Raw genomic sequence first — 72089 nt, forward strand, 5'->3', positions numbered from 1 at the left:
TATTCCATGACACTCATCACATCAAAAACGACAAAGCTTAGCACTTTACACATATATTTTTATCCTGGTAACTGGAATCCGGTTTAGTTGCATACAGTGTATGTGGAAACACTGCTAAAATAATAAGATGTTACTGATTATTTTGGCACTGAACTATAAAAATGGCTCTTTTCTGTCAACTCTTGATATCTCGTTATATTTCATTTTCCCTTCACATCTTTTCAAATAAAATTTGTCTGCATTAGTACACCTCTACAAAGTTCCTAAAAGTTTTCCATAACATTGGTATGTATGAAGTGATATTTTTCAACATGCTACTGCTTTTTCTGTAAACTTTTACATATACAACACTGGCATTTTCATATCAACATGGCTGAAAGTTTTTCAAAATATTAGCAAAAATATATTTAGATATTTCAACATTATTTTTTTGACTTAGCATACAGTGCTGGAAATAAGGTTTGACATAAAGTGATCTTGAGTGAAGAATGTAATTTTTTTCTTCAACAACTGTACATTCAATACAGTAAGTCAATGATGTGGTTTATTTCGGATTGGTCTAATGCCAGTTGGTCCAAATCCCAACTTGTCTACTATCATTTGGTCTATCATCAGTTCATCCACTTTCTTCATGTTCTAATTACCATTTCATCTAATAACCAGTTGGTCCAATAGCCATTTAGTCCATATACCATTTGGTCTAATTGGACTAAGTGTTAATTGTGGGAAATGAATGGAAAGAAAATGGGTATTAGACCAACTGTTTATAAGATAAAATGGTCATAAGACGAACTGGTGATTAGATGAAGTGATTATTGGACCAAATGGCTGATAGACGAAATGTTGATGGATGGAATGACATTAGACTAAATGAAGGTAGACCATGTGATGAATGGACGAGTTGGCAATAGACGAATCGGCAGTTTACCAATGATGTGACTTGATGAAGATTTGAAGAAACAAAAATTTTGTTTTCCAATCACCTTTTTTTTCTAAATTCAATATGTATGAACCAATGTCAATATATTGGTCAGCTTAAAATCGCTAACCATGCAAATTCTGAAAAGTTTCAATGGTATTCATTTTCTATTAGTGCTGGATGAATCATCACGATATTCAATCTACATGTGGGGTTTTTGGTTTCATAAAAGACAGTGTACCTGTTATCTTCCTTGAGGTGAACATCTAAGAAAACACACCAATGTGCATGTGTGGGACTACACTGGAAGCCAATATTGTATTCCCTAGTCTTTCATCATATTACAACACATGGCATACATCTTGTTGGGGTAGTTTGGTGACCAAAATCTTATGTTTATGGTTCTTTTGTAATTTCTGAAGGTTTCCATGGCAAAGAAGAAAAGTGTAGTAGGTTTCACGGAAAACCATGTATGGTTCTGTTTACGCCAGTACTTCAGAATGGTGTGATCATAAGATTTACACTGATAGATCATGGATATCAATGATTATTTTAGTTTATACCTCGGTTGAAATATTCATAACCTCCAACCCCTAAATGCAAATTTTATTACATTCTGACAATGCTAAACTGATATTGATAATCAGTATAGGTGTTGTGGCTCAGTGGATAAGTCTCTGGACTTTGAACACAAGGTCCAAGGTTCAAATCCCATGTACCGCAGCACTCGCGTCCTTTGGCAAGGTGTTTATCTACATTTGCCACTCTCCACCCAGGTGTAGTAAATGGGTACCCGGTAGGAAGGAATTCCTTGAATGCTCGAGCGTCCGATCAGGATAGCTGTGCTAAAGCCGGGGTAATAGTATGCAGTGCTTAGAAACATTTGAAATGCTATATAAATGTTGCTTATTATTAATAGGAATCATTCAATATTTTCTTCATAATTCTGAGGGGGTGGCATTGCTTGAGAATATTCTACAAGTTCAATTTTCCAACATGTGGTTGTATACAGACATTTCCACCAATTTCTTTTCCACATGAAGGAAATGTCTTTCTGTTATTAATTCACCCTGAATTTTTATTTTTTTTCACCAAACTAACTTTCAGAAGGATGTTGAAATAATCCCCTCCTAGGCTACAAGGTTAAAGAAATTTGGGGAAAATAATATTGCTCCTTTTCCTCTTCCTTCGCATTCTTGCCTTTCTTCTCCGCTCCCGGCTTGTTGTTATTATTTTCTCCAACTTTATGTGTACATATTGGCTTGTGTTTGATTTGCGCGGTTTAGATTTCATTCCCCCCTAGGTTTAGATTCTTGGATTTAAAATGATCGAGAGGGAAATACAAAGCTCCATCTCGGAGAGAAAATCGCTCTCTCTTATTTCTCCCCAGCGGGGGATTCTCACCATTTTGACATTACATGGATGATTTTTTTTTTATCTTGGCGATTCGCTTTTCAACACTTGCAAAGTTCATTGCCTGACAAAAGAGGTGTGATGTTTTTATTGGACTGATTTGAATACAAAGGCCAAGGAATTAAGAGTGCAAAAAGGGAACTAGGTGGGGGAATTCCTAATGTAATTTACTTGTAATTCAAAAGTAATCCAACACACATGCATTCAATAGGATGGGACTGTATGGATGTGTTGACACATGACAAATCACTCTTTAGTTCTCTTGATTAATGTGAGAAATAGACATGAATTCCAAAACTTTCATTATGCCAATGCTTTAGGATGTCTTTAATATCAGCTTTTTAACGTATCTACCCTAAATCTAAACTTTAATGTCAGTATGTCAGCAAGACTTTACAAGAATTTTATTTGAAATGCTCAGCTAATTGGTTCATTTATTTGGAACCAACCGGCTTTCCATCTGAATAGACTTGTCTGTATGTTTATATTATGAGGGCACATTACCTTTAAAGGACAAGTTCATCCGAACAAAAAGTTGATTTAAATAAAAAGAGAAAAATCAAACAAGCATAACACTGAAAATTTCATCAAAATTGGATGTAAAATAAGAAAATTATGACTTTTTTAAAGTTTCGCTTTCACAAAACAATATATGTCTTTTGTATTTCATTATTTGAAATATGAAATATTCTAATTTCTCCTCATTGTATAATTTAAACAATAAAAAAACAAAAGAAATAGTGAGTGAGGGACATTATCGACTGTCTCATTTGCATGTAACTGACTTGTGCATATCACTGTTTTGTGAAAAATAAGCAAAACTATAAAATGTCATAACTTTCTTATTTTAAGTCCGATTTTGAAGAAAATTTCAGTTATGCTAGTTTGATTTTTCTCTATTTTTTTCAATTCAACATTTTTCTCGGGTGGACCTGACCTTTAGATATCTACGTATCATGTAATAATAGTAATAGTCAGTTCTTGTATAGCGCATAACACATTATGAATAACGTCTCTATGCGCTTCCAAATGACTTGGATATTATTACCCTGGCTGTAGCTCAAGCAGCTTTTACGCACTCGTCATTTCAAGGAATATATTCCTGCCAGGGACCCATTCACCTCACCTGGGTTGAGTGCAGCACAATGTGGATTAATTTCTTGCTGAAGGAAACTATGCCATGGCTGGGATTTGAACCCACGACCCTCTGTTTCAAAGTCCAGAGACTAATCCACTAGGCCACAACGCTCCACATGTACTGTAGTGTTAGTTTAGAACTATGAAATAATAACATTTACATGTGTATAGCATGGTGTAAGCTAAGATTTTCCTTCTCGCTCAAGATCTTAAAAGAAAGTTTGAGGGAAAAACTTTGCAAAGATGTTCAACCATACACAGCTGCCAAGTAGTACAAACGTTCCATAATAAGTACTGAAAAATGAGAAGAATACTGATGGTTTCATGAAAGTACCGATTTCTTAAAGGTAAAGTCCACCCCAGAAAAATGTTGATTTGAAGAAATAGAGAAAAATCTAACAAGCACAACACTGAAAACTTCATCAAAATTGGATGTAAAATAAGAAAGTTATGACATTTTAAAGTTTCGCATATTTTTCTCTAAACAGTTATATGCACAACTCAGTGATATGCAAATGCGAGAATCTATGATGTCCATCACTCACTATTTCTTTTGTTTTTTATTGTTTGAATTATACAATATTTCAATTTATACAGAATTGACAATAATGTAAAACTTGACTGAACTACATAATGTTAAACAATGTTAATTCCACAAGTTCAGGGAGGAACAAAGCTCGATTTCAAATGACATGGGTGAGAAAATCAGAATATTTCATATTTCAGATAATAAAATACAAAAGAAATAGTGAGTGCGTGATGTCATCAGTCCCCTCATTTGCATACTGGCCGGGATGTGCATATAACTGTTGTGTGAAATTAAGCGAAACTTTAAAATGTCATTACTTTCTTATTTTACATCCGATTTTGATGAAATTTTCAGTGTTATGATTGTTGGATTTTTCTCTTTTTATTCAAATCAAATTTTTGTCGGGGTGGACTTTCAGTTTCAGTTTCAGTTTTCTGTGTTGTCATATGGTATTTCTTTGAAAATACTGATTTCCTCACCAAAATAATGGTTTTTAGCTTTAAAAATACTGAAATGTTCTAGTTCAGGTTGGTAGCTCTGCCAACATTTAATATGAAAAATGCCTTTTTTTTTTATGTATTTCCTTTTTTTTTGGGGGGGGGGGGGCTTGTTGAAAAAATGTGGACCTACCAGCTCAATTTTTTCGAAGTGAGATATTTCCCCCCTTTTTTGCTTATCAGAAAGTCTTGCAGAAATTGCCCTCCCCCTCCTCAAGTCGGAGAAGTACATGTATGTATCAAAAGTCGACCTTAATTGAGATTTGTGTGCCTCCTATTCAATAATATCTTTGATCATCCCATGAATGTGTCTAAATACATTGCGAAGTATACCCTGCTGTGGTAAAAGTGCTCTATTTCTTATCCAAACAATGTCATAAAAATCAGTCACTTCGAAACGAAATGAGAACTGAATTTAGTGGAAATGGCTTCCTTCAGGCAGCAGATAACCTTCTTGTTATTGTTCCTTGTGTTTGTTATCACGATAATGTTACTTGTTTAAAAGAAAAACACTTAGGGGGTCTTGCAAGAAAATATTTGCAATCAATCGCAAATATGCTGTTGCAGTTACACAATTGATTGATCAATTTTAACTATAGCAAATCAGATTACACTCCTTGTTTCATGGAGCAGGTTAGCAATCAATTGCAAATTGGAAATTTATTGCACAGCATATGCTTGATTTCGGGAACGAAAATAGACTTGCAATTGATCGCAAGTTTCTTGCAACGCCCCATTAGTCTGAATACCTACCTTCATATTTTCTTTGAAATATCCTTGTCTCTGTCTGGTTATAGATCCAAGTATAGCTTTCAAGAGTCGTTGAAATCCTTGCCATAATATTGATTTATTTTCATGTTTCTTTGTGTCCTTCCGGTTAGTTCATTGAACTATAGTTTTCTTCAAGTCTATTGAGCTTGGATTATTCAAATCTCCAAGTTTATCATCTTGATTCCTCATTTTAAGATATATCTGTAGTGTGCTACTTGCAATTAATAATATGTTTGGTGTTTTTTCTTGTCTGCTTCAAGATGATTACCGGTATTTCATCTTTTTATCACATACTAATGCAACATAAAAAAAACCTTGTAGCGACATGACATTTGTATTGTAACCTAATCTCAGTATGAAATACTGAGAAAGACATTGATTACTCTTACTTTTTAGAATTTTTTTTTTTTCAATACGTTCATTCGAGATTAAAAGTGATTATAAGGTAAAAAATAGACAATGAAATATAATGCTGAGAAAGCTTATAAGAATGATGAAATGCCTTCAGTATACGAACAATAAAAACCACCAATCAATATACAGGATTATAATATTTGAACAAGACCTTCCAAACCCTATAGGAGCATAAGATAATATGAGCCTTCAAATGAATCCCATGAAATTCCTTGGAATTGATATTACTTGCTTTGGTTTGATATAAAGGAAATATTATGCATCACTTATCCAAAGAAATAGCTTGCAATTCATGCATCCTGCTGCATATTTATGGAAGGAAAATAGTCTGCCCTTTTTTTTCTTCTCTTCTTTGCTATCATTTCCATCTTGAGTACTCTTAATTGAGGGGTGTGTATTTCTAAGTACGGAAATGCCTGCAAGGGCTTGCGGATTCTCTTTCCGCCTCGATGGTCGATGGACCTTTCCTTCTCCACGGATAAGTCATATTCTCTTGCGACGAGACTTGAAATGGTCCGAGGCGTTGGTAAGGGAGAAAATAGCGCTTGATAGGATGCCGTGATTTAGTCGAAGTGTCGATATGACAGGCAATACTTACCGCATATTAGGCAGGCGTACGTCTCGTGGGGTACTTCATCACTGTCACATGACGTGATGTCTTCGTGGAAAAGTGACGGATAAATAGTGGCATCTGGGGAGGCTGATTGAATCAAGAATGACAAATTTGTCGGTGAAAAGTAGTTTGAAGTCATATTATCAGGATATTTGTATTTTTTTTATAGTTCATGTTTATCAATCAGGGTGAGAAGGAGAAGATATGGCAACTTTCATTGTGTCAGCATTTTTCTTTCTCATTTTCTGCGTCTGTGTCTCTTGGCTATGTCTGGCCTGGTCCTTTTCCCTCTTCTATTTCTTTCACCCTCTAAGCATTTTGTCTGTATTTCTATCTTTCTGTATTCATCTGTTTGGCTATCTCTTTCTGTCCATCCCCAGTTTCTCTCTCTCTCGTATCTCCATCTCTTATGTCTTACATTTTCTCTCACATATTTCTGTTGATATCTACATGTAAATTTCTATCAGACATTTTAATAGAATTCAAATTATTTAGAATTGTTTACAATTTGTTTTAAAGATAAATGCCAGTTGTGGTAACGATATCAAAATGAGTTCGTAAAGAATCCAATGAAATGACCACCAACGGGTCTGTTTGTATAGATAAAAAATATGTGCCAAAGGATTCTGGAAGGAATTGTGTAATTGCTGAGAAATTAGCAAATAAGCACAGGATTCGGGTCAAGCGTGGGGCCGACATTCAAAGCAATAACAATACTCTGTCCCACGTGCGCTTATCTGTGTTGGTGATCTTCAGTGTGAACATTTTTCAGCGTAGATTTCACAAAGTTCAGTTTCTGAAACTGTACCAGATCTAGATCCTTGATGATATAGTGACAATTAAGCCTGGTTTTACAGACTTTCTCGTGAAATCAGTGTTTACTGCAACTACATTCATTTATCTTTAATGAGAAACTACATGTAATGTAAATAAAGTAGTATTACATAATTTAGTATTTTTTTCAATTTTTTCTTTTAAATTGTTCAATATTGTAGTTTAGGTTTCAACACATTTAAGAAAATTAGAAGAGATGGCCATATGTGGAGGTACATGCATGATTAGGCCTCCAATTACATTTATTTTAAAAAGTTTTCTAATGGCAAGATATTTCTTTCAAGCTATTTTCATCCCGGGGGGGGGGGGGCCACTTCCATTGACGAGTGGATACCATGCGCGACCACGGTGTCTTGAAAAGCACCCTAAACACGTATTTTCCATATTCTAAAAATGCACCCCTTAACAAGTATTGGCGTGTGAAATCCTACCCTTAACAAGTATTGGCGTGTGAAATCCTACCCTTAACAAGTCTTGCCTATTGGAAACAAATACTATTGGCAAGTATTCCCAGAACTGAGCCCCTAAACAAGTACAGCGATGTATTTTCCATATTCTGAAAATGCACCCCTTAACAAGTATTGGAAACAAAACGATACTCTTAGCAAGTATTCGCTGAAATGAACCCCTAAACAAGTACAAAGATATTTTATTGATATGTCACGCGTCCGTCGGTCGTCGGTTTTACCTTTTGACACCATTATTTTGGTTTAATACGGCCCCACCTTCCACACCTCGCGCAAATCGGACTCTAATCTAAACACGTAGTGTTGGGGCAAAAAGGACATCCTTTATAAAACATTTTGATTTTGTTTTATCATCCCCCCATATTTGACCCTAAAAACACGTATATTTTTCCGAGCGAAATAGATACCCTTTTTTCAATATTTTTGTGTTTTTGACACCCTTATCACGTTACGTACGTAACGTGTCCTATCTTGAAAAAGACATCCTTTTTACGTGTTTTTTTGGTCGCGCATGGTATCCACTCGTCAATGTAAGTGGCCCCCCGGAGATTTTCATCTTTTTGAAAATCTATCGTACAATACTCTCAAAATGAATTACGATACAGGTAGGTATCATATGAGAGACTCTTTGTAAACACTACATTAGATATGTATGAGAGACCACCCGAAGTGCGTACACTCCAACCCCTCTTTATCCTGTAGATCCAGCTCTGCTCGGGTCAAGGGTGGCTCCCAGTAAATTTCAGGTCAAAGGACCTTTGTGTGCAGTTGAGGGGCTCTGCTTAGCGTCTTTTGAATGAATGAATGAAAACAGAGGACAGCTGGACCAACGAACCAAGCCATGTGCGTAGTAGCATTGCACAGGATAAAGGGAGGGTTTGTGTGTGTGTTTTGTGTGTGAAAGAGAGAGAGAGAAATAAAAGGAGAGAGAAGGGGAGAGAAGGGGGAAACCAAGATGGCTGAGTCTTTCATGTAGCGGTGAATTTGAAATTAGACGTTGTGGAGTGTTTTGGCAAATATTTGGGATTGGATTACTGTTAGATTTCTTACTCTGGAGTTGTCAAATGGCAGTGGATGGGTGAGTGCATTATTTAGAAGAGAAAAACATGAACTAGGTTACAAAAATGATGCTTTGTGAAAGGTTCCATTGACAATAGTGCACGTAGTCCCACTTGTGTAGTATCCTGCTGGTTGTTTTCCCATTGTTTGGATGGATGGAACAGTAGAGGCTTGTTGTTTCTCTGAATGCAAATAGAAATTTATAAATATGCATACTTACATCTATATGAAGGTATTTCTGGAAGTTTAATTTAGACTTCAGTATTTGTTTTTTACTCTGGATTTTTTTTATATGTCTGGCAAAAAGATCTTCAAGAAGTGATCCTTGTAGTTGTAGGCCTATTAATATATTATTATTAAGAACTTGTAAATACGTTTCCTTGTTTAATAAAAATAGGCCTGAATGATATAGATAATACCTTTTCAATCAAGAGAGATGAATACGTATGATATCTCTGTTTGTGCACCTTTTTCAACTTCCAGCCATGAATCGATTGAGTTTAAATATTCTGGGATTCATTTAATATTTAAAGGGGAATGAAACCTTAGGAACAAGTGGGCTTGTGTCAAAACAAAAAAATCAAAGAATAAGAACAAAGAAAGTTTGAGAAAAATCGGACAAATAATGAAAAAGTTGTGAGCATTTGAATATTGCAATCACTAATGCTATGGAGATCCTCCTATTGGCAATGCAACAAGGATGTGTGATGTCACATGTGAAAAACTTTCCCTTTGATGGACTATAAAATACCCTCAAAATGTCTCTTTCTGCTTTTTCTTGTGGTGATACAAACTCTTTATCCATGATTTATTCTTTAAAAATCTGTATTTCATGCCCTCCTATAAAAAGAACACATGATCTACTGTGATAGATGTGATAAAAGAGGCAATTTAAGTGAAATATATACTAAAGTAATAGGGAGAGTTGTTCACAAGTGACATCACACATCTCTGTCGCATTGCCAATTTGAGGATCTCCATAGCATTAGTGATCGCAATTAAAATGCTCATAACTTTCTCATTATTTGTCTGATTTTTCTCAAACTTTCGTTGATCTGTTTCTTTGATTTTTCTGTTTTCACACAAGCTATCTTGTTCCAAAGGTTTCATTCTCCTTTAAGGTTGAAAATCTTCAAACCACCCACTGCAATCCTATATACCCCTGAGCACGTTACATACGTAACATAATAAGGGTGTCAAAAACACTAAAATAATGAAAAAGGGTATATTTCACTAGGAAAGCTATACATGTTTAGGGTCAAATTGCGAGGATATAAAAAATCAAGAATTAAAATGTTTTATAAAGGATGTACTTTTTGCCTCAACAGTCAACACTAAGTGTTTAGAGTACGATTTGCGCAAGGTGTTGCCGTACTAAACCCAATTGTAGGTAAAGGTAAAACCTACGACCGACGTCCGTGACATAACAATTAAAATATCGCTGTACTTGTTTAGGGGTTCAATTTAGGGAGTACTTGCCAAGAGTATCGTTTTGTTTCCAATACTTGTTAAGTGTAGGGTTTCACATGCCAATGCTTGTTAAGGGGTGCATTTTCAGAATATGGAAAATACTTGTTTAGGGTCCTTTTCGAGACCCCCTGGTTGCGCATGGTATCCACTCGTCAATGGAATCCCCCCCCCCCCCTCTGGATATCCCCCTAATCTGATTTGAAAATTAAGTTCTTATTTTAAGATGTTATTTATTTGCATCCCTACTTCTATTGCCACTGACACAATATAAGACGTCAGAAGATTCATGAGAGAGAAAGCCTCACCTTGTATGAATTTGAAAACAACTGGATTCAGCTCTGGAAAACAGATTTAGATAAAGTACTGTACGTTAATGAGGAATCCCACCATTAGATTAACTTTGCTTGAAAGGGAAGAGAAAAAACAAGGGAAATAATCATGAAATTTTGAGCAAATTTGATTTGAGCTGTTTTTTAAGTGTATTAATAATCATATTTTCCTTTCACATTTGATTTATTTAGGTTTTTTGCAATTAAGGGCATGCATATAAACACAATGAGGCCCATTTTTATTGATGTAACAGTTTACATCAAAACCATGTTTTGTTGTACTTTTTTTGTTGTACTTTTTTTTAGAAATGGATATGATCTTGGAATCAAACCCTGTCTAAATTAATTTTTAATTATGATTTTTTTTAATGTGTTTTTTGTTTTCCAAGGGTTGGAGGAGAAATAAAAATAATTGAGGTGACTGAGGTCTTATTTTTCGTGTCAAATATTTTTTCATTGGCTTCAAGCTAATGTTTGCAAATGTCACTGAGTTGCCAATTTGTTTTTTAATGCTTAAATACATTCAAAAACAAAGATAGAAAAATAAAATGAGCAGGATTTGTTCAAACTTCACTGAACTTATCTCACTCAAAAATGCCTCCAAAATAGATTCTGAATCAACATATCAATTCTATAGTCTTGTGTATGCTTGATTTCTTCACAAAATGCAAATTTAGTCCCACTTTCATTTTCATATCCATGTAGAAAGGGGTAAAATGATTAGTCGAGAGTAGGTGGTGAATTAAATATCATAGTTAAAATCCTGAATCCTGCTTGCCAACATCTTGGATTTTTTTTTTTTTTTTTTTAGTTCTATTTTTGTCATACATTCATGTCGATTACAGATAATATCTTATCATGATACCTGTATGAAGGATACTATCCTATCATGAATTAACTGTATAAGTTGTAGGAGCAATCATGCATACATAGAATTCCTATTCCCCATGATTGCACTACAGTATTCATTAAAAGTACATGTAAAAGACAGTAGTTGCAGATAACAATTATTTCATTGTTTCACAACATTTGGCTTGCTTGATTTTGTCTGAACTTTGTACTCAATGTGGGATTTGGTTATATACAATAAACTATTTGACTTTTTATCATATTCCATCTAATCACTAGTTTTGACAAATCCGAGCTGTCAATTTCTCAAAAATTTATAATCCTCCACTCCGTTTCTCAGCAGTCTCTGATAACAATTAACATCATACTTTTCACCCCTTCCGTGCCTTTCAATGATGACTATATTCTCTGTAGTGTTCCAAAGGTTCAGCTTAAACCCAGGTTCAAAGTTGTGGTTCGAGTATGGATAGCCAATTGTTACGTAAATCACTAAAAGTAAAGATATCATAGTTCAGCTTATTTGGCTCTCAAATCATTCCTAATTGTCTAGGAAGTATAAATAGATGATTGTCTTCACCATCGATGAATCAGGAAAGAGCACAGTCAACATAAGAAATGTACAACTTAATAAATTTTTTGACACTTTTGGCTTCCCATAATTTCAGCACAGAGTTAGACCATGGTCTAAGTTAAACCTGACTTCAGAATATGGGCCATTGTGTCTTCCCTAAATGTTAATGACTGTTTTTTTCCATTTCGTCAGTGTTCCCAAGGTTCAGACTGAGATCCTTCCAGTTGACGAACCTCCGGTCCCATCTTCCACGCCCGACCAAGAAACCACCACGCCCAAAAGGAAAGCAACCAAGCAGCAAGCCAGCAGAGTCTCCAAATCGGACACCAAGAAGAAAAAAAAGAAGAAGAAGAAAAAGAAGAAAAAACAGAAGAATGCGGAATCATCGCCAACGACCCCTCCGATGGGATCCTCGGGGAGGCAGCCCAAGACGAGACGGATGCTCGGGCAAACCACAGAGGAGGAGAAGACAGCCACCTTGAATAAGACGAAAAGGACTTCGGGCAGGAAAGCAAAGGAGGAGCAGTTGGTCAAGAAGAAGTACTGGAGGGCGGGGATTTACTCGGACACTTTCAAGGAAGAATTGTAAGCTTATGGTTTTTTCAATAATTATTTGTTACAAAAGGACTTGTGGCCCCACATTGTTGGTTTACTCAGTTGTTTGAAACTTTATGGGTTTTAAGGGAGAATCTGTAAAGATGCTTGGAAAAAAAAGAACCTGAGTTTTGAAATAAATACAAAAGCTCCTATATGTGTACCAGACTTATCTGCATTAAATTTTTTTTTCTGAGTTTCATGTCTGTCTATGTACGGCAGGACGTTGATTCGATCACCATAGTTCAGTTCTTTGAGAAGCACTTAGTGAGAAAATGATCTTGACCATTGTTTTTGTAATGCAGACCTTTATTATTGCATTGATTTTGATTCCTAGGACCAAGAAAAGGCCAGATGAAGAGGAAGAGGGTAAGAGTGGGAACAAGGTTTCCCAAGAAGAGACCAATCCAGCTGCCAATGAGACCAAAATGGATACAGCTCCTCCTGCATCTTTAACAGCGACGTCTGAAGCAACAGAAGGTGAAGATGGAAATCTGTTGATGGCAGAGAATTCTTCCTCAGGGACAGGAGCAGAAGGATCCAAGCCAACAACATCGACTGAAACAACTCCAGCAGACGCGTCGGCAACAGCAGCAACTCCTCTGGAAACAACTCCTCCGGAAACAACAAAGAAGCCTGAGGAAAGTGAAGACGGGGAGTCGGCGGTTGCAGCAGCGGAACCTGAGGAGATGGCTGTGGATGTGCCACAGGATGCCACTGAAGCAGGGGATATTGCTGCACCGTCGGAGAAGGATGGTACGGACGGGGCCGAGGAGGGCAAGACAAAGTTGCTTCCGTTTCCCTTTCATGCAGGTGAGTGACCTGAGAATCTTCCCTGAAGATACTGTACATAAGGACATGGGGAAGTCAAGATTTGATGCCATGGGAAGTAGAGAATATCTGGGAATTGGCTTGAAGCATTATAATCTTACAGGATTGTATCCGTAATGATAATGTTAATCTTTTAATTAGCGCAGCTATTGAAAGTGATGTGGAAGTCAGTAATGAGTACTGACGTTGAGTGTAAAACTTTAGACGAGAAACTGGATACCTTCGCATTAATTTGTAAAAACGATGCATGGGAGAAAATGTGAAAAATGATATATTCTGAATTATACATGGAAGGCATTTTATGGTGCATGAAAAAAGTGTGAATTGATGGATGATAACGTTGGTGGTTATTGGCAGCTGTAAGCAAAAAGCAGTTTTGTATTCAGAGATTGAAGATGAAGCCTGAATAAAACAACAGTTTTTTAACACTTTCCAGTTGCAAAAGAGGAAGGGAAGTTTGGTCATAAAGTGGTAGGCCTCCACAAAGGCTAGTTGAGATGGGATGTAAATGAGCTTGGCTAAAGAATTACTTGTCACATTCAATAAGCAACCAACTCACTAAACACTGCCAAGAGATGGGGGCCTGCCAAGAAATTTTTGACATTTCCTTTTGGCAGCGGGGGCAGTGAGAATTGAAAGTGAATGCTGCGGGTGGACGGTGCTCAGCATCGAGACGAACCCCTCATGCACCTTCGTCGGGGCATTATGCAAGAGCGAACATTGAAGGACCCTGTCTGTCTGATATCCATGTCTGACCTCGTGTAAGGGAAAGTAAACAAGCGGCATGAACGCCAAGTTTGAAGACAGGTGCGGTATTTCGTGGAAGGTGTCGAAATGATATTGGCATGGCCTACTTAGAAAGTGCAATGTATATGTTGTGGGGGGGATGAGGAAGGTCGTTGTGTGCAGATCAAGTGGAGTACAAATTTCAAGCCTACTTTAACACAAGGTGAAGGTGTATATGTGTGTGTGGTGGTGGGGGGGAAGGGGGGAGTTAATGGAAGCAATCGTGTGTAGACGGAGTTGGATAGGATTTTTCAATTTGTGTGGGATGTGAGCTGCTTTAATACCCCCATCTCACTAGGAAGGCGATCGTGGCGACCATGGCGATCTGTGTAAATCCCGCAAATCGTAGCAGAATCTTCCTCGAATTCTATTTTTAGCCTGCGAGACGATTGCACTGCAACTTCTATGCGACCGACCTGCGCTGAAGGCGATGGTAATACGCTGAAAGTACGACGATGCCACTTTCTTGCGACGATTCGAGGCAGATGTGATGCGCTGCTTCTGCGATCAAAGCGATCGTACAACGAGGCTCATACGCTAATTAGGACCTCGGTACGGTGGTGCTACGAATGAAGCGATTATGTTACGTTCATGATGGGCTCTTGAAACGATTTCAAGCAATCGGCATACTAATCGCGGCACATGACACAATTTCAGTCGATTGCCAACCTCCGACCAACATGGATGTCCAGAATTTGGTTGGACTTATACATCTTGGCATTCTAAAAGAACATCAGTTAAAAGTTGAATGCGAGGACAGGAGAAGGAGGAGGCCAAAAAGTCCGATCCTGGCTGTCACCTAAGTCATAATATACAATATTTTAAAAATTTAATTCATTCAAAAGATGTCGATGAGCCTAATAGTTAATATAAGGGATGCATCCAGAATTTCATAAAAGAGCATAAAAATCTTTGATATTCTGTCTATTTTTTTCCACAAAAGTTTGTCACTCAAAAATATTTGGTAAATTCCTTTCAAATTTGCTGACAAGAAGTAGTCTACTGATGTGATAGGCTGAGAGCACTCATAAAAAGGGAGGGGGAGGGGGGCACAATGCCAGAATCTCCCTAAAGAGTGCCTTTCCCAATCAATACATTAGTGATCGAATCATTAACAAAATTTGATGTTGTCTACTGTCACTGTGGTTAGAATTCAATTTATTTTCAAAACATAATCAATTTATTTATTTTTGCAGAGGTAACCCATTTCGTCATCAAGACATGTGAGCGTCTTTTTTCTTTTTCCAGCTGGCTCAGCAGTAAGATTTTCATCCTCCTCCTGTACCCCCTCCTCTTCCTCCTCTACCTCCTCCTCCTCTACCACCACCATAACCCCTTGATCTTCCTCTTCGACCGCCGGCCTAAGAGGGGTAGCTTGGGCAGCTTTCCCTTTTCTGGTCCTTTTTCTGGGAGGTATGTTTGAAAACGTCGTGGTATCGCCTCGTAATCTGTTGCAAATATGATAATCCGCCACCATCGGCACGGCGTTTTATAGCAGCGCGGACGGTTGTTGCGCAATCGCTGCCCAGTCATCAGCGGCGCAGCAAAAGCGCAACGCGAACGCCTGTAGCGGGCTGAGAACGTGTGCCACATGCCACCCAAAAAAGGAAGCGTCGTGGTGGAAGCTGTGTGAAGCGTGTCGAGCGCAAGGCAGTCGCCTTGTAAACGGAAGCAGCGTAGCAGAATTGTCTTGGAAACGGGCCTGAAAACCACGGGCGATCGGTGCCGTTTTTAATGCGCTTATACTACGCTTTATGCGTTGGGGCTCCGTTACAGCTACGAATATGTCGTTTGTAATACGCTCATGACTCGATTGTGATGCGCTTTAGCACCTCCGCGATCTCGCTACGTAAGTTTTGAACATGTTCAAAATTTTGTGGCGACCAGGAAGATGGTGGCGATCCTTGCCGCTTCAGAAAAGATCAAGGTACGACGGAGAAGATTGAAAAGATCAAGACACGATCAAGCTACGTTATACCACGCTTTGTCAATTTTTGACGATCGCAGTGGAATCGCCATCTAGTGAGATGGGGGTATAATTACTTGCTTGGCTAGGGTCATAAGATACTGATTCAATATTTGATAAAGGATGTTTGGGGTGATAGGAAACCGAGAGGTTGGGGTGATGGGATAGAAATTAAATTACATATTGAGCTTGTTTGGATGCTTCTCTTCAGGGTAGACACTTGTTAGAATTTTGAGATCAATGGTCATCTCATCAATGAATTAAAGACTCCATATTCCCCTGGCATAGAATTTAATAGCTTTAATTGTGACACATCCTTAGCAGAAGGGTACGCTAACAAAAAACAAAAATGTTATGCTATGTTTAGCTGCAGCTTATAGCGTGAACCCTGCTCAGCGTTTTTTTTTTAAACAAACCCCTACTTGCTAATTAACAAATCAATGAAATTCCACATGTGAAAAAGCTGTGGATTTGACTTTTGTTGAAGTTCCATATAGAACATTGATTTTGATTGACTTATGAAGGATCATGGGATTATGTTGAAATACTGTCAATCTCAAATTTTTTGATATTGATAGTATGTTTTATATTGTGCTACCATATTGATGTGTGTTTGGTAAGGTAAAACACAATCTTGTCATTTCTTCAGTGTTATACACATGGAATTAACGTTTAAGAATGCAATTGAGTCAATTCACCTGTTTCATTCATCTTTAATACTTTGCCTTTTTTAACACTTGGATACATGTTTTATTGAATATGCTTTAGTGACCATTTTTCTTTAAAGGACAAGTCTACCCCAACTACAAGTTGATTTGAATAAATAGAGAAAAAATCCAACAAGCATAACACTGAAAATTTCATCAAAATCGGATATAAAATAAGAAAGTTGTGACATTTTAAAGTTTCGCTTAATTTAAAAAAATAGTCATATGCACATCCTGGTCGGTATACAAACGAGGAGACTGATGATATCATTCACTCACTATTTCTTTTGTATTTTACTATATGAATTATGAAATATTCTAATTTTCTCCTCAATGTCAAGTGAGACAACGATTTTGTTCCTCCTGAACATGTGGAGTAAGCATTGTTTAATAATATGTTATTTACTCAAGTTGGTCCTTATTGTCAAATCTGTAAAAATTCAAATATTGTATGATTTAAACAATAAAAAACAAAAGAAATAGTGAGTGAGGGACACCATCGGCTGTCTCATTTGCATGTCCCTGATTTGTGCATATCACTGTTTTGTGAAAAGTAAGCAAAACTTTAAATGTCATAACTTTCCTATTTCACATCAAATTTTGATGAAATTTTCAGCGTTAAGCTGGTGTAATTTTACTCTTTTATTCAAATCAACATTTTCCTGGGTGGACTTGACCTTTAAGGATACATATCTAAAAGACCATTTAGACCATTTCCCCTCTTCCTTCCATTTCAGTGTAGTAAGACATATAAGAAAACATATTATTCATCAAATATTTATAAAACATATCTCTGAAAAGCAGTTTTATACTTTCTGTATTTCTTTTTCTCCCCCTTGTAGGCATCAACTTGTGTGAGGAATGGTTTGATTTTGAGCTGCCGTACGACATCTGGTGGCAGTGGGTACACAACAAACTACCTTCCAGGACTCAAGCACCCAAATTCAAGAAGATCAGAAATAGTAAGTTGCCAATTTGATGTCGCAGATTGTCATTATAGAACAAATTAACTTCAGTCTGCATCATTTAACAGTATAAATGACCCCTCCCCCAGTCCCCAGACCTGCAGAATATTCTGCATCTATATTGAGTGGCAAATTGTTATTCTTGTTTTATAATTTTTTTATCGTCATACTATAGATTTTATAGGACAAATTAAATGTCCACAAATTTGAGTAGCTTTTAAACGGATATCCTAATCTTGTAATTATAATAGGTTTTATTAATGTGGACTTGGAATGCCATTTTTATCTTCTACAGTACATGTGTGTATTGCACTAGAAAATTATTCGAGTAGATTTTTCCCTGTCCTCGTGTAACTTTGTCTTTCAGTAAATTTTCCAGTCTCAAAATTCCCCCTTTTCTCTGTTTTATAATAGAAAGAAGCCATATTTGTTGCTTTTATTAGAAAGAAACTATTTTCTGTTATATTCATGCACTGGAAAAATATTACAAAATAAGCGCTTCCACTTCCTTTTGTGTCGAGATTTCAATTGCAGGTCAACCTCGGTAGTCTTTCACATTTCCCTCTTTTTTTAGAGTTGATTGTATTGTAGTTTTTGCATATTTGCTTTTGATGATTCAGAGTAATTTGTTTAAAGTTCAGGGACATTCTATATAGCCATATGTAGGTGATTGATTACAAATCACAGCAACTGTATGTGTATAGATGTGAGTGGTGGTACCTTGGAAAAAATGATTTGAATAGGATTTTGGAATTAGTTTTTCGATCGTGAGTGACAGATTTGAGGTAAAGGCACATCAGTCAGACTCAAGCTGTGGTACAAATTTCCATCCTCACTCTTGACTTGGTGATCTTTCTCTGCCTCAGTTTCAATTCTTCCTGTCCATGTTCATACCCCCCCATGTTTCATGTCCCCGGAACTATTTTACCCCACCCCTCCCCTCCCTCTCTCTTCCCCTCCCTCTTTCTTCCCCTCCTAGCTCCATCCTTGTTTTATGTTTCATTTCTTTTACGTTTTTTCTCCCTTCACTCTTATCCTTGAGGAAATTCCCAGGGATGTTTAAAGCATTTCAAAATGGCAGACTGCCAAGATGTTTTCAGACACTAACAGAAAATCAGCCATTAGTATTGAAGTTAGGGCTTGTCTGCCAATAGTGGTAGATACCTGATTTTGGTATTGTCCTTTTGAGTTTCAAGTAAAGTTATCAAATCTTGTCTGAAAACGAGCTGTTTTCCAATATTATTAGGGTTCCTTCAAGGAGATCGTAATTGCTTTTGGTAATTCATTGACGACTTAGTGGAGATGACAGAATAAGGGCAGTGATGAGATAATTTACACATCTCACGTAGACATACTGTCCCATATACTGATTTCTCTGTGGTGTGATTCCAATTTTTTGCAAAATTAAATCCTATCACTCTGAGAACTTCTTAAACAACCATCATTGGATGCTGGTATTTAAACTGAGGCCTGCAATATTTCCGTTATTTTGATTCTGGATATTGTTTAGGAGTGTGTGTGTGTGTGGGGGGGGGGGAAGGTTTGTATTCAAAGTACCGGTAGCTCATTTTATACAAGGGATTTTTTGGTTTTCTACAATTGGTATTCCTTCTTGCAATATCTAATATTGCTGCAAGATATTCTTTGGCTGCCAAACAGTATATTCCACTTGGTAATCAAGAATTAAAATCAACCTTCTGCATATTGCTATTATATACATTGCCCACTTTTGATATTCACTTTTCAAGTGCCCCATGTATTAAGTTATCAAACTCTGCCACTCCCTTGAAATTTATCTGCAACCTGAGAAGAAGATATTCTTTATATCTGTATAGTTGAGCAATGTATAGTCCTAATGAACCTAATTCTGCTGTTTATAATGAATTGAATTACATATATACAGGAAACGAGCTTGAATTATTGACACCCTGGGAAATGTAAAATCATGCATTTGATGTGACATTGCTTTTGTCCTTTTAAGTTTGGTCTAGTGAACTGGTTATTTTTTTGTTTTGTTTTGTTTTACAGCATGTCCATAAAACCACAAACTACAAGTTTGATTTAGCATTCAGACATTTACAAGTTTCAATTTCTCTGATATCTTATTCAGTACGGTATAAAAAGATTTTGCTTCAGATCTGTGGTTTCTTAATAGCCACGGTACCTAGGCCCACATAGCATGTCATTAATGCAAATATTTCAAACAATGCAAAAACTGCAAGTGATTAGGCCTATATGTGATTAATAAACAGCACATAAATTAAGCCTTCGTATAATGCAGGCTTGCATTCATAATATATTTTTGTAATGTATACTTCAATTAGTGTAAAATGTGTGCTTAAAAAAAAGCTCATAAATCATATATTTTTTCAAATTGTGGAGAAAACAAAAAAGGGGGGGGGGAATGAGAAGGGAGCGTGGGATGAGGTGGAGGAAGAGAGAGTGAGAAAGATAGAGGGAACAGCAAAATTATATTATTTTTTCAACTTTGTGGAGAAAGCAAGAAGCGGGGGAAGGGGGGGGGGCGAGAAGGGAGCGTGGGATGAGGTGGAGGAAGAGAGAGTGAGAAAGAATGCTGAGAGAGACGGAGGGAACTGGAAAGTGGCATCGTGTCACGTCACACGCCGTACAGTTGGCTTATGTCTGAGCTAGCCTCCCACATTCGTGTTTTGCCATAAAGACGCTTTTCCCCCCCAGTTCCCACGGCACATCCCAGCTCTTGAAGCATTCAAATTCAAGGCATAGCTGCACATCCATGCTCTGTGTATATCCCCCATCATGAATCCTAGCAACCGCAATCACTGTCACTGACCCTACAGTCTTCATAACAGGGTTGGTTCACATATAAAAGAAAACCGCATTTAATTTAAAGATGGTCCAAGCTTGGATCTGAGCATCCATGAATGTTGTTATTGTTGTTGTTTTACCATATACGGCACGTATCATTCAGCAGTGAATATTTGTGCCATTTTATTGATTGTGTATTCTAATAATAGGGTTGTTCGCATCAGAATGATAATCACATTTTCAATACAATCGCAGTAAGTTCACTCTAGTTGTGTCAAGAAAACACATCCATTTCTTATGTGAAAGGTGTTCACATAGTCTGCACGACAGCATGGGTGATTCACATGTAAAATTCAATCCCATTAACATGCAAGCATTCATGACGACTGCCACTGATACTGCTGTTTAAAAAAGGGAAATATTGACAAATTAAGGCTCCTCTACTGACTTTTAGTGTTGGTAGTTCTACACTTTTAAATTTAATCAGAATAAGTGAAGCAAAATTTCACTAATAATCTTTAATCTCTGTTTTGTCTCAGATTACATCTAAGTTTGGATAAAAGTCCCCTCTGCATTCATACTGCTGTACTTTGGCGAAAGAAAGCAAGTTACAAAAGTATCAATTGTTGTAAATAAGCAATGTGTGTTCGCCATTTAGATAGGCGTCAATGCAATTTAACAGCATATTTTCTTCAATATCTTTCCATAGAACGATCATTTCTTCCCCGAATTTTGCTTGAACGTGCAACTTAAAAAGGGTGTTTAAAACACAACAATAACTCAAATTTGACTCGTGTGTCACTTGCTTCCTTTTGCCAAAGTTGGGCAGCATATTGGTATTAAAGAAAAAAAGATCCTGGAGATGAATAGGCTGAAACCGTTCTTGGAAACATACATTGAACGTTTCATTTTACAGCACAATGTTGACTTCTTTGTGGCAAAGTGTAACAATACTAATTTTTCAGTCCCACTCATTCCTTTTGGTGTGGGCCAACAACCTTTCTCCTGTCACCGCCTATATAGGTTACATGGCATTCCCATGTGATTCAGGGTTTCTGATTCTGAAATGTCGAACAAGTGCAAGAAATATTTCAAGGAGCATTTTTTTTTTACCCTACCCTTCTTGGTTTTGAAAACCTCTTGAGATCGTCAAACTTGGCTGAGAAACGCTCATTTATCTGTAACCTTCATCTCTGGAGCTTGATTTCATGGCCTCTACTGTTGCTTAGCAGCAACATGAGATGAGAGAAGGAGAGAGGGGCAGAGAGAGAGGGGGAGAGAGAGACAGAAAGAGAGAACAAAAGAAAGAGAGGGGGAGAAAGACACCCATACACAGAGAAAGAGACCCTTAATTCATGCCAGTATTGTACTATTTGCATACAGTACAATCTTCCTGAGCTTTGGGTAGATTTTTCATATATTATTCATAACCTAATCCACATTTTATTGGAATTTAATTAGTCGACTCTCGAAAGAATCATATTACACATCAGGGAATCCATAGCAAATGATACTCCCAGTACAGACACAGGAGGTAGTATTCTGATAAGTTTTAGCCAAGTCTAAAACTAGAATTTTAAATCACACTTCAATGGAATGCTGCCCTTCATAATATTTCTTCCATATTTATGGCAATTATAATGTATCAATTCATTCAAATTTGTCATATGTTTCGTATTTTCCTATTCTTCCCTTTCCATGACTCGATTGATAATTTTAGAATGAAATATTTATGGTAAATGGTATTTTCAATATTTTTTATTTGAAGATGTCATGGCATTGTACCTCTAAAATTCTGTTAGTTTGAGGGGATTTGGAAGATTTTTGTAGCTTAATGCGTGGGGTTTGGAATTAGGTCTTTAGAGGGTTAAATAACAATTTTGTAAGGTATCCTTTATAATGATTCCATTTTATAACAATGTGTAATCCATGATGGCATTGATAGGACAGCAGCAAAATGATCCTGCTAATTCCCCATTTTCAAAAAGAAGACTTAGACTGACAAGACTGTTATAGAGAGCACCTTATCGCCATAGCAACCAAATTGCCCTAAAGCAAACCCTCCCACTCATGAAAAAGAGCTTATCCACAAGATTGGTTGGTACGTAAGACGGATGGGCTCGGCCGTTCTAAGACGATTGTGATGATCAATTTCCAGCTGATGAAATTAAACGGCAATCCTTCCATATTTGAATGGGTAATATGGTACGCTGATGGGAGCTTAAAGTTGAAGAACTCCAAATCTAATTCTGTGGGGCAAATGATAGAATTATAATTTTTCACAGTTAGTGCATGGTTTGCATGTGTATTATGTATGGCCTAACATTCACTCCACATTCCTTTTAATGAATGGCTATTTAAAGGAAGATGAACTTGGCATTTTACTTTTTAAAAATAAATGTCAATTCCAGCCATACTTTGGGAATAAATGACCCTTTTAAAATCATACCAAATACTAATAATGATAATTCATGGATTAATATATTATTATATTTTCATTTAAACCTAGAAAGTAGTTGCTTTGCAGGATGATAATTTTATTCAGATTTAAATTTTGTTTAAAAAATACAACTTTATAGTATTTAGTTTGTGTAGCAAACTTTGGTCAATTCAATGACATACACATGAAATGGATCTGCATATATTCTTGAGGTAGTCTTTCTCCTGTTTGAGGGTAATGCATTTGGTTGAACTTTATTAGATTAGATAGCACTTCCTTGATTCTACAATTAAGTTGAAATTAGAGGAGGCACTTTCATTGATTAGCGTTTGATACGTGACTGGATGTTTTGTTTCAGCTAGTAGATATTTGATATCAATGTGGCCAGGGGGGTGTTTCACAAAGATTTACGTGTGATTTACTTACAAGTCTCGCTTAAATTCCCAGTTGCATGCGGTATAAAAGGCATCACCGCACTTGTCAAATCATGCTAAGAGGGCGCCCTCTACTGCGTGTTAACAAATAAGATTGCGTGTTACAATTCATGTGTGCATCTGCATTTAAGAATGACTCTAAGTCACACTTAACCCTTTGTGAACCCCCCCCCCCCCCCGATACATTGGCCCGTATTCTGAAGTCGGGTTTAACTTAAACTCGGGTTATAGTTGTGGTTTAAGAATGGATAGCCAATTGTTACATAAATCACTAACAGTAGAAATATCATATTTCAGCACATTTTGATCTCTAATCATTCACAATTGTCTAGGAAGTATAAAAAGATGATTGTCTTCACCATGGATGAATCAGGAAAGAGCACAGTAAACATAAGAAACATACAACTTAATAAAAAAATTGACTCTTTTGGCTTCCCATAAGTTTAGCACAGAGTTAGACCATGGTCTAAGTTAAACCTGACTTCAGAATACGGGCCTGTGAATATTCAGTATATTATGTTGAGCAAAACTGCATGTAATGCATGCTTCTTACCCATATGAGTACAAAGTTTCAATGAGATGGTGGACATAACTAAAGGGATGGTCCAGGCTGAAAATATTTATATCTTAATACATAGAGTAGAATTCACTGAGCAAAATGCCGAAAATTTCATCAAAATCGGATAACAAATAATATAAAGTTTAAAGTTTAGCAATATTTTGTGAAAACAGTCGTCATGAATATTCATTAGGTGGGCTGATGATGTCACATCTCCACTTTCCGTTTTCTTATAAATGTTATTACATAAAATCATATTTTTTCATTATTTCATACTTGTGCGAATAATATGTCTCCCTTACAATGAAATAAGTTGCAGCAATAAATATCTAATGCACTAAATCAGTTGACAATCCAATTTTTCTAGTTCTTGGAGGAAAAAATTTGAATAAACCTAATTTCATATAATAAATACAAAAGAACAAGTGGAGATGTGACATCGTCAGCCCACCTAATGAATATTCATGACGACTGTTTTCACAAAATATTGCCAAACTTTAAAATTCAATAACTTTGTTATTTCTTACCCGATTTTGATGAAATTTTCGGCATTTTGCTCAGTGAATTCTACTCTATTTATCAAGCTATACATACTTTCAGCCCGGACCATCCCTTTGAGAAGTAGAAAGTTTATTGCCATTGATTTTAGAATGCCATCCTATGATAACAAATTTAGAAAATAAGTTATTTTGTGCTTAATCATTCATGACAAACAACTGACATTAATGTACAACTTGTTTTGTTACTTATAATTAGGATCATGATGCCAAATAGTAGTTCTCTTTGTACATTTATTTGTAGACATATTTTCTCAGAGTTTTTGCGGATTTGTGACAGACGATCAAATTTTATGTCTACATAATTGATTGAGAACTGAAACTTGCATTTTTGACCAATTAAAATCAATGCTGTACAGCTGTCTGTAATGATTTTTAGACACCAAATTCAGGAACTGTTCGCTTTCAGTTAGTATGAGAGAAAGCACTTATTACTTCTTGCCTTAACAACGACAATGCCACGAATCGATTAAGCGTAAACAAATTTCCAATTGCGTCGTCATTCACCTAAATTCCTGCAAGCGTGTGCTCACATAGGCGGACGCGGGATCAACAGGTGGATTGTGTGAGCTGTCGTCGATGTCATCCATTATATGAGTTTCCTATTAGCACCGATCGCATAATTATATTTTCGTCTTTTGCTTCCGCGATCGAACACTCCTTGAATTCATTGCGCAAGGCATCGCTCATTCTCACTAAGATATCCTTTAGACATTGTTCACGCTGCATGAGTGATCGCCCAAGCATGAATGTCGCACAGCAGGAGTGCGTTCGAGTGTAGGAGAAGTACAATAGGCTTTCAAGAGAATATGATCATTTGAGAAGGTTGCTAGACCTGTACTTCAGCTCAGCCAAGTGTGATTTTTTTTTCTTCAAGATTTTCTAGTCCATTATTTATTCAAAAGGGGATGAAAGCTCTTATAAAAATATTCATGTTCTGTTAATATGGCATTGAATAAAAAAGATGTTTGAATAAGCTATTTTTCCCATGTAAAAGAAAAAAACATATTAATGAATAGGGGAAATTGAATTGATTGAATCTGTATTTGTAAAACTCAAACTCTGCATGTAATATTTAACCTAAATTTCTTGACCAATTTTTATAAATAAATGAGATAAAAACTCCTGCAATATTTTTTTTACATTAAATGTTTTCAAAATAGTTTCTTTTGAAATGCCATACAGGAAAAAAAGTATATGCTATATTTCATATTTTAAGAATTGTGGGATTTATGGTAAAGAAGGAAGGGTGGTGGGGTGGGGGGGGGGGGGGCGGGGGTGGGAGTCCTCTCCGTACCTAAGTGCTTTATTGACGTAGAATTGTCTGGGTGGCCAGGATATAAGCTCCGTTGAGCTGCTTGCGAATCACTTTACCGACTAATGGACTCGTTATACAAGTTTAATCAATCTATACTGGAAGAAAAGCTAGAGAGAGGGAGAGGAGAAATGAGGGAGCTGCGTATGGTGTAAACACCTGATTTATTAGAGCTATGAGAGAGCAAATTGATCGCGTTGCCATGGCAATGACGTCTTATAGACCTCGTTCATGCGCCCATTTTTATGGAGTGGGTGTTTCTCTGTGTTTTATGTGTGTTTTCTTGCCTTGTCTTGCCGAATATCTCCTGTTATTTTCACTTTCTTTCGTTTCCCATCTGTATTTTTAACATCCATATGTTGCAATTTTCAACATTTTTACTGTTAAATTTAAGGCTTCTGTTTATTGCCCCCTCGTATAATGCTAATTCACATTTGCAATGACTGAACTTCTCATATGTTTAGAATTCATAATATGTACCTTTACGCAAAATTTGATGCTGAATTCAGTCACGTCCTCGAACAGCTTTTTGCTTGCAAGCCTATGTGTATCCATGCTAGATGCTCCTTTATGATAGCTAATTATTTGCATTTTGTGTTTTCTACCTAAATTTTTTATGTTTATGTATTTTGCAAACGTTCAAAAGACCAGTTAAACAACCTTCTAGATTCGATGAAGATCTCCCTGAAGCTATCTCTATATCGAAACATGATAGTGAGATCGCGTGTGAGGGTTTTTGATATACGATTTACTGATAGGATCAGAAGCCGTAAACCAACAGATGGAAAAGACTCGTACTAATGGAGTGTGATCTAATACTGTGTTAAAATATTAAAGATAAGGCCGTTCTGGCTCTAACCAGGGTGATCTAATCTGAGACCACCAAAAATAATGCTCACACTGTCCGCTACGATAAGACGAAAGAACTTGGCGATGTAAATCGAGAATCAATAAATTTCTTACGAGGAGTGGAGAAGCGCTGAGGTTGGATGCCTGCCCGATTTAAGAGGATGGCAAAGGAAGTATAATTCAATCTTGTCTGATCAAAAAACCTGAAGAGCTTTTATCATCGGGAGTAATCTGGACTCGGTAAGGTACTTTGGGGAGCGTATATCGCTTAGTCGGCTTCCTCTAGGCAAATCAATTCTTGCTCTTCGTTGATATTCCTGAATGATGGCATTAAGTCGATTCAGACGCTGAATTCTAATGAAAATTGTCTCAAGAAACTATTAAGGTCATATTGGTTTCTGCACGATATTAAGTTCAATCATATTGAATGAATTTCTGATCGCGTCAAGCGGGGGCATCTGCGTCCTTTGGACACATCAAATTTCTAGTCTTTTTTATGATGCATAAATTTGTTGGTGTCATCTGCATGTATGAGCATAATTTCAAAAGGAACATGTACATCACAACTTTTGTTAAGAGATATCCATCACATTCAGACAATGATTTGTCAAAGAGAATTCAAAATAAGGAATTTATTTGAAGAAATAAGTTAATTATGAAAATACCAAACCGGCAACTTGGGAATCATGTTCAGCCTGACAAACCAGAGACGTTTTGTATAACACAAATTACAACACTGTAGATTGTGATATTTTGGTTTAAAAACTTGATTCCAAATGGGATTCCAGCAGAAAGTACATTATGCAATCACTACCAGTCACAATTCTTTGACTGGCTACTACCTGTTTCAGCCAGAGAACAATAGATTCAGTTGACCGAATCTATTGTTCTTGGGTTGAAACAGGTAAAAGTGATTCAAAGAATGGTGACTGGTACTGTACATGATGATTCTAATGTAAAGTACGATTTAAAAAATATATATACAACGGTAACTCTTGGTAGTGTGAACACATGTTTGATTTGAGAAGAAAGTGAAGGGGAAAAAAACAGGAAAAGAAGGGGTATACGCACAGGAATAGATCATTAGCTAACCAACTTAGACCATGTTTGTTTCAAGATGTAATCTCCTATGTGAAGGAAAATGTTGATTTATTCCGTGTGACATTCACGATCAGCCCCCATTCCTTCCTCTTGCGTTTAGCAAATCATCCTTTCATCTAGATACCAAGTTTACGTGATGTGACCTATTTCCCTAAAAACAGGCAAATATTTATTCAGGTTTAATACCCCCCCACACACACACTCACTCAATACACACATTTGAAAGGTTTCATATTTTGGAAGTTATGTTTTGGGGAGAGGGGCAGGGCAGAGTTTGCATAATATAAAATAGGATATAATTTTATACCAAATAATGGACTTGAGTAAGAAATCTTGCTTTGTGATGTTATAGACTAAGAAATTCATCCATTTATGATATTTAATCCATCCCCTCCATAATAAATTTTGAATATAAATCAAAATAGGATAAATTTTCTTTACACATTCTGTAGATTAAATATTTATCCTATTTGAAATACTAAGAGTTTTAACTGTGGAAATGGTCATTGTAACCTTTTTAAAACTTGTTCTTTCTATAATTATACCTAAAATTATCCTTAAAATTCAAACATTAAATACTATTTTAAGTTTTGTTCATCTTCTCAGGGTGCCTGTCACTAGTTCAGTGATAAATCTGTATACCCTAAAACAGCTATGCATGGAGGATGTCAAATAAGAATGCATTTTTCACTAAATGAATTTTGCGAATTTACATTAAAAAATATATTGGTCTGGCACTCGATCAAGATGAAACATTGTTTCTTTTCTTTTTGAGGTTCATGGGCTGAAAATTCAGGACACAATCTCTTTCGGTAGCCTTAATTCAGATATCCAACAACAGATTTTTTAAGATACATGTTCAAAGGGTCCTGTTTAAAAAAAACATGATAACTTTATATACTTAGAGATATTTTTTGTTTAAAATTTTCACAAAGAATCACTGGCTGAAAAAAAAAAAGATTTGGCAGCCACCACACTTTTATAAGATTGGATTATAAATTCATATTATTAACGCTTTATACCTTGTTCCAACCGTTGTGCATCAGTTACGATTGGCTTTTAGGAGCTGATTGGGATTTTTTTTTGAGCAGTCCCAAAATGTGCTCTACAATGAAAATGATTGCCACGTCTAACCTCAAGTTCTGATAAGATCTCACACGATCGCTACGATTACAACATGATTTAGACCACGGTTTATAATATGGTGCGAATCATGACTGTGGGAACTTGGTATTACCATGGACCTATTACGAATGGACATTCAACGAGAGCATTTTATGACCACCACCTGTTTCCAGCTGTCAAAATTGCTGTCTAACCCTTAACTTTCTCTTTACGCGGTTTTTACAACGACCACCCGGGGTGATTGTTTACACAAGCTCCTTTCGCCCGATGATCGTCACCGATCGATCACTGGCCCTCTTTCGACCAAAGACGGTCATGTTGTAGCCCCGATTGCCAATAGGGAAAGTCCTTACATTACCTAGAATGCAATGCGCAATTCATATCCGGTTTTTCAGTACATTATTTTAGGCTCTCTATAATGTGCGATTGTCGTCTGTCCATCAAAAAAAATCCCGTTAAATTTCATCAATCCTGTGGAATTTTATGCCCAAATGAAAATCAACTTCTGACCGAAGGTAAGCGCTACTATCGACATCGATACTGTCCGAAAAAGCTGAGATTTTAACGTTTTTCCGCAGATTTTTTCGTCGAATTTCAACTGCTTTTTTGCCGTAGATATACGGATCTGCAAGGTGATGTCAATGCATTTCATTTCCGGTTGTTAGCGATGTACGTAAAAAATACGTTTATGCACGCCTGTTTTCTTGTTTCTGCTATCATTTTCATAGCGCTAACGTTCGCTGCTGTGCGTTGCTTTTGATAAAGTGAACGAACAACATCGCAATGGGTAGGAGCAGCGTACAATTGATTTCCGCTGTCAATCAGTGAGAGCATGTTTTACGACCGGCTTGATGGGTGTCAGCTGCCAGCGCTCTGTTTATAAAAGGATTAGCGGCGACGGTCTCTGTGTCAAAGGAGTGGATTCGTTGAATGTCCATTCGTAATAGGTCCATGGTATTACCAAACATGATTTAACTCTCCTAGAGAATACTGACTTGAACTTTTCCTGTCTGGCTTTTCTATTTACCTGTCAATTCCGGCATTCTCTTCCACAAGTTTACACAATCTGTATCTACTTCACGGCTTTTCGTTTCTCATTGCTTCTGCTTTCGTGCGTCCTGTGGTGTAGCTTAATTACAAGGTGTTGAGGAACAGAGTGGATCTGCCTCGGAGGGAAATGATCGCTGTTATTAAAGGGGTTGGGTTTTTTTTTTGGCGGGGGAGGGGTTATATGTTGTCCTGTGTAATAATGTGTCGAGGAATATACATAGATACATGTAGGAATGAAATGTTATGTAATGTTTGTGAATGCATGTATGTGATGATATTGTGAAATGTCCAGATTCATTCGAACGAGTGACTGGCGGGGAAAAAGTCTCGCATTTTGGAAGGAAAAGAGAAGGAAAGATGTGGGTAGGAAGAGGAGGAGGAGAAGGGGAGAGGGAGAAATAGAGATGTAGAGACAGAATGAAAGAAAGAGGGGGGGTGGTGAGGTTTATCAGAAGTACACGTGATTAACCAAGAGGACCCAAAACTATATTGTTATTAAAAGGAAGTAAAAGCTCTGCTATGATATGGATTTATTAAGCTAAATTGTGTTTAACAGAACTGTACAAAGGTTGAAAATGCAATTACCTTAATAATTGAATAGATCTTATTACTTTATGGATTTTTAGGGGAAAAAATGATTATAAAGTGGATTGTTTGAATTTCAAGCGAAAACTGTCCTAGTTTCTATGTAGGTCATTGTTGCACCCAAATCTCTTTTACACAGAAACCCTTAAACACATCTAGTAAAACTTGACACAAAAATATCCCTTAGGATAATCAAAATTCCCAGAAACGATCCATTTCCATGGCATCACCGCGTTCCAATTATGTTGGAGTCGATTGCTCGCTTTCAGGAGCGATTCCCTTTAACATCATACCGCCTTCTCATCTTCAAAGGTTAATATATGTGTCTATTCCCCTCACCACGATGACAACTTCTTCACAACCATCCCTATAAATAACTCCTATTGTGGCTGTGCAGCAATATAACATCTAATGCTTCATGAGAGGAATATTTTCCCCGAGCTTGGTGCTGGCTTTTGTGCAAGCCTTATGTTTCTTTGTTCTATGTCTTAGTTCCTTTTTTTTTACATTCATAACGTATGTAACTCTTATTTTTAGAGTGATCTTTTATGTAATATTTTTCTTAGAATACAGATTAATGGTGAAGATAAGGTTACCGTACATTGTTTTTAGAGAGTGGCAGATAAACTGCCTTTTTATTACTGGTATTTTTTCATATTTTAGGTAAAAATCTCTCATGACTCATTGTGCAGTCAAAGGATTTTTTTTTTGGGCATGATTGGATACTCTTGTTGTTTTTAATTTCAGTTGATTTACATGTATTTTGTATGGGAAAGAGAAGATTACTTTGTTTTCATATAAATTTCTGCCCTTTCACACGGTAAAAAAAAATTCGTAATTTGAATGATTCCAGTGAGAATAAGGCTAATGAAGAATATTTAGCACGTGTGAAACCAAACTAGATTATGATTAGAATCACAAACACTAATCACAGTCACGATTACAATAGCAATCATCATTACAATGATGATTCAAGATTCACGTGTGAAAAGGCCCTTTGAATATCCTAATCCAAATTTATGGCTCCTACCACAGTTGCCCCTTTCTTGATTATTATAAAATTGAAGGGGAGAAAAGCCACTGCAGAAAATGTCTTTGTTACATTTTGCTCATAAATGCTGTTCAGGAATAACAGAAAATGAAAATATATCAGTTTACCTTCTCCCAACCCCCCCCCCCCCCCCACCAATCAAAATGCTCCATACATATTACACTTCTTATTGCTCTCTGTGACAATTTTGTTAATAAATTTGTTCTCTGTTTCTTTTTATTTTGTGTTTTTTCTGCAGACATCTACTTTGAAATGAAACCCAGCGTCCAAACGGAGAATGTCAGATGCAGCTGCAAGAGGCCCTACAACTCAGAAGAGAAAGGATGTGGCGAAGATTGCCTCAACAGGTCAGTAAGACATTTTATTTGAATGAAAGGAAGAAATCAATCAGAGACAAATGTTTGATTTTGTTTGTCTGTCTGCTAAAAAGGGGAATTCAAGGCCTCATATCACAAGGGTTAGCGCTTGATCCTTGGCAAACTTGGGGGCGTAGTGGTCAAGTGGTTGAGACTCTTGTCTTTCCAACTGAGGGACGTGGGTTCGATTCCCAACCATGGCGTGTTTTCCTTCCGCAAGAAATTTACCCACATTGTGCTGCACTCAACCCAGGTGAAGTAAATGGGCACCGGCAGGAAGTAATTAGCTGTAAGCACCAGAATCGGTAGACTCTTTTAGCTGGGGCAATATGGGAGCGCCTTGAGCACTTAACAAGGTGGATACGTGCACTAAATAAATCCTATATTATTATTATTATTATAACTTTTATGCATGATTATATTAATCATCATGTGCAATATTGCCTACAAATCAACAGCGAGATCTGGCTCAAGATCTGGCCCACAGGAAATTTAGCTGGCAATGTTTATGACTGTTTCACAAAATGTCTTGTGTGTAGGAGGGTTTGAGCATACTAGGCAAGTGCAGCATTTTGTTGAAATCTTTTACTCAATGATTTTAATTACTAATAAGATTTCGAATTTGAAAAGTAATGTTAGTCCCTGGAAGGCTTGTAAGTGATTAAGCAACCAGGGGACAAACAGATCTCCATCCTTTCTGAGGGAAGAAGCCATTGAAGCAGTAATTGTAATCAAAATACAGCCTTGCCTTGGGTTGCATACTGCAACCTTTTTTTTTAATCTGTCATTCAGAAATTCTTTCTCTCTTCATAGAATTCTCTGTCATATGATTCATGAATGTGTGCATTGTAATGTTGCAATGAATCTTAGTATGACAGCTGCATTTAGTTTCATGAGGATGATTCAATTTTCCAGAATTCCTCTGCATATGAAAGTATGGAAGTATTCCCCGAAGTAAATCACACTTTATTTCGCTTTGCTAATCCCATGGCTTTGAATGAGATCATTTTAGCTCCCAAATGTTGGGTGAGAGGGGGTGTACAATTACCCATGGGATATTAATTTTCTTCCACGGAATATATTTCATCCCGAATCAAGGCATGTCTGGGGAAGTAATTAAACTATTTTGATCAGGGATCTGTTAGACAGGGGGGGGGGGGGGGGCTTTGTGGGAGCTTTGTCTGGGTCTAATGGACGGGGTTGATATACAGGAGAAATTTGTTGATAGTGACTCATGAATGAATCAAAGGAGAGAATGAGTAAGTGCGGGTCTTACTCATTCTCTAACTGCTCATCTTAATTTAGCTATGAGATCATTGCTTTAATCTGATAGGGGTTTGGAGAGGGAGGCTCTCTGTCATGGCGTACTTCTGGCCTGGGCTCTGTTGAATTAACCCCCATCACCCTTTGCGTGATTAGGAGGCAGTTCAGACGAGTGGATGTCGACGCATAAACGTGTAGAGAACAAAAAAAGTCATCTCACTTTCGAAAGATGCGTGCATATACTCTGTGTAGCTATGTGTAGGAAAATTATTACATCAAGGAAGTATATGAACCGTTAAATAGCATTTTGGACAGACAACCAACTTCTCATGATGTGGGTGGGGGAATGAGGGGTCGAGGGTAATTCACCTACAATCTGTTTATGATTAGCTCTCATAAGTTACAAAAGATGCCATATATATATTGAATATATATATGGCATCTTTCATTTAAATTTTCATTTAGGTCCAATTAAGTCTTTCATAAATGTTTTTTAAGGTCCAATACAAAAGTGTGAATTTGAACAGAAATCTGAAAATATGCTCTGTAGAGATGTTTTTTTTCTTCCTTTCACTGAGTATCACATTTTAAAAGAGATTTTAGATTAAATACTTTAATGATCTTGGCTTTAGACTAGTTCTACATAATTGTGATCCTTGTATTGAATGGTTCTTTGTTGTAAAACATTCAGGCTTGTGGCTACTTGATTCATAATATCTTGATTTGAATTCAATTAGAGTCATTTTGTATTACTATACAATGATTTTTGATAGTGTGAACAGTGGTTCCCCTGAATCAACCCTGTACATGTACTTGGTATGTAATGAATAGTGAGGATACGCTCACTGTATCTCTTTACCTGTTCGGACAAGGGGGTAATTGTGAAAACTTTACATGCAAGACAAATTAAGGAATGTTGGAATCATTGTGCAAAATGTGACAGTCTGAATGGGGAGGGGAAGCAAGCTTTATTATGGGGGGGGGGGGAGACCAAGCATTCATTCACAAGTATTGCTACGTCTAGATTGTCTGCCTATGTATTCATGTGTTCAGCAGAGCAATGATTATTCCAGGGTAGCGTGAAATGTGCCTGGTTTGTGTGTGCTATCAATCGTTTGAGCTCTGGTGTACTTTGTTGTACACGTCCCTTGGAATTTCTAGTTACTTTCCAATTCGTTTGTTTTCAGTTTGTATATGTTTAGAGGGTTTCCATTTTCTATTTCTCGTTTTAACTATTTTTGTTTCCTAATCAATATCATCGTCGTCGTCGTCATCACCATCATCATCACCATCATCATCACCATCATCATTACTATCATCATTGATCATCATCATTATCATTATCATCATCATCATCATCACCACCATCATCTATACCATCATCATCATCACCATCACCACCATCATCATCATCACCATCATCATCATCGTCATCATCATCACCATCATCACCATTATCACCATCATCGTCACCACCATCACCATCATCATCATCACTATCATCATAATCATATTCATCATCTGTATCATAATCATATTTATCATCATCTTTATCATCATCATCATCATCATTTATCATCATCACCATCATCATCATCATCATCACCACCATCATCATCTTCATCATTATCATTATCATCATCATCACCATCATCATCACCATCATCACCATCATCACAATCATCAATCGTATAAGTAATTAAGATCTTACAAGGGATGTGGAGGGAGAGATCATCATCATACAACCTTCCCTCCACTTTCCCTTTTTATGTAAAAACAGATCGAGAATTACTCAGAGAATTACTCATGCCTGTAAGCATTGAGTAATCCCCACATCCAGGAATTCATTCTGAAATAGCCACATTATCCTCCCTGTAAACCCCCAAATGTGAATTCTTAAATAATCAATTTTGGGATCATTGTTCTTTGTTTTCCTGTTATCAGGCTGATCCAACATGAATGTTCCTCTGCGTCCTGTCCGTGTGGTGACCAGTGCTCAAACCAAAACATCCAAAGACATCATTGGAGTCCAGGACTTAGGAGATTCATGGTGAGTGCCGATACGTTTCCCTACCATCGCCAGGTCCTGTTGCATTCAACCCTACAATCAATTACATTTTAGCATTCAGTGTTAACTGTTATGGTAACAATCCCCAAGGACCAGTCACTATCAAGGTTTCTCAGGAATATACAGTTTTGAAAGGAAGAAATTGAAATTTATTGGACTCAACTCTGATGCGTATATCTTTTACCCCTTTTTTTTATTGAAAATGTTCGTTCAGTAAAAATGGAACAAGATATGTGCAATGTACCAAATGTAACAACCATTCCAGGATATAGATCTATATTTGAAGTAAGTCCACAGAATGTAACTAATATGAACATCAATGTATGTGTACCAAAATTCTATTCCTTTTACCCTTGAAGTATTTGCCAAGAATTGTCTTTGTGCTCAGATAAATGGGATTCCCCGTTAAGCCTACATCTTTGAAATGTGATGGTTATATTGTGATTCCTCTGTCATTTGAAGTTTAAAAAGAGCAATCAACCAATTTGGAAATATCTATGTGATTTCATCGCAAATAACTAAAACTGTGAAATAGCTGTATGATTTGTATTCAATGATGTTGTGTACCACAGATCGAGTCTCAAGGATTGGGAACAGAGAAGATAACTATAATTTTGAGAGAGCTTCATGATCTGTATTCAATGATGTTTTGTACAACAGACTGAGTCTCGAGGGTGGGGAACAGAGAAAATAACTGTTATTGTGAAAGAGCTGTATGATTTGTATTCAATGATGTTGTGTTCCGCAGATCGAGTCTCAAGGATGGGGAACAGAGCAAATGACTATAATTGTGAGAGAGCTTCATGATCTGTATTCAATGATGTTTCGTACGACAGACTGAGTCTCGAGGGTGGGGAATGGAGCAAATAACTATAATGTGAAAGAGCTTTATAATCTATATTCAATGATGTTGTCTACCGCAGACGGAGTCTCGAGGGTGGGGAGTAAAGACCCTTCAACCCATCCGCCATGGCTCTTTCATCATCGAGTACTTGGGCGAGGTGATCAGCGTCAAGGAGCTGTGGAAGAGGGCGCTCGACGACTATCAGTACCAGAAGCATCACTACTGTCTCAACCTGGACGGAGGGATGGTGATAGATGGCTATCGCTATGGCAACGAGGGTCGTTTCGTCAACCATAGTTGCAATCCCAATTGCGAGATGCAGAAATGGTATGTATAAATGAATCTGTTTATTTTCAGGTACAAGGATTTTTCGATCATTATAGAACTCATCCGTGCAGTATGTTTTTACTTTAAAGCAATGAGGGAAAAGGAAATTTGACTTTATTATTTGGTTCTTTACATGTGATGGTGGTGATTTTTTTTACTTGATTGTGAAGAAAGCATGAATGCTTGTAAGGGCATTAGCGCACCAAGTGGGAATCGGACCTGGGTCACCGGAATCCGAAACCCCCGCTCTACAGACTGAGCTATCGCGCCTCCTCCTGTACATTTAGTTTTTATTATGGGGGGGAGTAGTCAAATTGAAATTTAATGCATTGATTATTTCTGAAAAGTGTATTCTTAGATTTGATAGATACACAGGAAATTATTTTGCTTACCAAATTTGATTGGCATTTCTGGTCATATCAAAAGAAAAGCCCTAAAATTCTGAACAGTGGTATGTAACAATATGCTACATAAAAGACTTCTTGTGTAGTAGTGGAGCAAATTGTGATGCGTTACCAGGAAAATTATTCCACGATATATCTATCTTCAATTGTAACCTTTTTTTTCTTCAGGATGGTGAACGGGTTGTACAGAATAGGAATGTTTGCTTTGAGAGACATTGAACCAGGGGAGGAGCTCACATATGACTACAACTTCCACTCATTCAACATGGAGACACAGGTAGGCATTATCATGGATTCTCATTCATGTGTGGATGGGTTTCAATTTTTGGTTCCGATGTAAAGCAATTAATATTATGGGTCAAGTCCAAACCGAGCAAAAAGTTAATTTGAATGAATAACGGAAAGTTAAATAAGCATAACACTGAAAATTTCATCAAAATCGGTTATAAAATAATTTTAAAGTTTTGCTTAATTTCACAAAACAGTTATGCACATCTTGGTGGGTATGCAATGAGGAGACTGATGTCATCCACTCACTATTTCTTTTTTATTTTATTATATGAAATATTCTTATTTTCTCTTCATTGTCAAGTGAAACAATGATTAATTCCTCCCTGAACCTGTGGAATTAGCACTGTTTAATACTATTTGGTTCAGTCAAGTTGGTCCTTATTGTCAAATGTATAAAAAATGAAATATTGTATAATTCAAACAATAAAAAAAAAAGAAATTGGGCTCATTGAGTTAATGGCTCATCTATGCATTTCTTCCCTAATCCTCTAATAACTTTGCGTGACCTAGCGACAGTCATAAGCCATGCATTCAAAGGTATGCATGACATGTGAAATTATCTAGTTAACATGTCATTGTCTAACCTAGCAACAATCATGAATTCATTGGGGTTTAGCGCCCCACCATTGTTAAGCAAATTCCTGAAAGTTATTCACATTATTCTGCATTGTTGTGAGTGCTTTGAATACCTTCAATTGTCAAAACAATGACAGACCGATATGAATAGGAAATGACAGTTAGAATAGGAACTGACCATTGAAATTCGAAGACCCAGAGGGTCGCTTGCTTACATCTTAGCCTTTGGAGGCTACACCTTTGTGAGCTGGTCATTATGAATTCAAGTCTACTTATGTAATGAATATCTAATTTGTATGCATGAATCATGATAAAAGATTCCCACCTCCTCTCTGGCTATTGGGTGATAGCACTAAAGTCTATTGTCAAACATGTTTATGCATGAGCTTTGGGAAATTGAACCATGACGTGGTGGTTTCTTCAATAACCATCAAAAAGTTTGCTTATCTTTTGCTTGAGTATTAAGAAAGGCCTTGCTTGCTAATAGGCTGGAGGCAGTGAGCAAGCAAGGCCAGTGTACAGTGACACATATAACAGAACATGTGACTAGTCATGTGATGATGATGTCATCACATCAACATAACAATAAACATACACAACACAAGACTATTACAACATACCATAACCCCCCAGCTAACCTTTATGCTGTATGCTGGCCTTGTTTATTATCTATTTATGTCAGCTTTTTTCAGCTGGCATGAATAGGTAATGCTCGTGGGCTGCGTTTTCAACTCAAAAGTAATTTATGCTAATTAGATTTGTGTACAGTGCATATATATGGATTGAGGTACAGTAGGAAGGCTTGTATTGTTTAATCAGGGTTTTCTTTCAATTACAAATTTAATTAGATCATAGAATTTTTGTCTTACAAGAAGAAAACTTAGTAGAAGAAGAAAACTTAGTAGCCTATTTTTTTTTAACTTGGACAGAAGGCAAAGTATCATATTTTATCTGGCATGTGTTCAATTTTTTCATAGAAATGATCTTATTTCCACCATAAAATTTACTCTTTCTGAATATTTATTTGTATTGTGTCCCTTTTTCATAGAAATTATATTATTTTCTCTATAAATTTACTCTTTCTGAATATTTGTATTCCCCTTGTAGCAAGAGTGTAACTGCGGTCACGAGACGTGTCGAGGGTACATCGGCGGAAGGGCCCAGAAACCTACCACGGTGGTCAAGAAGAACAAGGTCGCGGTCAAGCGGTCATCGACATCCAAGAACAGTCGACAGAGCAAGATCATGAAGAAGAACCTTGTAAGTGGTTTCCCTTTTTATGTGCATTTTTAGGAGCAAAATCATCCAAAAACCTATCACCACCTATAGCAGCCATGCTTTTTGTTTTCTTCCCTCTTAATTAACAAGTTTTGTCAAATTATATACAATGCAGAGAAAAATTCAGAAGATGATAACAATAGAAAATAAAAAACAACAGAAGCAATCAAAAGCAAACTGAAGAAAAGGTCCCTAAATCCGCAAAGTAAAGAAATTTACTGTCCAAAATGTTGTCGGTGTTTATGGAAGATCATGCTATGAACGTAATGGTGCACGTGCGCATGAGCGGGATCTCCTGTAATTTCAGAGAATTATGAAATAGAAGTGTAAGTATATAAGTATGCTATTACAATTGAACCCCCCCACCCCGCTTCACTCTCTTCTTTGTATAATTTACTATGGTACTTAAGAGCCCAGCGTTAGATAGACCAATTGTCTCTGCGACTCTCCCACATTCTTTGTATCTATACACATTTCGATGTTAATCATTGAATGTATTTTACATGCTTTTACTTGAATTGAAAATAAATGAAATGAAAATTAATGAATCCATGTCTATTTTTGTTTCCATGGTTACCAGGAGGGTCATCGAGATGAGGAAGGAGGAGACGGAACCCCGTCGTCACGACCCCGGGAGCTGCTCCTTCCTAAACCCATGTCCTACCGGGAGATGAACTTTGTAGCCGACAACAGACTCTTCTTGCTGCGGAACATAGAGAGGGTGAAGAGGATACGGGAGGGCATCCTCAAGAAGCGGGAGACCGGTAGCAGCCAACGGACCAACAGCGCGGAGAGACAGTACACCATGGATAGGAGTGGGAAAGGTGAGGGTCATCCTAGACAGTGACATCATTGTCATTGGTGTCATTGCCATCATCATCTTCATCACCATCATCATCATTGGTTTCATTGCCATTATCAGCATCGTCATTATCATATCATCATCATTATCATATTATCATCACTATTATCATCATCATCTTAATCACATCTATCATCACCATCATCAGTGTCAAATTCAGTGTCACCATCCCTGTCATTATCAAAACATATATTCCCTGTATATGAATCTGACCACATTTAATATGTCATTGCCCCAAATTTTGAACAATATTCAGTATGTACTGAGAACTCAAATATTCAGCATACAGAAAGATAGTATTTTAAACATGAATATTGAGAAGGAAAGAAGCCAGGTGTGAGCATATATAAAGTCTTTCAAAAAAAAAAAACTCCTCCAATTGAGTTCAGAAAAGAAAATTTAAAATACCTTTACATCACTAGCAATTTTCATGAAATCCATCTTTTTCTTAGTTTGTAGTTTTAAGATTACATAATTCCATTAAATTAATTAATTGTAATTGCTTTGGGCCTTATTGGAAAAACGCAGTATAAGTAATCATAAAAGTAATAAGTTAATATACAAGTATAGCATTGTTTGTCAAATGTTTAGTTGCAGGGATATGTCGGTCGATTAAAAAAGGTTCACATTTATTATGTCCAGACTGAGATGTTTTTCAGCAGGCTGTCAACATGTAATACTACCTCAGTCTGTAATCCATACCGCACATCATGATTGCATTAAACCTATTCTCTCTCCCAACGTAATCGGAGAACCCCAAACACATCTCCTAACATCAAAATGAAACTTGATGTGAAAAATGCAAGCCCTGGCCAACAGAGTTTGGTGGGAAGCCAAATGTCACTAGCTATTCCTAATTCAATTGACTCATTTTTTTTGTGTGAATTCTTGATAGATGTGTTCATGGCTCAGTTCACGGCGTTGAAGACGTCGCGCTCGGTGAAGACCAGACGTTTGGCTGCCGCTCAGGAGAACACGGAGGTGACGAAAGCGGCGCGTCTTGCTCAGGTCTTCAAGGATATCTACACCGCGGTCTGCACCTATCGCAACCCTAGCGGTCAGAGCCTTGCCATCCCTTTCATGAATTTACCGTCTAAGAAAAGGTGAGTTAACATCTTTCACCCCTTCCCCTCTTCCCTCCCCTTATCCCCCTCTCCCCCTCCCCTTTCCTCTCTCCCTCTCTCTTCTGTCTCTGTCTTCTATTCATTGATAATTTTTCCCTTCTCAATCTTTTTTCCCCCTTTTTTCCTTTCCAATCCTTTTTCCAACTCATGGGTCCTCATTTTAATTTCCTGCCTTTATGTGTCACTATTAAATTAGATATTCAGATTTATATGCAAAATGTTCAATTTAGAACTTCAATAGTAATACATGTATTTCCAAAGGAGTCTAGCAGTCATTTATAGATGTATACTCTCATTCGGTAATTCAAATTGTACCGTTTGTATGACTTTTGCCTTGGTATACATGGAATTGCCAAAGTTAGTATGTTTTCTATCCTCCTCCTTCTCCTCCTCCTCTCTCTTTCTCCCCCCCCCCCCCCCCCACCACCAATACTATTAAGAAGCGACACTGCTTTGTATCTTATACAGGAATCCTGACTACTACAAGCGGATCTCTGACCCGGTCGACTTGAGCACCATCGAGAAGAACTTGATGACGGGGAAATACAAGAGCGTTGAAGCCTTTGATTCAGACTTCCTCAAAGTCTTCAAGAACTCAGAGGTCAGTGAACCTTTCATTCCGTCTTTCCTAGGGCCTGTTTCATAAAGAGTTAAAACATGTTAACTTTCTGTTATTGTAACTACCATGGTAACCTTGATTGTGATTGGCTGCTGAGCCCTGTTACCATGGTAGTTGTCATAATGGTAGTTACCGTAAACAGGTCCTGTATAATATGCAACATATATATACCGCTTAATACAATGTTTCTAAGCGCTTCATACTATTATCCTAGCTTTACCATGGCTGCTATTATCGGGCACTCAAGCATTCAAGGAATTTTTCTACCGGGTACCCATTTACTGCACCTGGGTGGAGAGTGGCAAATGTAGATTAATGTCTTGCCAAAGCCTGGGACTGTTGTTGAGACTGGTGGGATTCAAACCCGGACTTTATGGTTCAGAATTTGAAGACTTATCCACTGGGCCACAAACACCTTTTCAATGATGATTTAACACTTCTGAGGTCTATTGCATTTTTAAAAATAAATACATTAAAAACTCAGGTAAAATTCAAAGTAACTAGAGTTTTCTCATATTATAAGTTTATACAATAGGGCACTGGTCTGAAAGGGTTTGATGATCTTGTATCATGATATGGTGTCTGTCTGCAATGGTCCTGTGTTACACGGCATGGGTCATTCACACTGCAGTTATTTAATTATTTTAAACACCATTTATGATTTGCATTATTTTATAATTTATTGCTACAGTCAAACAAGTCAAACTTTTATTCTAAAACTCATTTCTATTGTGATAGCAAACACCTGCTTTAGATTTTTACATGTGATATATTTTTTATTTGCCTTAATTGATCTTTGTAGTTATTAAAGGCAAGACTAAGAAGTTGGTGTCTATTTGTGTTTTGATAAACTCTTCACGAGTATTTCAGTTTCATATTGTCGAGAGTCGATTCAACCCAATAGGTTCTTGACTCTGTAAATATTTACTTAAATGATAGTTCAACCCGTGTAGCTGAAGAAAAAGATGCAGTGTTTCAGTTTCATAATTAGCTTCAAGTGAATGACTTGCTCATAGTCATGTGTTTAAAGCGATGAGGGGGGGGGGGGGGAATGCTTGTGATGGAGCAAGAGATGTACCATATATTTTCCCTAGTACATAAAAAGTCAACAATACCTGATAATTTAAGATAAAATGGAAGTTAGTAAACTATTCCCCCCAAAAGTCACAAGTAACTGAGGTTCGCTATACACCATGCCTAAGAGTTTTTGGTAGGATGAGCATGTGTGTTGGCTGGAGCAGCTTTATCTCCCTGAAGAATCCTATTTGGTTTGTGCTAAGTTATTTATACAAGAATTTACGGATATTGTGATATACTGTATGATTTACCGCTTATTCTGTATAAAAGCTCCTGATAATTCCTGTTTAGTGTAAAAGTTGGAATTATGATTACGACAGAAGCTGGAAACGGGATGTTTGATTTTGAATCCTGAATGAAGTATGGTTTTTAATCTGTCATATTGTGTAAATTCTTGATCGATGAATAGAATAATTATGTGTATTCACACTCTTAATATATTAACCAAATTTCCTGTTAGAAGGATATATGTCTTCATTCTAAGAGCATTTCTATATGATTATTGTTCGTCAAACAGAAATACAATGGCAAGCGGTCAGACTTGGGCAAGGATGCAGCGGTCTTGAGAAAGATTTACCTGACCGCAAAGGCTCAGGCCACTAGCCATCTCCAGGACATCTTGGAACCAGTCAAGAAACAAGTGGATGTCGAGGCTCTCAAAGTGGTCAAGGGTGAGTTTCAGAGTGACCGTTGAGTCGAAATTGTCTTTCTAAAAAAAAATTTCATATTGTTAGGTGCAGCACCCACTGTGCTGTAACTTTTGTTTTCTAGAATGTAGCAGAATTTCGTAAAAATGTGGATGTTAGAGTGCTTATATGTGGGAGCTACCTGTGTGATTTTTTTATTTATGAAAATTATAATGTCAAGTCATTTCAGATATGTGACTTCATGATAATGTACTTGGTTTATTAGTGTGATTCAAATCTGCAACGAGTTACAGCCAGTTAAAACAATTAAAAAGAAAAACATAATTTTTTCTCTGATGTGTGTAGTGTCATCCACATTTATCTTCCCATTGAAAAATAATCAATTTTCATTTTAAATTGAGGATTAGAGGGTATGTGAAATTTTCATGCTTCATGTAAAAAAATGCCGGCCTCATCAGACAAAAAGATGTAAAACGATTAGAGTTGCTGCTACCCTGTTTGGCGTTCAACATTTAAGGTATCGATCGTCGTCGATCTGGCTCTGCACAGTGGCTGCCAGCCCTTGATGAATTGGGAAAAAAGAATTTTCTGAGTATTTCTATTTCAGATCTGTATTTCGAACAATAAAAATATGGATTTTCATTTTTACAATCAGATCCCAAGGCTGGTCCAAAGGAAGAGGAAGAAGAAGAGATCATCAGATGCCTGTGTGGTCTCTTCAATGATGAGGGTCTGATGATCCAGTGTGAGAAGTGCTATGTATGGCAGCACTGTGACTGCGTAGGGGTCAAAGATCAACCGGAACATTACCTCTGCGAGAACTGTGACCCTCGACCTGTGCCAAAGGTCAGTTTTATAGAATGACCCCTTACATAGGCATGCATTATTTTTATCCATGAAGATTATCATCAATTGTAAATTTCAGACAAAGTATATTTTTAAGTAGATGATGATGATGATGATGGTGGTGGTGGTGGTGGTGAAGGTGATGATGATGATGTTCATTATGATGATGATAATTAAAATTCATACTTTAATTATCAAATGCAAGGATGGAATAGTAAGGACCAAATTGAAGCCAAAGCTTGCTATAATTAGCCCTTTTACAAAGGACAGATATAAGTTTTAATGGGAGTTTTACCCTTGAATTCTAGCTTTCACTCAGATAATCACTTCATTTAGCATTATTTATTATTATTTTTTTAATTTTGATTTAATTTTGCTTCCCATGTTCCATGGTATTTAGTGCTAAAAATCAAGTTAGTTATATTATGGTTCATTAGGTTCTTTTTTTTAATATCATACTTATGTAGTAGTCCTATTGTCCTCTTGTCCTCTATTTATGTGTACTCAATAATGAGGAAATTCTATTGAATGCCTTATTAACAAAATATTTATGGATTCTGTGCAGGAAATTGTGATGGTACCCCAGCCCAAGAATGCACAACCTAACCATTCATACTACCTGTGTCTGCAGAGGGATGATACACTCATAGTTAAACAAGGTGAGTGATAGTAGTGGTGTTGTTGACGGTAGTGTGATGATGATGATGATGATGGTCATAATGATGGTGATGGTAATGATGATGATGATGGTGATGATGATGATGATGATGATGATGATGATGATGATGGCCATAATGATGGTGATGATGATGATGATGGTGATGATGATGATGATGGTGATGGTGATGAGGATGGTTGTGATGATTATGATGACGATGATGGTGGTGCGTGTGGTGATGGTAGTGTGGTGGTGATGATGATGATTGTGGTGGTGGTGGTGGTGATGATGATGATGATGATGATGATGATGATGATGATGATGATGATGATGATGATAATGATGGTCATAATGATGGTGATGATGATGATGATGGTCATAATGATGGTGATGGTAATGATGATGATGATGATGATGATGGTGATGGTGATGGTGATGAGGATGGTTGTGATGATGGTGGTGGTGATGATGGTGATGGTGATGATGATGGTGGTGGTGGTGGTGGTGGTGGTGGTGGTGGTGGTGGTGGTGGTGGTGGTGGTGGTGGTGGTGGTGGTGGTGGTGGTGGTGGTGGTGGTGGTGGTGGTGATGATGATGATGATGATGATGATGATGAAATCTCACTTATTTCCTTTCTATATCCCAAATACTTACATGTAAAAGTCCAGGCTAAATTACACTTCATGCTGATCACTGTTTTCAAAATCATTGCCAATTTGCAGGTGACTGTGTATACCTTGCTCATGAGAACCAGCGACGTGGCTCCGATGGATCACCTATGAGAACGTCTGCTAGAATCATGGCTAATACGACACCAGACAAGTTTAATATCTTCAGGGTTGAAAAGCTCTGGAAGACTGAAATGTGAGTCAAAGCTTGTTATATTCTTATGTTCTGATATGTTAAAAGGGAATCCTACTCAAATAAAAACTTGTGTTTAGAGTAAAAAGAAAAATCAGACAAGTTGATAGGTGAAAGTTTGAACACAATCGGACAAGCAATAAAGTTTTGAATTTTTAAATGTTGTAAAAAAATTGGTAATCACTATACCCATGGAGACTTCAAATTGGCGGCATATGTGATGTCATAGTGATGTAAGGCAAGGACTATTCTTCCATGTATTCCAATACATAAAATAGGTAAAATATAATTTTTTCAAAAGTTTTACTTCAAATTCTATTTTTCCTTTTCATGAGGACATAAAACAATATACAACCTGGGTTATATTTAGATTACTGCCCCCGGAAAATGGGTACTTAGGCGAAAACTGTAAATCACTGATTATGAAGTACATGGCCTATGAGAAAGTTATCCTTGTCCCTTGTCATAATTTCCTTACCCAGTTGCCAATTTGAAACCTACATAGTCCTAGGGATCTCAATTATAAAGCAGCCATGTTTTTCTTATTGCTTGTCCGATTTCTTTCAAACTTTCACCAATCCATTTCATTTATTTTTCTCCTTTCCAACACAACATTTTATAACCGAGGCTAGATTCCCCCTTTGAGAGATATTTTAATCATTTCTTACTTCACTGTTATATTCTTATGTTTCAATAATGGATCCTACTGAATTTATGCAGACAAAATCTTATCCGATGAGAATTCATCAAGTGATACTATATTTCAAATTTTCAATCTTGACACATGCATATCACGTGTCATCTTCATCGATTCAGACATGAAAAGACAACCTACTTTTATTATTCACATACATGTAGCAAAATATCCATGGAAGCGGGATTGTATTCCATCATTTCTTTTTGTGTTTGTTTCTTTATAGTGGAGAACGCTTTGTATTCGGTCACCATTTCTTGAGGCCCCACGAAACTCATCATACTCCGTCCAGAAAGTTCTTCCGAAATGAGGTAAGATTTGCTAATATGTGTTTACCTGTTTCTCGCTCTTGGGTGCAACTTTCAAATATATCTATTATTTCCCCTTCTTTCTTATCAAGACTAAGTTATTGTCTTTCTCATTTAATTGTAAAGTAATATTCCTACGAATAAACAGTGTACATGGTTTGATCATTCATTCAGATCTACCACACATCCTTTTTAGATTCAAGTTTATAATGCGATTATTACAATTAGTAAAAAGATATCTTGTATATCAGTTTTGAATTTATGAATATTCCAGGATATATGTGCATGTATTTTGTTAATAGTGGGAGAGTAATAATGACACGATAAAGGACTGGAATAACCTCCCCTTCTCAATGGTGAATAGCCCTTCCCTGGAGTCATTTGAATCAAAACTAAAACAACTTCAATAAAAGCCTTTCCACACACAGTGTGCTATTGTCCTCACCAAGTTAGTGTGGATGTGTCCATCAATGACATTTTGCTGACCCAACCATTCAGATTCAGACAACCTCTTAATATCGATCAGGCTGAACATAAAGATTATTTTTATCGTGTATTTCTTGAATTGCCAATTTAATGATCACTCTCTTTTTTTATTTTTTCATCTCTCCTATCAGTTGTTCCGAGTGCCTCTATATGAGATCATCCGACTAGAGTCCATTGTAGGACTTTGTTGTGTGATGGACCTTGCCAAGTACTGCAAAGGTAGGCCCACCTCTTGCAAGGCTTCAATTATTGTATGATATCTTATATATTTTTTCAACACAGAGAATTTGGGGAAAATTAGATTGCTGATATCTTTTTCACATTTAGCTATTCATGAATGTATCTTGAATTTAGAAGTGTTTCTTACAGTATTGATCAAATCATACACAGTAAAACATAGTACAACTATGTGAATTTAAGTCTGCTTAATACTTGTCACATGTCTTATCCTACAAATTGAACAAAGTCTTTTTTTTTCTACAGCCATCTATGAAAAAATGTCAGACATTTTGTCCGTCATCCAATCAAACCAAGGAGAGTTGTCAGAAAGTTGACAAAATCAAAAGGAAAATCATTAAGAATTAGCACCTATTCATTCAAGAAATGGCTTGCTAGGATATTAATCTCCTTAGTAGTTAATCCCTTCCTTAATCCTGATTCAGGGCGACCTAAAGGGGTGAAGGAGCAGGATGTGTATGTCTGCGAGTACCGTCTGGATCGGACGGCGCATCTCTTCAGTCCGATCGGCAAGCTCAGTCGATATCCTATCTGCACCAAGAGATACGCTTTTGACAGATTCGAGAAGAAGCTTGTTCCCAAGAGAGATTACACGGTAAGGGAACCACGTATCTTTGCTGGGATGAAAGACAAGAACTTTTATCTCAATGTTTTAGGAAAAACTCTCTTCTTTTTCCCCCTCCTTCATTAATTTATGTTCAGATTTCACCTCTCTATTTAAGATTTTCTCACGTGGAGAAGGTTTACGGTTCACCATGTGTAATATGAAGAAGGGAAAGGAAATACAGGCATAAAATTTATTTTCTCTTTTAAACATTGTTTTGTCAGCTATGTTTTTTTTACACTCTCCTGAATGTTCTGTCACTTTGAGATATAAGACTTTGTTGCCATAGCAGCATTATCATTTCACTTTCTGTGTTGTTTCAATTGATTTTCTTCAATATAAAAGTTTGAAATATAGATTGTACATTATTTGAGGACATAAAATTGTTTCTATCTGATTTTTTTGTTCAAAGCATTTTATTTTTGTATAAATATTTTTTGTATCTTTCTCCTACTTGACTTCACTTGTAACGTGTAACAATTGTACTCGGTTGAGGTTCGTAGCTCAGAAACTTGTATTCAATTGAAATATATAAATGCATTACCTTGTTTTCTCTTTATCTTATTTTCCAGCCTCATTACATTCCAGAGCATTTCAAAAGGCAACAAAGGTGAGAAATCATTGTTATTAGTTATGCATTTAATCTCTCAACAACCCATCTACAAGTGTCATTTTACCATTTCAAATCTACGTCCCAACCACCCCCCCCCCCCATTTCTTTCCTCTCCCTCGTGCTGGAACCCAAGCAATAACCCTAAGATAATTCACTCAGAGATTGTGTAATGTACCATTATGGGGATATGCTCAAGGAATAATTGTTAATGTTTAGGGGTTATTATGCTTGAAATATTGTGATCAGTATCTTCATTTTGTATAAAATATAAAATGTAGAGATATTGTTACAAAATGAAATATATGAATATTCTTGCAAAATATGTAAACATCATTATGTGGAGCATGTGGTAGTTTTATTAAGGCCCTTTCCCACTGGCGCTTTTGGAAGATTTGCATATGAATTGCTAACATAATTGGTTTATTTTCATTGTTGCGAATGAAAATGATCACCTGAAATTGTATACACAATTCATGCTCCATTAATCTTCCTGCCAGTGGGACCGGTTCCATGACATTTGCTCCAGCGACGATTACTCCGTTGTGATTTCTACACACTAATGGAAACGCCAACTTCAACCCTGGATTTAACACTATACCCTATTCTTAACGTAACATAAAACCCTGCATGTTACTTAGAGTCTTGAGATTCATCATCGTCCTTATTGATTTCTACAAAATGTGAAAAACCAAAATTTCTCCACTATACTGAGTTGATTCTTAGCAGGCTAATTTACAAAAAAAAACACAAAAACAAGCACACATACGAAACATGATACCCTTATTTTTAAAGATAAGAACTCTTTGAGTATATTTTTTCATTTGTATTTTCAGGACTAATCCTGTCAAATGTAAGAAGGACAAGAACTCAGGAAGCGAAGATTCTATGAACAACTCAGATCACAGCAAGAACGGACTCAACGTATCAGGGTAAGGACATCAATCAATTCAGACACAAAAAATAATCCTTTTTTATTATCATCGGAGGCTTGATATCACTTCCTACTGTCTATTAAAACCTGTAACATTCAATAATCTTTTAACATTGCAGTGACTGGGGATTTTCCTGGGATTGTTCTTGATTTTCCAAGGTTCTTGAGCATTTCAATGGCTAAATTGCCCCGAGCCCCCATGTTATTTTGATTCCGTAAATGTAATATACCTCATCATCTTCCACAGAAGGATACCAGCTATATCTAGTGGGTGTTTCATAAAGCTGTTCGTATAGTTATGCACAACTTTACGCACGACTGGAACATGTTCTTAGGTCATAAATCAATTATATAGGGATATCACATAGCACAAGAAAGGATCACCAGACGTGCGTAAAGTCATTCGTATCTTACGAACAGCTTTATGAAACACCCACCTGAAACAATCCCCGATGGGTGTTTCTTAAAGCTGTTTGTAAGTTACGAGTGACTTTAGGAACGACTGGTGATCCTTTGTCCTGGTAAATAATACCCACCAGATTTTTAGTGGTGTTGATTTAGCTCCTGAGAAAGGTTCACCAGTTGTTAGTAATGTCATTCATAACTTACGAACAGCTTTATGTAACACCCACCTGGCCTGGTTCGGGTTAAAACAATATAATTTAATGGAACAATTGAAGGTTTGTTCTGTAGACAATTTCATTTACCAATATTGCAGGAACAGTCTTTGATTTCAAACTGGCTCTGAATAAAGACATACTAAAACGTAAAAATTCTTGCACTTACAAAGAGTAAATGCAAGAATTAATAGAATGCAAAGTCAAATAAAGCGAGAATGGAAGCTTAAACGGCTCTAAGGATCCAGAGCTCTGATCTTTTATCAGATTAATAGAAGACCTAGGTTTAGTACTTTGATTTATTATAATTCATGTTAATATTTCAAAAAAAATCTAATGACAATGAATTTATGCTGTTCATTTCCTTTACATCACTGATTATTAATGAGGTATACTTTTGTGAATGAAAAAGATATGAGATAAGTATGTTTATGCTTTTCCTCTTGGTTCGTTATCAGGGATGCACCAAGTGCCTCTGACAATGAAACAAAGAACAGCAAGAGGCGAAGGGGTCCCAAGACTGAGGCTGATAAGGAGAGACAACGACAGCGTCTAGACGGCATCATGGTTCATCTTCTTTCTCAACAACGAGCCGCCAAGCAGTGTAAGACCGGCTCGCTTGATGATGATGGTGGTGATGATGAAAAAAATGGTGGCTCGGCTGTCTGTTAGTGTTCCATTTTTGGTTTCATTTTCTTTTCTTTCATTTCATGTTGCTTCTGCTTTCATTATTATATTATATTGTGACGACGACTGTCACTGCAATTACTTCTTTTGCTGCTACTACCACTCATACCACTGCTGCTACTGCTACTACTACTACTACCACTATTACTATTACTACTTCTGCTGCTGCTGCTAGTACTTCTACCATAATACTGAACCTACTACCTGTACTTATAATAAGGAAAATACTACCACTTACGACCACTCCTACTTAGAACTACCAATATCACTACTATTCATAGTACTACATTATATCCCAAAAGTTGCACTTATGGTTTAAATATGCACAGTTGTAATGATTTTCTCACAGGCTGTATGAGTGACAACACCCTATAAAAATATTGTGATAGAGAAAAATGCAACAAAAAGAAACATGTCTTTGCATGCCTCACCCATGATTAAATATGTTATTTGTTAAAAGAGCAAACTTGGAATGAAACTGCTAATTCCCTTTCAAATTGCATATTTTCTGTGTATTTATTGTATCACAACAAGATATGCATGTCTTTTAATATGACTATGAAACTGCAGTGAATTATTGGTCAGAAAATCTTTGTAGCATGAAAAAAAAAATCATATCACGCTATTATTACCTCACATATACATATATATAAATTTTGTTTTATGTTTTGAAATTGTTTGTAGCATTAAAAAAATCAATTATCATATCTTAAGCACTGTAAATAGTGTGTATAAAATAAATTTTACTTGCCTTATAAGAGATTACCTATATATCCTCCCACACCTCTTCCTAGATATTTTCTCAATTACTGATAAAATGTTATGGGAAAAAATGTCAACTATTTATTTGTGCATGTCTATGATTACTTACTACTACTATTTAAAAAAATAGAAAAATATATATTTTTTCCCACAAGGCATGTAATATATAATTTTCTTGCTTTTCTACTCAATAATAGTGATATTAATTTTGAGTAAATGCCTCGTAATGCATCTTTAATTACTTAGGGGCTGTTTCACAAAACTGCTTAGAGGCGAGCTTGACCTTACAAGCAACAAAGATGTGAACTGCCATAAATGCCAAAGTATTCTGAAAAAAAAAAAAAGTCTAATAATCTATGAATGAGAATCGCACCTGTCTTGCCTTGCTCAATCTTTATCTTAAGGATGAACTCCCTCTGGTGTTAAGATATCATCGCTTTGCTTCTAAATTTCATTGCTGCTTCAAATAAGCATTCCTTATTAAATCCATAGAGGTTTAAAGCTTTCATACTGCCTATTTTAATCACTCATTGCTTCTCAAAATGGCAATAATTTGCTCATGAGAAAAGCTTGAAATCAAAATGGATGTATCGGGAAATTCATAATTTGCAAAATTTGATTTGAAATGTCCAATTTCCACATGTAGATAGTGAGCAAATGTTTTCATCTCATTGTTAATTGAAATTCAGTGTAGCCAATATAACTTGTTAAAAAATAGTGAGGAAAAAAAATGCATTAACAGTGGAAATTATTTATGACGTGATAATTGATATGTTTCTATCATGGGAGGGGGGGAGGGAGGGAGGGGGACTCCTGGAAGCGTGTTTTGGATTTGTCCGTCCTGTTTTCATTCTAAAAAAAAAATTGATGGATCAAATTTAAACTTGATTAATGTGTGTATGCTGGGTAGAAAATAGTATGATAAATTTTTGGAAATAGCAAGGTCAAAAGTCTCAAGTCATATGTACCAGGAAATCGCCAATTCTTACAATGAAATAGACAATACAAGAAACAGTTTCATTGGTCAAATGCAAACTTGGCTCATGTATACACCTGTGGGAGTGATGTTGATTTAATTGCAATTCAGAAAAATCTGTCATAAAAGATGGCTTGTTTTTTTGTAATAAACTGATAGATCAAATAATCTAATCATGCCTGGGGATGATTGTCTGATTAGAAAATCTGAAATTTGAAAGTGTAATTTTCAAATTTGTCACTAGCGCTGTCATAAATTTCAACTATATGTAATCCATGTATGTTTACTGCAAGGATTTTTTTTTAAAGACCTAAAATGAGCTAATTTTCACCATTTTATTAATTTACAGTTTTCTGCTTGATAAATTAAATTCTGTCCTTTTAGTTTTTTGCTTCTTTGACACCAATGTCATATACACGATGTCCCACATGCTTATTTTTTTATGTACATTGTTATGACTTTGAGCAAGATTATATTAATTCCTTGCTTTCTGGATTGTTTATTAACCTTCAGCAAATTGTTACGAAAAATTCCCAAGTTCACTCTTAATTCAAAGCAACATTTATTTCACGTTGCTCAGTTATAAAACATGAGTTTCACTAATATTTTGAATTGTTTGTTTCCACAGTGGATGTGACTTATCTCTTAGAGCAAGGTAAAAAGCAGAGGAAGAGACAGGCACCGGTAATGGAAGACTTCGTCTGAGTGTTACCATGGCGATTAGAATGACCAGGGATCATCGGGGGCGAAGCATTCGACTACACCCATCCGCCCACGCCGAAGGACTCGTGAGGCGATGTATTACCATGGAAACGACAGAAGCAGGAAACCAGGGAAGCCATACTTGATGCGACTAGGTTGGATTCCGATGAAATCAAAGAAAAAAGAAAGGTCTTGCGAGAGCAGACGGTACACAGCGGCGATCTGGATTTGAAATGACTAAAGAAGAGTTCTCATGTTGGAAACATTTATGAACTAATTCAGGAAATGTGGTAGTTATTGGTGTAACTTATGTCGGTATAGGTAATGATAGCTTGTTGATATCATCACATGATTATAAAGACATCTAAGGTCAAAACCGAAAGAAATCGAGACATTTGGAAGATAAAGCAGAATGTTTATGCCCCTTCTCTTGAAAGTTACTACTATAGTCTGGCCCATCCGATACTACAGTATGTACAACATATTGGATTAAAAAGAGAATTTTGTTTTAAAGGCAGAGGAAACGGAAGTGGGAGAGAATCATTAAAATTCTTCCAGATTATGGTAAAGAATTTCAACACAACAAAGAAATGCTTGTATTGGATAAAAGTTGAGTTAATCCAAAGGGTGTTTTTAACTGGATTGTATTAATCTAAAGATTATATTAGAAGCCATCATATTTTTTCACCAACACTGAGCAATTTGGGTGGAGGTTGCAGCGTTGGAATGAGATTTCAGAGTTTTATGATGTAGTGTGAAAGATAACCGCACACAAAAAGTTTGTGAAGCGTTAGAGACGTCGTCAGGGGTCAGAGATTTCCTCCCGTAACGGTAACGATCGTCAAGATTGGAATTTGTACTTGGAATCATGATTGAAATCACAGTGAACGGGATCGATTGTAAAGCAACAATTCATGACAGAGCTACTTTCTTCTCTCTATGAGTGTATTATGTTTTCATGTGTATCATAATATTCTCTGACATGAAGTCTTGTTTCATTTTTATTCATTATAACCAAAAGAAATATTTGATTGTTTCATTCTGTGGTTTTATTCTGTGATTTATAATGAACTCATTGTGAATAATCAGATTGTTTCTTCGCAATTTTCAAATCACTTCTAATCCTGTCAAAGAAAATCATGTTTTCAGTGCTATTGTACCAAAGATTGTAGCTTATTGAGACAACCTTTCCTGATATTCATATGGAAATATTGAAAATGATTATATAAAGACAATTGCTATAGTAATAATTGTTTCATAGTCATTGCTTATAACGTAGAAGGAATATTTTCTGAAATATGAATTCATAGCCAAGATCAACATAACTACATGTAGTTTGGATAAATGAAGTATACAAGAGAACCATGTACTTACAAATTACATGTTCATTTATCTCATGATTTTACTGTTTGTACAAAATGAAGAATTCAGCTATATTTCAAATCCTGAATTATGAAATCATGTTTGATTAATTTTTTAGATGCTTTCCAAATTTGACAAACATGGCGTGTATGACGTACTTGTGATTATTCGATGCTCAAAGATCTCTGAAACTGATTGATGAGATTCATTTATTTTGAAAATGAAATCTTGATGTATGCTATATACTATTCATATATTTTACTCGAATCATGAAATTCTATTATCATACGTGACTGGTTATGTCATATTTTATGTCTTCATGTACTTGTGAAAATATCACTCATGCATAGATACAGTACATATATGTTCTATTTTTTTTCTTCAATTATTTGCAATGGCATATTTGAATATGCTGTAATGAAATATATTGCAACATAATGCTTCTCAATAACTGGAAATTGTGAAATAAAACAGTTACTTCTACTTTTTATTGCATTTATGTGATGTAGGAGACATTAAGTTACAGAATGTTAAGACTTATCAACCAAAATGAAGTCCCCTGTTTTTGTTGAATTTATGGAAAAATGTATCTATTACATACAATTAAAGTCATATTTTTTTTTATTTTTTTTTTGTTAAAAGAGTTCTTGAAACGCTTGTTTGTGATAAGCTTCTAGAACCTCATTAGGGCATCCTGATTATTGCAGATGCAATTAGGATCAGATATACATGTAGATCATCATGACTGGCAGGATGGAAACCTTATTTTTATGACCATTACGGAGGAAATGAAGAAAAGGACAATAGATTGTGTAGTAATAATAACCAGCATTTAACAATAATATATCACAGTGTTTACAGACAATAAGCACCAAAATGCGTAAAAATTACAATACAAATACGTATACAAAAGATAGATGATCAAAATATGTATTGTGTGTGTGTGTTAATTTTGTATGGGCTTGAGGGGATTAAATAGATTGTCTGCTCTCAATCTGGCTCCCCTCCCCCCACACTCTTGCTTCACTTATGAACATGTCTTCATCTTATCTTGGAGTATATGGTAACATAATATCTATCATTTTCTTAAAGACTACTCCAGAGGTCAAACCTCTCATTTTGATATTTGTTTAGAGTATGGTTTTATCTTCGATGAATGAAAATGTGTGGATGTGTGAAATCTTATTATCGATTTCAACAGTAGAATGTCAATTGGAGCTGATTTATTATAAGAATCGGATATATTTGAAGTCTACCACCGACATTGAATATGATGTGTGTATTTGAATCGTGGTTAGTGTAGTCTTCGTTTGATAGGGATATATAAAACTATATATCTTTTCTAAGCAAAGTACTTGTAAATTTGTATTACTGAGATATGCAAGTCGTTAAGGGTGGACAGTCAAATTGAATCATCAGAAAATTGTGGGGTAAAATGATTTCATTGATCCAAAGGGAATTTTGTGTGTTAAAGTTCTTTTAACAATGTATATTATTCCCATATTTTGAGCAAACGTACATTAATTCTGACCCATTTTCATGTTTTAACATTCGTAGTTTTGTGTTGATAATGTAAAGCAAACTCCAGTGTATTTGTTGGATTGGAAATGCAGAAGGTATTCAGAAAGATTTTGAAAATTGATGCAAATAGGACGTGCTAGGTGTTTTAATCTTTCTTGATTTTAGTTAGTTGTCGTTGATCTGTATGGTGCAATTTATTCTTCAAAAGGGTGGTGGTCTTTTTGTCTCATATATTCTCTGTTGTGTTTTGAAGTAATCACAATGTTAGTTTGAAATTAAATTTTGTTCTAAATGTGTGTATACATTCTTGTTCAAATAACTAACTTTTTTTTTCCTGTTAATATAACACTGCCCTATAAATACATTTTTGAACTTGTACTCAAGACGCTTTAGTATGTATGGAGTATATAATTTTTATTTGATATTTTTTTCTTCATTTTAACCCCGACTACCTAGTAGTCGACGCTTGTATATAACTGAAATGTTGGTGATGCCTTCTTGTATGAAATTGTATTTATTAGACATTCTACATTTAAAATATTTGAATGGAATGTAATTATTTGGTCATTATTTTAGAAATTTGAAATCAAAGCTGGCTAATATTGTCATTTTATTAAAGGGGACATTTTTTTTTAAAAAAATGTATGCAGCTGGATATGAAATTCAACCTAAACTGTGGTCCCCTTTTCCCACCCAAAATGTACTTTTTGTTGTAAATATCAAATATTTTCATGACTAGGTACTACAAAACATGCATTTAAAACATTGTTTGAAACAAAATAAAAAAATGTTATGAAAATGCAACAACAACAAAAAAGAAATAAGTGAAACGAGGATGACAGAGATTTGATCTTGAAGATATCTTCAGACCAGACAATTTGAAATGAAATTTTAGATCACTATTTTTTGGGGAAAAAATTTGACTTGTATATGATGTGAACATAACATTTTGTATATAATATGTGTGATAAAACTGAAATTGAATTTGTGTCCAGGTTGTCGTTTTTCGTTTGTTTCATGCTCATATATATATTGTGTAAAGAAATGGAAGACATAGCAAAGAGGTTTTTTCATAAGCCCAGATATTCTATTAATCTGTTTGTGTACAAATTAAAAATTAGAAAACAGTGGAAGGCTATCGTGTGTAATTGTTATTAATTAGTGACTGCGTATCATTCAGAAAAACACAAGTTTCAACTGTTGGCTTCAACTCGGGGGGAAAAGGAGGGAGAGAGAGAGACTTGATGTTTCATCATCACCGTCATCAAAACCACACTCATCAATCACTATCTGTATTACTGAGAATGATTCATTTTTCTTTGCTGAGATGTTGCAACATTTGCACTGGTCTAAGAGGGGAAATTCACCCTGAAGAAAAGTTTGTTGTAAAAAATGGCAGAAAAAATAATTCAAAATGGTGGCAAAGGTTTGCGGAAAATCCATTAAAGATTAAGTTAATAGAATTTTTTCTGTGTGTGATATGTGACATCATAAGCCAGCAGATGCCCCATGTGTTTATGTAATATAAAATGCTTTTTTTTTTTTCAATGGTTCGTGATGACATATTTGTTTTATTTTTAGGAATGGATATGAAATGATTTGTTGACTACTGAAGGTAAAGTACAAATAATTTTCAATTGTCCGAGAAAATGACATTTCATTGATCTTTCATCGTATGCTATGTAGAAATGCTGCTTTGCATACAACATCACAAATAAAATTCTAATTACTTTTTATTGATGGATTTTCCTCAACCTTCAACAATATTTATCATTCTTTTCTATTTTTACAATAAACTTTTAGTCAGGATGAACTTCCCCCTTTACCGGTAATTGCTTAGAGGGCATAGGGTTGGTTCAGAATAATATTAGTTTTAAGTTGACATGCAGATTTTCCATTAGAGCAAATATCATCGAACCACAGCTAAACTTGTACACATAAGAAATGCAAGACTACAAAATAAATCTTTTATTTTTTTTTATTTGCAACACCCATTGGAATAGATTATAATACACACTTTGAGTGTGATGATGCAGAGATAATATATGCAATACTTTTTGTTTCTTGGAAACACTTTTTAAAAAGCAACATCAAATTCATTTTTTTTCCATAACAAAATAGTAACCTCTGAGAGATCATCTAAATCATCTCTATTTAAATGGCATTTTTGTTGTTTTAACACACTTTTTATACACACATCTTTTCAGTATATCGACATATACACATTGTACTGAATATATAAAGAAACACTTCATTGTCTTATGAGATGAATAAATGAGCACTGGTATATTTACTGCTAGCAATATACAAGAAGGCGTCAAGTTTTGTTCAACTGAGAAACATTACAACAATTCCTTAAAAAGTTTTTGTATATTCATTATGTAATTCTGACTCTGGAGGATAAAAAACATGGTGTCTTGATTAATTCACATTAAGAAATGCTTGCGTGTAAGCCAGTATGTTGATACGGCATTCTTATACTATTTTTAAGAAGCAAAATGGTTCCTTTTATTCAAATTGTCTATACAATTTTTTTTCATGGAAACTGTTAAATAACAATGTTTTTTATTCTTTAAAAAAAAAAAGCTGCCAAAACACCAATTTAAGGCATAACAGAATGCAAATTTATTTGAAATAACACTGGACAAAATATCAGAGCATCTTTTCCAAAAGCATAAACATTAACACAATACCATACTAGGAAAATAAATAGAAATGAAATTTATTCACACATTTCAGCAACCCACTGAGCAATCATCAACGGCCCAACACGATGAAGAACCAAGGAATTAATTCTGGTGGACACAAATGAGATCTGTATTCCTTAACTTTCAAATAATATCATCTTTAAAATTCAGTGAGCAAAAACACTGAATTTAACATTTTGTGAAAAAAGTTAGTTGTGCTCAAAGTTAGTGAACCCCACCGCAAAATGCACTCCTAGCAGAGCGTTGAATGTAGACAACAAACCTGACTTCACAATTAAATATCTAAAACCTAGCAGAACTTCATCCTCTTCTGGTAGGGTTCACTAACTTTTGAGCTCATCATGGATATCATTCCTTGTCGGATTTTGATGAAAATTTCAGTGTCCATTGTCTGATTTGTCTTCATCTGTTCAAATAGTAAATATCTTTAACCTGGGATTGGCCTTACAAAGAGTTATGATTGATCCAATCAACCACAACTATGGAAAGCAACGTCAACATCCAAAATATATGTTAGTTCAAAATATTTTCTAGATATGTATATTATACATTCAGTGTTTTCTTGACAATTCAGTAAGCTTCTCTTCGTCTTCGAAGGATATTGTGCAAATTTCCTATTTAAATAACAAAAGTATGGAATTGATGGATTTCCATATACTTGAGGTTGATCAGATCAATCGTAACTCGTAAGACAGGGCCCCTGATGTACATAACCATTCTTGCTATTCCCAATGGAATGAAAATTTTTAAATGTCAACACAATGATTAAACCCTGGGGCATCCATTCAGACAAGATTAAAAACAAGGATTATTAGATATTTTCATCTTCCATAGAATGTTTTTTTAACTCCACAATATTACATCCATGAACCATTTCATAGAGAAATAAATCACCTTGTAATCTGTATAACTTTATGTACACTGCATGTTTCAGTTGAATGTCATCTTTTTCAAAATTATGCTTTAAAGGTTAGCATCGGTATTACATCTGATACGGGCTTCATTTGTCCCTGTTTTACACAATAAGCAACTTTTAAAAAGCCAAAGAAATGACAGCCAGCAACTTATTTTTTTTGTGCTTAAAAGAAATTTTCTTAAATGTAATATCATAACAACCATATGAATGATGCTAGGGTTTTTTCATTTGAAATGATGGACAAATGCTTGACAGTAACAATATACTGAACTTCCATGTTCCCATTAAGTTTCATCTATTATTTTGCTAATAATAACGCAGTTCTTGTATAGCGCATATCACATTATGTCATAACGTCCCTATGCGCTTCCGAAGGACTTGGACATTATTACCCTGGCTTTAGCCCCGCAGCCTTTGAAAGCGTGGTGGCATTTCAAGGAAAAAATTCCTGCCAGGTACCCATTCATCTCACCTGGGTTGAGTGCAGCATAATGTGGATGAATTTCTTGCTGAAGGAAATTACGCCATGGCTGGGATTCGAACCCACGACCCTCTGTTTCAAAGTCAGAAGACTAATCCACTGCGCCACAACGCTAGTGAAGGCATAGTGCAGAAAAACATGTTGAAGTACATTATGGAAAAGATGCACGTAGAATAAAGTGAATGAAAATGATACCACAAAATATGATTGGAGAAAAAAATATGGAAGAATAGATAATGAGAGAACGATAAAGGCAAGAAATACTGGCCTTGACAATATAGTTGACAGCTGTGAATTCTTTACATATCGTTTTTTTTCTGTAGATGGTATAAGATTATTATATTTTATTGTAAAGTGCATCGAGAATTTAGTATTAATTATTATGCGCTTAATGAATCTAACATTATCTGCATGAAACAGAATACAAATAGGGAAAAGGCTTGAGTGCGATGGTGCGAGATTTCGCATGAGGTGAAAAAGAGTGTCTCTTTCTTTCACCGAATGCGAAATCTGCACCATTGCACGTATAAGAATTATTCGCCAAAATACGAGCAATTATAACAGTTTTTCCTGTGTTAATCTATGAAAGAAAAAGTTATTGAAAGCAAAATCCCTCAAACAAGCATCTGATCTGCAGCAGCAATGCGCATTTAGCCAGTAAGCCTTAGGTGTATATTGCACCTGCATTTACTAAGCGCAATGCATTGAATCCTAATATTTATAGTGACATCACCTTGTTCCTGCCCGTGAAACGGTACATTACGGACAATACAATTTGGACTGTATGTGTGAAATGGTATGAATGTGTGACATTCAGCCTCCCATTCGCGTACAAGTTTAGTAGGTGTCTACAATACCGGTATGTAACCAAAGCAACAGAATTGTTCTAACTCTTTGATTATTGACAGAAATATTAACGAGTTTTTGCAATCACGACAGGGACAGATTCTACAACACAGAAAATCTATTGAAAATGCCCATCAAATCACGATAAACAGTGGAGAGGTCTTTGTCAAAAAAACTGTTGAACCCGGGGTAAGCTCACAAAAACTTGCAAATATGTTGTTTGTCCAGAGTCTTAAGATGAAACTGCTGTTTTGACTCACCAATTTTTGACAGGGACTGGTTAGTCTCGAAGGGCTTTTAACAATAGATTTTCTGTGGTGAAGAATCCTTCCCCGCTGTGATTGTGAAAACTCTTTATATGTACATATTGACCTACCCAGTAGAGAATTAAGAACAAGAGCCTGGATACAAAAAAGTGTAGCTAAAACCTTACGAGAAAGCAATGACAATGTCCGACAAAATAAATTTTTACAAGCAGAATTTGGATAATGCAATTGTTAACGAGCAGTGGACTTCATGGCCCGTATTCTAAACCCGGGTGTAAAATCAACTCTTTTTAATAATTTGAGGTTTATCTATGAATAGCCAACTGAGACCAGATCTAAAATTAAATCTATACCGCTCGATATACCGGCAAATTTTGAGCTAAATATATTTGTTCATAAATATCTCGGAATAATGACAGTTTTCTTCACCATTATTAAGCCGTGGGAAAGATCCCAGGAATAACAAGAAAAATTACAGTGTGAAAACAAATAATTTACTTTTTTAGCTATCCATAATATAAGCCCAGACTTGGACCATGGTTTCAGTTAAACTAGAGTTCAGATTACGGCCCATGTATTCATAAGAAAATGTTTTTATTTAAAAAACAAAAACGCAATATTTCTTGAGGACGAGTATCAAACTAAAGACCAGGCTCTACATAGAGCACCGTGCAAAATGTAAATATAAATTTCATATACTGTATATAAACATGTTATATATATACTGAATGCCATTTCATCAAAAAGTGCTTTTAGACTCACAATTTTATCTATGAGCACTAGTACACTTTAAAATTCCAAAAATGTTATAAAATTGAACAAAACTGAAGGAAATCTCTAAATTCTTCAGAAAACTTTTCAAGAGTCACACACAGAGGTTTAAGACATTGCTATTTTTGTAGCCAAGATGAATTCTGCATTAGTTTTACCAGTTTTGTGAAATTACACTAACAGGTACAATGTATACATGGCAATGGCTAACTAGAAAACAGAAAAAAAAAAAAAAAATTTGAACAATTTGAAACAAAACTCAATTCAACTTTCAAAACTAATATCTTTGGATAAACCAGAACCCAAAACAAGAGAAAGATATACATGTATGTATTTGCACAACTTTGTATAAACAAATGATAAATAAATTAATTGAAAATACAAGGTGTTCACATTCTGAACTAAATTGATTGTGAAAAATAAGTCAAATGACCAAAAAAAAATCTGTGGTCAATGTGTACCATTAACAAAAATTCAGATCCATTAAAGAAACTAAAATTCTGATCCGATATTCACAATGTCCAGACTAAGCATTATATATTTTTCAAATATCCACATGTGTGTAAATGGGTGACATGTCCATCTTCTGGGTTTTGCTTAATGCCTGTGGGGGGAGGGGGGGTGGGGAGTCATATCCAAATGGCATACTACACTAAAATGTGTGTATTACAGTCAAGCTGCACATGATACACTATAGGAGGCTAAGATCGTAATTGAACAAACTTTCAATAGCTCTGCTAATATTGTATAGCAAGTCATGGGTCCATGGCTGGAGGAATAAAACTGAAAGTGAAAATTCATTCTAATTTCAGAAACGAAAGTTATATATGATGTTAATCAGAATTGCATAACAAGGTCACAAAGATTTTATGAGAGTGTGTGAGAGTATTATAATAACAATCTCATATTCACATCCCTTGTAATAAATACACATGACATGAAATCCTTCCTGGTATCAGAATACACACAACTGCTGACACAGTTCTGCAAGGCATAACAACACATTTTCTCACAGCTCCAAGAAAGGCACATTTTCTTGTTTTTCAAAAGACAGTAATATAGCTAGCTTGATCCAGTTGATTATTTAGAGAATCATGAGCCATGTAAAACAAGTATGCCAATCAACAAAACAAGTCGGTTATTTGGGCAATGAAAACAATTATCATTAGGTAACCTATACCTTGTGGTTAAAAGCTGTTCGTATTTATGCATTCCTGGTATATTTTGTTTTAAGAGAGCTAAATCAGATTTTCAGTCATTATTATCAATGAAAATAATAATAAGGCATTTACATAACGCCATTAATCTAGTAATAATGTATTCCAAGCACGCTAGATGTACATGTATTATTATTATTACCCCAGCTTCAGCACGAGCTGCCTTCCAGTGCTCAGTGCATTTCAGGACTTGATCCTGCCGGGAATATACCCATTGAATGCAGCACAATGTGGGTAAATTCAAACCCAACGAAGGAAAACACGCCATGGCTTGGATTCGAACCCATGTCCCTCTGATTCAAGGATGAGAGTCATAACCACTAGGCCACCACACCGCCGCATTATTGCAATCTCCTATGGTTGAAATCTGGGGGGGTCACAAAGGGTAATTATGACTTAAGGTCATGTTTTGGTGCTGACACGCTTCATTATTTAACACGCAATCTCATTGATTAATACGCAGTAGCGCGCGTCCTCTTATCGTGACTTGACCAATGCGGTGATGCCTGAGATTTGGCACGCAAATAGACTTTTAAGTGCGACTCTAATTCATACTTTTTGAAACACCACCAAGATCTTTGTAGAATACAGATCTGATTTTAACAAGCATCTCAAAGCAAATTTATCATTTGTCAAAATTTGATAATGGCTGTAGGAATTAGGAACTTCATTCCAACCATAGATATTTAAAATTTGGGGCATTCTGACAGCACAAGAACAAATCACCGGTCGTGCATCAAGAGTTGTCTACAACTTACGGATAGCTTCAGGAAATGGCCTCTAATGTTACTGATATTACATAGGAAACCATTTATAAAACTTGCTATCGACAGTTGCAATCAACCGATGCATGTTATAGGAATAGTGCTATTTGAATGGCTGGGAGGAAGTCTGTAATTCATTTCTCATATCAGTTTTATTAATAACAGGTTTAATGAAACAGGGCTTAAATTGGAAAGACGTGACAGCAGAACATATGACTATTTGTTCAATGTCACAAGAGAAAGCTTTGCTGCTTCTCAAACAACCAATAATGTAATACAACATACACATTTTATAATCTACAAATTGTGCTGTGAGAGATTTTCAAGACAGAAAAAACACCTCATGATAACAAAGTCCCAATAAATGAGGGAAAAATAAATTCTTTCTCATTGTATAATTGTCTTGATATTGACAAATAATACTGAATGAAATTATGACAACATACAATTCTCAGCAACAATTATGATGCGCCTACAATGCTACGGTTTGGATTGTCATTGCATGTGGCAGACAATCCAGTCCTATCACGAGAATATGTAAATGAGAACACTGGCACAAAATAATTAACAGAGAGCAGGACACGGCAGAGTCAAAATGTTGAACTAATGGATAAAAATGGCCAGGGTCTCGTCTTACAAAGAGTTATAATTGATCCGAGCAACCTTAACTGGATGGAAATCCAACAACGTCATAATTTTTTTATCCAGGAAATATGCACAATGCCGTTTGTAAGCAAAGAAAATCACACTAAATTTTCAGGAAAACCATGAATGAATGACTTTACATCATATCTAGAAAATATTTCAAACAAACATACATGCTAGATGTTGACGTTGCTGGCCGTCAATAGTTGTGGGTGATCGGATCAATCGTAACTCTTTGTAAGACGGAGCTCAGAGAAGTGTTTATTTTACATTAAATTATTGTTTGCTATTTCTAGTTCATTGGTCAAGCCTGCCTGATTCCACTTGGAGGTGATACGCATGCCAGCTGCAGGAATGATGCCGACGTGAAGGCGCCTTCAAACCACATCCAAAGTTGGACTCAGTCTGAGGTGGCGTCGATCAAACACAGGAAGGTGATACACATACATGTGTAAGGCGAGCCGCCTCCGACGCCAGCAGTACGCTTTCGGCGCATGTGTATCCCCTCACCTTCATTGATATGTTTTGCTAATTTATTCTGTTGTATTTACAATTGGACACGTTGGTTAACCTCAGAAGTCTGTTTTTAACTTAGGCCATGGTCTAACCCTGTGTTAAACTAGTTGGAAGCCATGAGATTCAAACTTGCACAAACTGACTTCCAAAAGAAAATGATTAACCTTTACAAAGGCACTGCAGAAAATCAGGTCAGTCAAAATGAACAGTATTTTTTGCACAAGCTAGCTTCAATAATCTTTTATACTAAGCACATATCAATAATTAAGAGACTGGTTCAGTCACAGAGAGGCTATAGCCTCTCACATCAATTGGTTTCAGAATCCAAAGTAAAAAAATGGCAAAGGAAAGACCAATGAAAATGAGATGGGATTAAACCAATTTCCCATCTGAACACTGTGTTTATCTGTGTGTGGCTGAGATATGCTTGAAACCAATTGATGTGAGGGGCTATAGCATCTCTATCATCGAACCAATCTCTTAATTATTGACACATGCTTAGTAAAGATTATAGAAGCTAGCATGTGTAAAAATATCGTTCATTTTGACTGAGTGGAATTTGGGCAGTGCCCTTGTAAAAATTTGATCAGTTTCTTTTGGAACCCAATTTACATTTCCTATTTTTACTTTGCTCTTTCATCATAACTATTTCAGTAATTATTCCCAGTCGGTTAGGAATGATTTGAGTGTCAAATAAGCTGACAAAATTAAACTTGTCCCATGAGAGATACTTGTCACACATGGCTATCCATAGTTAGACCAGAGTTTGAATTGAATCAGAGTTCAGAATATGGGCTAAAGGATACAAAACCAGCCTGCTTTCGAATGAAGTCGTGTCCGCAGTATCCACGTAGACGCACCCCCTTTTAATCAAACACAAATAAATAAATAGGGAAATGAGCACAAGATGACCAGGGTTTAGAAGATGAACATCAGAGGCTTGTCATACTCGCAAGAGGAGCATGAAGGGGGTTACTATAACTGCAAGGACTAGTCCAGGAAGGGGCAAAGCTGTCAAGACTCCTGGGTGAAGAGGAGGTACAGCTACTCGGGGTCTTCATGGAGGAAGAACGGCCGGCTGCGGAGCAACCTAGGACCTTGGAGTTCTTGGAGGATGATGATGATGCTGAGCTGATGCTGATGTCGTTATTGTTGTTCTGTGAATCCCCAGTTTCCATGACGACGTGGACGTCTTGATGCTCTTTTCGCCACGTCCTCCAGACGATGCAGTGGTAGCGTAGTGACATCTGTGGAACAAGAGAGACAAAAAAATATAGGCCAGAAAATCAAAATCAGTGACAAGCTTGAAGGAGATCATTCAAAAAGACTGACCAAGAATGAACATATTCTTTGTCATCTCTGAACTGCAATGGAGTCCAAAACCGAAAGACAATTATTGTTTGCACAAGTATTATCGTTGTTTTTGTTCACTTCTTTGAATATTGTGTAGCATTCATTGCTGATGTTGTCATCATTATCATTTAAAATGATTATAGTTTTCACTATACATATTATCATCATCAATATCGTCCATATAATTATGACTACTACAACTGGAACTTTCTTCTTCACAATCATCACAACCATCAAACGATAAATATCATTATCATCATTATCATCATCCTTATCATCCTTATCATCATCATCACCATCAATATGAGCATCATCATCACAATCACGTTAGAGAAATTTTCAAATATTGGTTCAACATGCTTACAGCAAAATGAATCCTCACGAAAGAAATGAAAAGGAAATTTTAAAAGAATCAAGTTTTCAGTTTAAATGAATGAAAAATAAATTTAAAAATATTAATAGATGTTTACGAATAAAAGAATGGTGTAGGAAATCATTCTCATGGGTTGAAGGTACTTCCTTATTCCAATAATTAGATGGCAGTACAGTAAATAAAAGTTTCATCTTCATCAAAGAACCACACCCATAATAACTTCATATCTACTGAAGACATACAATATAAACCTCAAAGATTAGTACAAATGAGGTCTCTCCTCAAATTGGCAATGCTGTGGATTCAATACGGGAACTAGCAATACATGTCATGATAATTCGAATGATACTTTATATCTATATAGATATAAAAAAAATCTTATGAAACAAACTTTTATAATATTCCAATATTTATATTATACAACTGATATTAAAAGGCAGACATTTAATGATGCAGACTGATAGGACTAAGATCATAAGAAATGAGCTCTCCTTTAGTATGACTTTCAAATTGAGCAGACAAAGAACAAAAAAGAATAATCATAAATTACTTGTGACATTCATTAATGCCTGATATGGATGCCAGGAAATGGGCTGTCAGTTTTTCAATCTTTATCTATTAATATTGTTTAATATTCTCCTTTACATTCAGATCTACCTTCATCGGCAATAACCTCTGTTTTATAACAAAAAAAGTTGTAAAACATCATTCCACCCATTTTCTTTTAACAAAAAAAATCAAATCAAGGATCTAGATCACCACTTTTTCTAATATGCTTTACACACTGCAGTTCTTTAACCCCATACTATCCTTAACCCCGGACTATCCTTACCCCATACTATCTTTTTTCGATTCACACCGTCTTTCTTGACCCAATACTATTTGCTTAGCCGGGGTTAATGCCTTAACCCCGGACTATCACACAGCTCATGAATATTGATGATTTTACCAGACAGAGCGCGATTAATGTGCAATTTCGACTTCTGTGATTGGCTAATGCTTAGCCCCACTTTTCCTTTATTAGCCCTTTTTCGTTTCACACTGCATCTCTTAGCACCGCAATTGTGGTGCTAGCACCACAATAAGCCGGCAAACCCTGCTTTTTTGCAGGGCCAGATAGTACCGTACTATTTACCGTGCTAGCCCACTTTGCTAAAACAGTGTGAAACGAAGTAGGCTAAGCTTAACCCGGGAAATTTGTGGGGCTAAGACCCCCCCCCCCCCCTTTGCTCCACCCATTTCCCGGGATTAAGGAAAAAGAGTGCAGTGTGAAAAGCATAACTCTCTTTCTTGATCTGCTTGTAGATCTGTTTCAATCTCTATTTATCTTTGTCTGGCTTTTTTTTGTTCTGTCTACTTGTCTATGTCTATCTCTACTTCACTTTACCTCTCTCTCTCTCTTCCTGTCACCCAGTCTACTCTATCTATATCCATGTATGTCTGCCTAGCTGTCTCTTGCTCTCTCTCTCTCCCACCCCTCCCACTTGCCACACACACTCTACTAGTAGTAGTATTCCATGAGAAATTTTCAGTTCTACTCTCTCTATCCCTGTGTCTACCTATAGATCTGTCTCTTGCTCTCCCCCCCCCCCCCGACACACTCTGTTACAAGACAACTATTCAGTTCTACTATCTCTATCCCTGTGTCTGCCTAACCTGTCTGTCTGCCCCCCCCCCCCTCACACTCTGTTACAACACAATATTTTCAGTTTCACATAGCTTCCAGGCAAGTGACATTACCCACAATACACCAAGCGTGATTCTTGGATTTCCACAATGAGATATATATACATGTATGGAACATGCAGCACAGACTAATATATCTTGACTGTCCCATTTTTTTGTCCCAGTTATCGTCAAACCGATTGTTGATCTAGCCATGGCCTTATATCATGGCTAGAACCCTGTTGAAAATGAAATACATTACTAAATGCATGATAGGATGATGGAAATTGAATATACTGGAATAAAGGCAGAGTACCGCTTTTAAACAAATGTTTTGCATTGTTAGCATCATCATTATTATAATCATTATTAAAATTATCATCATCACCATCATTATTATCATTATCTTCCTCATTATCATCATCATCATCATCATCATCATCACCATCACCACCACCATAACCACCATAATATCACCATTATCATATTATCATCTCTTTGGATTGGGTCAAGTTAAAGTAGACTTGGGATATAAAAGTTTCACAAAATAAATTATATGATCAGAAATCAGGATTACAGTCAGATACATAATGTGCATGGATCATGTGCAGCAATGATAGCATGTACACCAATTCCAACATGAACAGTGAAATAGCAAATTATTTCATTATTTCTAGTTTACAGAAAAAAATATGAAAATAAAAGGTTTGAAATCAATAAGCAGGCACAATATACTTTCAACAAAGACTGAACATGATTATGCTTGTTATATTTCCAGAGCATTAGGAAAGGTTTTTTTTCCAATTAACTTCCTGGCTCAGTCTGTGGTTTGTATGAATTATAAAGAGGATAACTGATGGGAAATTCTAAAACATAATAAATACGTCACACACCTTAGCTAGTCAGAGACATGAAAAACAGAGAAACTGGGTTATTGTATGTTTAACATTGTCTGGTGCCCTCCAAATTATCATTAATGAGGCAAGTGCCGTTTGGACAACGTTTCCCTACGTGCAAAGTTTCTTCTATGCCATGTTTTCTCTCTCTTGAATTCTCCCTCTCTGCATCCCACTCTCTCCCTCTCTCTCTCTGTATATACATGTATGTATATATATATATATATATCTCTCTCTCTCTCTTTTCCCCTTTTGTTTTTCTTTTTCTTTCTCTTTGTACAGATTCATACTAAATTGAAAGAAAAAAAATGTGAAGAAGTAAACATGTGACATACAGAAACAAGCAAAAATATTGATAAATAGTAAATACAGCATTAGTATCTGCATTATTGATCCAGTAATTACCAAGGTGCAGATATCAGGGATCAATTGGAATTCAAATCAGAATGACTACTGCATGTATTACCATTCCATACCACCAATAGTGTTTGATGATATAGATACTGTATGAATAAACAGTGAAAGAGACCAATGGAGGTGCAATGGGATTAAACAGTTTTCCAGGTTTCACTTCATCCACAATATCATTTTTTATAAGAAACCTTACCCTTTAAACAATCCCATTTACTTTCAAACTTATCAGATGACACAGGAGATAAATATCATACATTCTGTATCTATAACTCAACTCTTGAGGACATATCATCCGAGCTGAACAAAATCATAATGGCTGCTGACAGTGTTGGCACAGAGGCTGATGAAAAACAGCCACTTCAAACTGCCATCTCTACTTGTGACCAGACACGAGATGAATTTATATAAATTGTTGATATGCTATCACGGTGAGGGCCTCTGGACCTATTCTGCAAACTACATGTGCATGCACGTCTGCATGAAAGAAAGACGTTACTTTGTAGAGAAATGTTGTATTATAAGCATAAATGGGGTAATAAGGGGTTGGTATAGATACCACTGCTCCTATATTATCTCTCGATTCACCAATCCTCTCCCCCTCCCGATCCCTGCCACCCCCCTTTCTCCCCCCCTTCCTCTCCTCTTGGACTCTCTCTCCTTTTCCGCTCCCCCTTCTCCCTGCCCCCTCATATCATCCCATCTCTCGGAGAAAAAAAAATGAAATAAGTCGAGATCATTCAAGCATTGCATGTCACGCTTCAATGATCACAGAAAGGTGAAATACGCATTATCCCATGATTAATCATTAAATCTCCAACTAGGCGCAAAATAAAGGCCATACTTTCTTTTTCATTTGTTTACCGGTAATTCATTCCAACAGGAAATGAAATATGAATCTGATGGAACCCATGTCAAAAACAGCCTGATTATTCGCCTAAATCGTTGGAGGAAATGCACAGTACCGATTGAAATACTAAAAGTTGCATATCAAATGGAAGGATATCATCTCTCCTATATGAAATAAGTCATGATCATTGAAGCACTGCATCAATGCCATGCTTCAATGATCACAGCAAGGTCTGAACATATATATGCATTATCTCATATGATTCAGAATCATTCATATATGACTGATCACAATTTGCAACTAGGTGCAAAACAAAGGCTACATTTTCTTCCTCATTCATATAACTCATTATATTTAATGATAGCTATGTTAGGAATATTTCGGTTCCAGCATTGCTCATCTTCTCATTCGGCATTGTTATATGAAGTGTACAAATAATTCCATGTAGCACATACTGTACATCCTCATTTTTTCTCTCATTAGCTCCTCACTCTACAGTGCGTATCAAAAAAAACGGGACAGATTTGAAAAGTCTAAAAAAAAAAATTTCAAATAATGTTGTCTATATTTTGGTGTTAATAGATGCTCTAAGGTCTTATCTTTGAAATGTAATTTAAAAAAATAAATTTTATTCATGCTTGAGCGAACACGGGACGTTTTTGTTGGGGGTTCAAAAAGAGGCTTGCGCCAGAATTGCAGAATATGTGTAATACAATGATCAGACTTCTTGCTAATCAGGAGACTTCCTCTTGACCTTTTCATTATCTGTGCCACAATTTTCAAATTATGCTGTCAAATTTCATTTACTAAGTTATTTATTTAATTGAATTATTTTGTTTTTTCATTTAAACTTCTCTTACCTTTTAATTTTCCTTCATAAGTAGCTGAGAAAAGAAGATTTTTTTTTGTCAACCCAAGCAAGAAGATTTGAATTATTAATTGGGAAAACTTGTGATTATTCAAATCGTTTTTTTATGTGAAACAAATTATGTTATGTACCTTTAAAAGACATGAATCTATTTTTTAATGGGTCATTAATTCCTTGACCAAGTTTAATTGCTTGACAGGAAACACAGGAAGGGATTCATGTCTTTCAATGACAATGGTGTATTGAGTCAATTTTGAAGGAGCTAGATATGGCAGATCGGGTAAAATGTATTAAAAAGTTGTGAGCGAGCGAAGTGAGCACGCAAATATTCCCACTTTTTTTAATGACAATATCAAATTTTGTGATAG

At 36.1% G+C, this 72089-nt stretch overlaps 1 protein-coding gene across 2 annotated transcripts; it reads left to right on the forward strand.

Moving 5' to 3' along the window:
• Positions 1 to 8487: 8487 nt before the first annotated feature.
• LOC129262463 (histone-lysine N-methyltransferase ASH1L-like) lies at positions 8488 to 57308 on the forward strand. Of its 2 annotated transcripts, none has more exons than XM_064099762.1 (23): positions 8488 to 8672; positions 12065 to 12457; positions 12804 to 13279; positions 17599 to 17718; positions 31813 to 31921; positions 35138 to 35243; positions 36185 to 36432; positions 37005 to 37113; positions 38811 to 38963; positions 39562 to 39805; positions 40739 to 40946; positions 41436 to 41568; positions 43181 to 43334; positions 43966 to 44156; positions 44722 to 44815; positions 45537 to 45678; positions 46596 to 46680; positions 47295 to 47382; positions 47826 to 47995; positions 48577 to 48614; positions 49451 to 49546; positions 50624 to 50832; positions 53219 to 57308. In XM_064099762.1, the coding sequence occupies exons 1-23, from the start codon at positions 8659 to 8661 to the stop codon at positions 53293 to 53295; spliced, it is 3657 nt and encodes a 1218-aa protein (XP_063955832.1). In that variant the 5' UTR covers positions 8488 to 8658; the 3' UTR covers positions 53296 to 57308. The 2 variants fall into 2 exon arrangements, with proteins under 2 accessions (XP_063955832.1, XP_054756561.2); XM_054900586.2 differs by having other exon boundaries at positions 8536 to 8672; positions 50624 to 50769.
• Positions 57309 to 72089: the final 14781 nt, after the last annotated feature.

This window comes from Lytechinus pictus, chromosome 5, assembly GCF_037042905.1.
Source record: "Lytechinus pictus isolate F3 Inbred chromosome 5, Lp3.0, whole genome shotgun sequence".
In the NCBI taxonomy this organism is placed as follows: domain Eukaryota; kingdom Metazoa; phylum Echinodermata; class Echinoidea; order Temnopleuroida; family Toxopneustidae; genus Lytechinus; species Lytechinus pictus.

Coding starts and splice junctions, on each gene's coding strand:
- LOC129262463 (XM_064099762.1), top strand. Junction 12,458..12,803: donor GACACTTTCAAGGAAGAATT/GTAAGCTTATGG, acceptor TTTGATTCCTAG/GACCAAGAAAAGGCCAGATG. Junction 31,922..35,137: donor GGCGAAGATTGCCTCAACAG/GTCAGTAAGACA, acceptor TCCTGTTATCAG/GCTGATCCAACATGAATGTT.